Source organism: Alnus glutinosa, chromosome 3 (genome assembly GCF_958979055.1).
Source record: "Alnus glutinosa chromosome 3, dhAlnGlut1.1, whole genome shotgun sequence".
NCBI lineage: Eukaryota > Viridiplantae > Streptophyta > Magnoliopsida > Fagales > Betulaceae > Alnus > Alnus glutinosa.
Window position 1 is genome coordinate 24,745,891 of NC_084888.1, and position 72,089 is coordinate 24,817,979.

Consider the following 72,089-nt stretch of genomic DNA (forward strand, 5'->3'; position numbering starts at 1 on the left):
TAATATATTTTTTTACATAAATAAGATTATCGATCCGGTCGGTGCGAAAACCAACTTCTCGAAATCCATTTCCCCTAACGACCAAACCGACGCCGGTAGGCGAAATTTGCACCGCCTATCGGCCACCAATTGTCGGTGGTGGCTCGGTGTCGGCACGGTGACGGATGGTGGGCGGCAGGCGGCCGATCTGCACAGGACTAGCTAGTACTAACTGATGATGAACTCAAGTAGAGATGTGAAAATCGTATTACTTACTCCACCCATACACTTCAAGTTGTATAGATATACAATAGCTGACAGTTTGCTATATTTTGTTTTATCATGAAGTGGCTTATCTGCATCCTGAACCAAGTTGTAGAATTTCTTAGCACTCAAATCGATTTCTTCCTCAATTGCCTCAGGTACATCTTTGGCTTGCACTTCCACTTGACACTCACCATCGTCTGCTCGAATATCATGCATGCCAAAAACATCTTATAGCATGGCATGCATCGTTCTTGACTCATCGGGTATTGGTACATTATTTGCGGCCGGAGTCGGGTTGAGAGATTCAACTATAGGTACTTTATTAGGTATAAGAGCCTTAATCTTCTCTCCATGCCAAACCCATTTAGTGTAACTAGGCAAAAATTCCACTTCCACCGGTCAAGTAGTCATATACTTATTCTAGTTGTAGGCTTCTGTTCAAGTCACACTTCTTGCATGAGCACGTAATTAAATTTTTATTTCTAGAGTTCGTAATTGCATACTTCACAAGGCTTTGGCCCCATCCATATACTCCCTTGAACCTCTCCACTTCATCATCCAACTCTTGTCCATATAATATATATATATATATATATAGCACTAAACTCATATAATGTTAAATAAATACTAAACATATATACTATATATAGACCAAAAACCTAATAATAATGTTCCTATATATATAATTAAATACTTTGGGCTAATTAGTACACTATATATATATAGTATATTTTACTATGTTATTATAATTTACACCTAAGGATTATAAACTCTAAACTCTAAAGCTCAAACCACAAACCCTAGCTAAACCCAAATCCTAAAACCAAATCTCAAAACCTAGTTATATTTAGTATACTATGTATAACCCTAAACCCAATATATGTTACTATATATATAAGTACTAAATATAACTATATATCTATATAGTATATTTTAGTATGGTATTATAATATACACCTAAGGACCCTAAACCCTAAACCCCAAAGTTCAAACCACAAACCCTAGCTAAACCCAAACCCTAAACCACAAATTACCACTAAACTATAAACCCCAAACCCTAAAACCAAATCTCAAACCCTAGTTATATTTAACATACTATGTATAACCCTAAAATTAAAAATTTTAAGATAGAAAATAATATGGAACTAGAATAATAGGATAAATACATGAAAAAAGAAATCAATTCGCAATATTAACGATACATGCACATAGATCCCTAATCATGTGAATATGCAATCATTTTGACATACAAGTATGTGAATTTTACTAAAGAAAATAGAAGTTATATATTCAAACATTCTCTTTTTTTTTTTTTTTTTTTTTTGTAAAGAAATTTTCATTAATGTGGAAAAATTATCTTTGAAAAACTTGATTGCTTCTTCAAGCAAGGGCTCTAGGGTTTGGCTTGCATATGTACTCATCATGACAACATGCAATTAATATTACTTTCAGCTCTTATAGAGAGAGAGAGAGAGAGAGAGAGAGAGAGAGAGAGCTAGAAAGTGATGAGAGAGCATACCGGAGGTGGCAAGCAATGGTGGTTGGTGGCGCGGGGTTAAGGGTTGGAGGATGACCAATCGACAAAGCTCATAGAGAGGATGTACTGGCAGTGTGTAGTGGTGGCCGGTGATCGGAGGAGTGGCGGCCAGCGGTGTGTGTGTGTGTGTGAGAGAGAGAGAGAGAGAGAGAGAGAGAGAGAGAGGACGTACCTGCGGCGAGCAGTGGTGGCCTGTGATTGGAGGAGGAGCGGCCGGCTGTGCGTGTGTGAGAGAGAGAGAGAGTGACGAATTATTGGAGAGAGAGAGATGAAAACGTTTTTTTTTTTCTGTATGATAAGATGGGGTATGGCGTGGGATAGTTTCGTGTCCCGTGCGCACGCCCAGCTAGAAACAAGTCCAGTTGGAGTCGTTTTAGCCAAAATGACGCCAATTGGAGTCGTTTTAAAAATGACTCCAATTGTTTTTAATTTTTACTCAATTTTTTTATATACTTAAACTATGAAGGAAGGATTTTTCTTTGATATATATATATATAACGACTCATATTTTGGTTTAGGGCTTTATATAGTATATATATATAGGGTTAGTTAGTCTGATCAGATCGCTTGCCCGGCTCGTTAGTCCGATTCATTAGCTCGTCCATATCTCTTACATATATATATATATATTAAAAATGAGATATACAAATTTAAGCATGCATGATGCATATATAAACTAAATAAGCATATAGTATATATACTAGCTAAGCAATTATAGTATTACATGTTAATTATAATACTTTAATGATAGTATTTTGTATGTTAAACTAACCTATTAATTAGTTATTAATCGTTAGCATATAAATATATTATATAGTTAGTATATAACTATATAACTATATATAATAACATATTGTTAATTTGTTACTTATAGACTATAGTTATGTACTATATTTTATAATATATATGCCTTATATATATAGTTACATATTATATATTTCTGTTATTAATAAATGTATAGAGGTTGTTCACGAACTCTGGCTTGAACTCCGCTTTGATCACACATTGAAAAATTTAATAACTTAGCTCAAGGTCTAGTTGAGCCAAGCTTAATTATCGAGTAACCTGACTCGGCTTGGATGAAATTCTCAACGAGCTCAATCTCGAGCTTGAGCTCGAGCTCGCCCAATCGAGTATTAAACGAACCGAGCCTGAACATACATTTCATAGATCAGCTCTAGTCCGAAATCGACTATTTAAGCTCAACTCATAAACGAGCTAGTCCTCAAATCTTAAAGCTCTTCTCGTCTCGATTACAGCCCTAAATACATCTTATGTAGTGCTATATATATATATATATATATATATATATATATATATATATATATATATATATATATATATATATAAATTAGTGTTATATATAGTATACAAGGTTAGGATAGTTTTTGTTAATGCGAATGGAGTCGTTTTTGTATACTATATATATATATATATAGTATTTCCAGTTTCCTAGTATACCATATATGTATAAACCCTAATCTTATATACTATATATAGCACTAATTAATATAAATAAACCAAGATACATATAAGTTATAATTATATTTAGTATATATATTATATACATATAGTTATAACATGGGTTTATACATAATTTTAAACCCATTATAAATATAATATATATATATATATATATATATATGTAACAAATGGAGTCGTTCTTGTTAAAACAACACTAACAAAAAACGACTCAAAAACCTCAATTTTTTATAGTGGTCACTGACCCATCTTTGATCGACCGAGGTCCTTATGTTGGTTGATTGAGCTCCATCTAGCAAAAATCCTAATTTTTCTACACGACCTGATTTTCACTTCGTTTTGTTTCCCATTTACTCCTATTTTTCTTGAGCATTCGCGTACTTCATATTTAAGCATTCCAATGAGTTATTTCATGCAATTTGTCAATACTTATGTGATTTATTTTCTTAGACATTATACCCACCCCTCTACTGGGGTTAAGGTCCACCTTGCAAGGGGATGGTGGACTCCACCTTCAGCTCCCCCTTTGTTTATTATTTTTTCTCTTTTATATCTTTTATTATTTAGTTTTTTATGCATAAATGCATATGTGATATGATCACATAGATTTTAATTTACATAGCAAATGCTTATTAGGTTTATGAAATAAATAAATAAATAAAATTAGCAGCTAGCGCTTCATTAAATAAAAATTGGACGAAAAATACAACAAAATGATCTATTTACTTTTTCAAAACTCAAAACTCGATCTTTAAATGTTAAAATTAAAAACGTAGGTTCTTATTTGTAACAAGATCCACCCTATAGAAGCGCGGTGGACTCCATCTTCACTACCCCTTTATTTAATTTTTTTTTTTTAAAAAAAAAAATTTAGGCATAAGTGCAATAATAATAATAATAATTTAGGCATAAATGCAAATGTGATTTGATCACGTGGCTCTTGAGACAGATAGAAAATTCTTATTGGGTTTACATGAAAAAATTAGGGATAAATACAAAATCAATCCTTGTGGTTGACCTAAATTACAAATCGTTTTCCGCGATATAAAAAATAATTCAAAGGTTCTCGGGATAGGTCAAAATAACAATGTAGTCTCAGCAATCAAATTCTGTCAAAACACTTATCGGATTCTGTTAGTGTGCCGCATTAGCACCAATAGAATGATGACACGTGTTGCTCTTAATAATAATAAAAATTAATATATTAAAAAAACTAAAAAATTAAAAATTAATTTTTTTAAAAAAAATAAGGAAAAAGTAGGAAAAAAGAAAGGGGTGGCCTATGAGCCACCCCAAATGGGGCCGGGGGTGGCACGCGGCCACCTCCATGGTTTGGGGGTGGCTCCCCCTTTATTGTTTTCTTTCTTTTTTTTTTTAATATATATATATATATATATATATATATATATATACATATATATATTTTAATTTTGTAAGCTTTTTTAAAAAAAAAAAGAAAAAAGAAAGAAAGAAAGTGACGCATGTCATTATTGTATTAGTGATGATGTGGCATACTAATGAAATTCGTCAAGTGTTTTACTATAGGGACTAAATTGATATTTTGGCCTACCTCAATAACCTCTAGATTATTTTTTATACCGCATGAGCAATTTATAATTTAGACCAACCATTACAACTGATTTTGCATTTATTCCGAAAAATTACTGCTAAAACTTTTGCAATTTAAAATTGGATGAAAAATTACAACGTAAGAATTTATTGTCATTTGGTCAAAACTCATATTTTTAATTATCAAGATTAAAAACTTTAGGATCTTATTTGTCACAAAGCCAAAATTCATACAGACTTTGTGGACAATTTTCCACTATTTTTTTTTTATTATTATTAAAATTTGACATACATTTGATTTTCATTCTTAAGATATATAAACTTTTTAGTTTCGGCCATGAACAATTTGAGCCATATCAATCTTCCTTTAGCCATGCATGTATATAATGGATGAAAGAGTGACAATGTTACCTTTTAAATTGTTTAGAAAATAAATTAGAAATTTTAAGATTTTTGTGGATGAAATTTGAGCTTAAAAGTTAAATGTGTACTTGAACAAAAAAAAAAAGAAAAAGAAAAAAAAAAGTGAAAAATGTGTATGCTTGTGAATGTGTTTTCGAGTGTTTTAATTTTTAGTTTGAAAAGATATTCGGTGATTTAAATGTGAAAACTGTTTTTAAGTTTAAAAAGATGTTTTCAAGTTTTGAATTAATTATTAATATTTTTGTTTTGAGAAAAAAGGAAAAAAAAAAAAAATTAACATAGTCGTGGTCACTGCATTACTATATATGAATTGTAACGCCCCTCTTTTACAAAAAGTATAAGTGAAACTTTTTTGATTTCAACGTGATATTACGATATCATCAGAGTTATAAATTGGTAGCAGAATGTATATTTATCCAACAAACTTGGAATCAAATAACACAATAGAGTTTCTAACTGAAATACCTCAAAATAGATATATAAAGTGTAACTGAATAATTACACATTAGATGGTATTTGTGCCACTCAAGTCACATATAATTTACAAGTCAAAATAACTATAATATAATTATTATACACCAACAGAAATATAAATATCGTTCTCAATATAATATAATAAAGGACTGGAACACAACAGTCCACAAAATGAAGGCAAGCTAGCCTCAACTAATGTCATCAAGATCCACCTAAGAGTCTGGGAAATCCGGATACTCCTCCTTCTCAAATCCTGTATAAATATATAATATAAAGAGGAAACAGTAGTACAAAAATACCTAAGTAAGTCCAATGTTTCCAATAATATAATGAATACTGGTTTATTTAATAAATGCAAAACAATGTAATATGGCTTCTTAATCACATGTAGACGCAATCTATAGTCTACGGTTGCAAATCATAGACACAGATTGAATATATATATATATATATATATATATATATATATATATATATATATATATATATATATATATATATATATACAATTATAAAGTAATAATATGACAATTTTATATGCAATGTCTTAATTAATTTTCTGTTGGGAATAACTTCAATCCGATCATTGCAGAAACTAGGCATTTTTTGCTTTCCAATAAGAGGTTGACATATAAGAATGGAATAGAAAAATCAAATAAAAACAAAACACTCAACCACTTCTTCAACATATGCTAAAAAACAAAACACCCTCTGTTCTTCAAGACTTCAACGTATGCTAGTTCTCTTACCGGTGAATTGCCGCCCAAATCCGAACGTTGCTGCTGCCCAATCCGAATGCTGCCGACACTGCCTAGGCCCGAACCGAATGTCATCGATGCTGCCTCCTCCACTGGTTGTCGCCGCCCAATCGGAACGCTGCCGAGGCCTGAATGCCGCCGCCCACCTGCCGCCCCTGCCGCATCGGGACTTTTGAGAAAAACCCACACCGGTAACTCTCAGGCGTGGGATTTTCTCTTTGTGTTCTCTCTATCTCATTTTATGTCCGTCTCTCTGGATTTTTTTGTTTTTTTTTTCTCTTCCATTAATTCATTCTTCTCTGGATTATGGGAGGCTCTGTTGTATAATCTAAAGGAAACAATTTTTTTTTTTTGTTAATCTGAAGGAAACAGAAATGCTAATATGCACACAAGGTGTATGATGAAATGCCTCAATGCCTCAACCAATCTGCCGAATTATGAGAGTTAATTTCTATAACTTGGAAAATTGTGAAGTCTAGTTTTCCTAAAAAAATAATCTTGGCTAAGCCATGGTCATTGTGTATATGCTTTCCTTACGGGCGAACGATTTGGGCAGTGGGGTTTTTTTTTTTGTTTTAGAACGTAAGGGTACTTCAGAATGTGTGAGAGGGATTGGGTACTTCAGCAACATTTCATTCTTTTGTATTTAGCTAATGTGTCGAGTGATTATCGATGAGCATAAACCCATTGATTTTTGCCATGACCTTATAGAAGGGGCTCTCTTTTCTGTTTACTCTCCACTAATGAAGGAGCCAATGGTCTGGGTTAACATGTTGTGAAAGCCAAAGGTTCCCTCACTTTAAGCTTATTTATTTGTTTCTGGAAGCCAAAGGTCCCAACTGACCGAGAACCAAAGGTCTTAGTCGCTTTTTATTAAATTAAAAATACGGGAGCCAAAGGTCCCACTGGCAGCCATCTCGCCTCATGTTGCATACCAGTTTTGTTATTTAACAATTTAATTAAAATAGAAAAATATGTAAATTTACGTGCACAAATAATAAATAAATAAGTATCCACAATATTATGAAAAAAATCCACTAGCATCACCCTCAGTAAGTATAAAGATACTTATAGTTTCTGCTTCAAAGGTTATTTACAAAAACTGAATAATTATATCCATAAATTAGCAAATAATGCTAAGAAATTCTACTAATTCTTTATTTTATTAAGAAATCATTATTTATTCGGACATCACAACGGCTATATATATATATATATATTAAATATAACAGTTATATAAATATAATGTTATCCTTATATCTCTTATAAGAATAAATAAAATAATCTCATTTATATTAATCATATTTTAAATAGAAATGGATGGCACAACAGCATAAAATATTGATATTTTGTGTTTTTAAATCGGACAGAATTATAGCATTAATATATTGAATGCCAGTTATTATTTTAAACATTTGGGTAGCGTAACGGCATTACCGAAAATATTCTCTTTTTCCAAAAAAATATACATTCCTTTTAAAATATATCTTTATATATATATAATCAGAATAAGTCATATACGTATATACTACATATATACATATAGAGATTTGATTCTTGCACTACATCATCACAACAATTGCACAACAACCACTCACATGAGGGTGGACCCTGGGGCCCACCCTCAAGTGAGGGGTTGTTGTGCAATTGTTGTATTGGAGTTGTAAATCTAACATTTTTCATACATATATCATTTCTTTAAAAATAACTCACACATGTGTGAACAAAACACACACCGGCTACACGGCGCGCACACACATTTTCACCTCACGTCTTCACAAAACTCACTCACTATCCACTTAAAATCACACACACAACACACATCTCTACAACACACGCGTTCAAAACACAGCACACATCTTCATTGTATCAAACACTCACTTTCACTTACGGAAAATGTTAGATTTACAACACCAATACAACAACTGTACAACAATCCCTCACATGAGGGTAGGTAACACATACTGAGGCCCACCCTCATGTGAGGGGTTGTTGTGCAGTTGTTGTATTGGTGTTGTACAAGAATCAAATCCCTTCACTTACATACACACAGTCCCACATCTTCACTTTTGATACACAACACATGCACACACGTCTCTCTCTTTGAAATCCACCCACGTTCACACACTATCAACATACACATCATCAATTATCTCTCTACCTCTTTAATCACATGCAAGACACCATTTTAACGCATGTAAGATAGTAAACTACACTTACCCACTCACGGTTTTCACACACTTTTCACACATAACTGAATCTAATCTTCCAACATACACATCTTTATGTCTCTTTCAAAAAGAACACTTACTGTTTTGCTGCTTGGTATTGGCTAGAAACTTCTCTCTGTTAACAAACAAAGAGAAAAGTTTATTTATATGTATATAACCGGTGCTACTCCTCAAGAAAAGAAGAAAAAAGAACAACATATGAATTAAAAGGGGAGAAGACACTGATTTTAGAGAAGTAGAATGAAAAACTACTCACTGATGCTGCTCTAAGATAACCCAAATGGAAAGAAAGAGATGTTGTCCAAGATTAAGATCGAGAACACCAAAGTGGTTTGTATTCCCTGTTTTTATAGTCCAGAATAGGGGTTTCTTTTGGTTTTGTTTTCTGCTGGGTTTGTTGGAAAATGAGAGTGATTCAAGGCTAGTTTACGTGCTGGAAACATGGAGAAACAAGAGAGTTTCTATGTTAAGAGTTTCTGCACTCAAAAGAAAAGGAAGCAGAGAGTGTTTCACATGAAAGAAACTTGCTGAACCTCTTTGGTTTCTTGATGAAAAGGCTTGATCACTCAAGCCCTCCTTATATAGAGGACCTGAATGGACAAGATTAAACCAGTACAAACCATCCTCTACAGCTGGGTGATCAACAGGTGTTTTAGAGAAATCATTACCGAGGACTTTTTTTTCAAGTTTAATATCTTTAATTGACGAGATTCTCATCTTTAACAAATCAGAATTTGTTTTGAACTAAATTTGATTGACTAGGTTCATTAAACTGGTTTTTAATCCTCTGAAGTCCCTAACACGAATTGGGTTCGTAAATTAAAAGAAATAAAATCGACACATGTTGCTTACACGAATACTGTATTACACTGTAAAACCAAGTCCCTCGATCGACTTCGAGTTTTCATTTACACTGTAAAAATCGTTCGATCTATTTTATTGTTCATAAATACCAAATCGCTCGATCGATTATATTATCGATCAATTGATTTTGACTTCTATTAGTCGTTAGATTTTATTATTGCATGATCGATTTTGATCCCTATAAAGTCGCTCGATTGACTTCGAATAAATTCTGTCTTCAAATTCGTTTCTAACCCTATATATATATATATATACGGGATACTAATTTCACCCCTTTTAATTAATCTACAAGTAAATTAATTAAATCCTATACATATACACTTGCATGCATATATTTATATTTATGCATTATTAATCTAAGCATGTTATTTTTCCGAGTATTAAATGAATGGATGCAAGGGTAAGATAATTAGATTCTGTCACTTCCCTTGACACAAAATAATAAATCCTCGTGATTTCCCTTCTCAAGTTTATTTTTTTAAAAAATTGAGATCAAAATAGGATTAATTCCAATAAAGTCTCAAACTAAATTGATGAGTCGTAATACAATTATTTGTGATGTCAGTCAGCATAAGAATAAGAAGCTTGGTAGCATCATACTTTGGTTCGGCTTGATAATATTTTTTATTATGATTATTATAATTATTGTGTACGTGATAAAATCACTAAATTATAAAAGGGTTAATTACTTTTATCCCTCAAATTGATACTCATTTACAAGTTGACCTATAAATTAGCCCATGTCACACTGAGCCATGTTGAACTATTCTTTTATTCCAAAAAGTCCTATCATTGGGGAAACAAATAGAATATGCGTTTTTATATGTAAAATGATAAATAAATAAATAAACCTCAAATAAAAAATTCAAAAATTAAAAATTAAGAATTAAATAAAAATATAAAGGCTAAAAAAAACTTAGACTTAAAAAAAGAAAACATGGGTAGTCATCGAACCACTCCCAAGTGTTTAGGGGTATCTCGGCCACCTCCGAAAAGCCCCGAAAGACAAAGAGGATGACCGAGCCACCGCCAAGTGTGTTTTGAAGCCACCCTAAACTTGGGGGGTGGTTTAGCCACCACCCCCAGGTGTTGGGGTTGGTTCGGCCCATTTGCATTTTTGTAGTTTGAGCCTTACTTGTACTAAGGTACAAAGAAGGCCAACTCCATCGAGAACGCAAAAAGGATTGGATCCTCACACTCACAGAAAATACCTATGATGTTAGCACAATTTGTTTTACGTATGATAATGCGTTGAACTACTTTAACAAGTATGCACATCCATTTTTTTGCTGACAGCGATGTGAGTTTTCGTGATGTGACACATAAAAAAAATTAAGGTTGCATTTTCTCTTTTCCCATCTTATTGTGTCAAAAGCTTTCATCATATCCATCTTCAGGGGACATCGGGAGGAAACCTTATCCCTATAGTAGTTTCTCAAGAGCTCCTAGGCAAGGGGAATATTGTTACAAATTATTCGCCCTACACCTAAGCTGTACAGGAAAGGCCTAAAGCCAATCTAAGGCACCTCCATTTTTCAAATATTTTTCCAAATTCCTTTTTTTTTTTATATATATATAGAAGTGTGTTTTTTTGGAACTACCATTAGCTTCTCATCTGTTATGGCTGGAAAATGATATTTTTACATCTCATATATATTTTTTCGTACATCTCATATATATTTTTCGTACATCTCATTTTTAAATCTACCTTTAATTTTATGGTACTCACATTCGGTCTGGTTTTACAAATTCGATGGTAAATTTGAAACTTGATTATGTACTATATATAGGGATGTAATCGAGCCGAGTCGAGTCGAGTTTGAAGATTTCAAGAGTGGCTCATTTATGAGTCGAGCCTAAATAGTCGAGCTTGAATTCGAGCCGAGCTATAAATTGCATGTTCAAGCTCGGCTCGTTTAAAATTCGGGCGAGCTCAAGCTCAAGCTCAAGTTTGAGTTCGTTGAAAATGACATTCGAGCCGAGCCAGGTTACTAGATAAGCTCGGCTCAATTAGAGCTCGATGTAGACTATTAAATTTTTCAATGAGTAATCAAAGCAGAATTCAAGCCCAAGTTTATGAACAACCTCAGTTTATGAACAACCTCTATGCATTTATTAATAACAAAAATATATAATATGTAACTATATAAGGCATATTACAAAATATAGTACATAACTATAGTTTATAAGTAACAAATTAACAATATGTTATTATATATAAGTAGAGAGTATAAACTATGGTATATGTATAACGTGAACAAATAGTAAGTCTAATATATTCTATATAACTAAGTAACTAAAATATAAGTATAATATATAACTATTGTTAATCATGTGTGATGTGATATATGTGTATATATATATATATGCTAACTATTTAATATTGTTATATTGTTATTTACTAAATATTAATAACTTAATATGTTAGTTTAACATACTAAATATTGTTATCAAAGTATTATAATTAATATGTAATACTATATATATTATACTATATTTACTATTTACTAATATATATGTAAGATATGAACAAGCTAACGAGTTGAACTAAAGAGTCGGGCGAGCGATCCAATCGAGCTTTAAACGAGCTGAGCTCGCGAGCTCCTATCGAGTTTTGTCGAGCAAGTCGAGTATGTATCACTTACTAATCGAGCGGGTTTCTACAGTAACGATCGAGTTTCTACAGTATCGAGCTCGAGTTCGAATTGGGCTAAACCGAGCGGGTATCGAGTGGGCTGTCGAACGGACTGGTTTATTTACATCCCTAACTATAAATGATAAAAAAAAAAAAAAAAAAAAAAAAACCTCTGGTTGGTTGGATTACATCTTGGGCCAGCATAGCAGGCGCGTCACTGCCACCCTTTTCTTCTCTCAACACGTTGTTCACAACACCAACAGCCACTCCTCCAATCCCCGTCCACTATTCCAACGCATCTTCAGATCCACCAACATGCTCCACCTTACCCTGCTCCATCCCGCACGAGAATACCCCATATAGTGGTAGTTTCGTAAATCTATCCCCCTTAACTACAAAGCATAATATTTTACACGCAGCTCCCTACGATACAACACCAAAACCCCCCCCCTCTCTCTCTCTCTCTCTCTCGATCCATTGGGCTCGTGGATTTCGATCTCTGGTTTCGTTGTTCCGATCGAAGCTAGCTTCTTCTCTAATCTGCAAGAATGGTGAGTGTTTCTATTCGATTTCATTTCTCAAATGCTTTCGCATTTCGTTTTAGGTTAGATCTTGTACAAATTCCATTCGATTTTATGTTAATTGCTTAATGACGTAGTTGATTGGATGTAATTCAAGCATTTTTTGATTAATTACTTCGAATGAGAGACTTAGAATAATTAAGCGGTTGAGATCTGCTGTTTCGTCGCTGACTGACTCTTTTTTTTCGTTGGTTCTGTTGTTCGCGCCTCTGAAGCCTCTCAGACTTGAAATCAAGGTACTGTGAAATTAGATCTCAAGTTCTGTTTTTTGTTTTTTGTCTTTTTTTTTTTCCTTCTGAATTTTGGTTTTCTGTTTGTTTGCCGATAATTCTTCATTTTAATGTGAGAACCTAGAAACCAAACAGACTTTTGATTTGAAAGTGTTTGATTGTTTGAGTAATGGTGTCGCTTTTATCTTTGGATCAGAGAAAGCTTGCTCAAAGATCCGAGAGAGTAAAGTCTGTGGATCTGCATCCAACAGAACCATGGTAAATTATAAGTTTAACTTAAATTCTTTGTATTCATATACTTATATGTTAAAAAATAGTGACACTATTATGTTCTTAAATGGTAAAACAGCTAGTTGTAGAACAATTTATATATCCTGACTTTGGAGGCCTTAACGTGTGGTTGCCATTGTCAAATTGTTTTCCAAAGTATCCTAGAGGGAAAATTTTGTTAAGAAGAGTGGCATATGCTATGCAAAACCGTACTTTTATACTATGTTATGCATAATTTTAAGGGGTTACTGTGTACTGAAATCTGCATTCAATTGTTATTGCAGGATTCTCGCGAGTTTGTATTCAGGAACCGTGTGTATCTGGAACTACCAATCACAGGTATGGGAGTGTTATGATGAAAAATAATGACATGGAAAATTAGAACTGCTACTTTTGTTTTTTATTTTTTATACTGGGAAATTTCATAGTTAATTTTAATAAAAGGGTTTGAGATCTGTATGAAGTTGTCAACAAGTTGTAACGAATTTACTTTATTTGGAGATTTTTAGATTGCTCCCCTCTTGCTTCCTTGGTTGAAGCACTATGCACTCAGAGTGGTCAATATCGTGTTCCCGACACACAGACTAAGAGTCTGCCTTGAGGATTGGACACCCAATGATATACTAATTAAGATAAAGTGTGAGCTGTTCAGGGGACAGAATGCAAAACCAATCCATCCAAGTCCTGAATTACTACATAGTAAGAAGTCATGTGGATAAGAACCTTGTAGTGACCACAGTCTTTGAATAAGCAACCCCCACAATCCTTGGTTGAAGCACTATACTAGTCAAATATCATGTTCCCATCACACTCAGACACAGAGGTTGCCGTGAGGATTGGATACCCTGAGATAGGGGTGTCTAAGCGGTTGCGGTTGTGGTTATTCGCTCCTACCCACTACCGCAACTGGTTTAGGCAGTTACTCATATTTAAATAACCAGAATCGTTAGGCCAGTTAGTGGGCGGTTATTGAAGGCCGGTTATTAACCGGTAACCGCTTTTCATAAAAGTTCAAAGCACCTTTTTTTAGCCATAAATTATTGCCGTTATTTCAGTTATTTTTTTTTAAAAAAAATGACTGCATATTAAAATAAACCTCCATATCAAAATAAACCTAAATCTAAGTCAAATCAAACAAGTCTTGGTTTAAGGCTGGTGTTACAGCAACTATCAGTATTCTATGCGGCACAAAGTAATTCCTGTGCAAGTCAATGGGGACTGTAGAAATGAACTGGAATTATACCTTTAAACGGTTAACAGATCCAAGAACCAGCGAAAAGAAAAAATACATGGAGAAGCCACCAAGTGCGTTGATCTGTGCTAAACCCAAACCTAAAGTTATGACCTTTACCTTATGCTTTTCTGGTGGCTTTCTAATTTATGCACTGGGTTGGCTTCTCAAGTCCTCGTATATTTTAGGTTTTAATCTGGGTAAAGACAATAACGTATTTGTGCTTTGGCTCAGTTGTCCTTTAATTCATGTTGTTGGTTTTAGACTCTCTCAGCTCCAAATATGCTGTAGTATATGTGTTGCCAATGAATTGAAGTTTATACGATTAACTCAAGAAAGAAGAAAAGAAACCTAAGCAGTATGCATGCCGCACTGCCTATAGGTTTCAATTATTATTATTTTTTATATATTTTTCATATGTATAATATATTATAAAACCGGTTACCAGGTTATTAACCGCTTTTGTCAATCTCTATAACTAGTAACCACAACTGGCCTAGGTGGCCATCCGGCTATCCGCTTGCGATTATGCGGTTAGCGGTTGTTCGGGATTAATAATCGCTCTGCTTGTACACCCGGGCCTAACATATACTAATTAAGAAAAAGTATGAGCTGTTCAGGGGACAGAATACTAAACAGATACCAACAAAGTCCTCAGTTACTACATATAAAGAATTTATGTGGAGGAGACCCTCGTAGTGACCACAATTTTTTTTTCCTGTTTCCAAATACATTGATATGCCATCAACCCTATTAACTTATTCGTTTATACTTCCTGTGTACTTGATTGCGCTTTGCGCTTTTTAATGATATTTCTCTTACTTATAAAAAAATTTTAAAAAAACTTATTCGTTTTTATACTTGGTCAAAATCCATGAAAGAAGCACCATTTTATTGGGCTACATATATAAATCACAAACCTGTGGAAGACAGTGCTTTTACAATGAGGTTATTAAGGAAAAGGATGCAATTAGTGATTTACTGTTGGAGGGATGTCACAGCATATCATTCATGTGGTGTAGATTTCAATTCTTAAAGTTGGTGAAAATTATGTGATGTGATTTGCTAATAAGATCCTCTCATAGTGTTCCTCGGTGGCAGTTTGATTCTTTTTCAAACTTCTGCACAATGCCTTCCGGGCTTCTCTTATAGGATTGGTGATGATGAAAGCCCCAATACTTGTGCTAAAGTAGTGCCATTTAGTGTTGTAGTTCATCTTGGGTACTTTTTCACAGCTGATCTGTGTCATATATACATGTATGTGTACGTTTGCACATGTGCTCATGCATGGGTGCATGTGTGTGTGCTTGTGTTTGTGTGTCTTAAATAATTTGCCTCACCACACTTGTTCTATTTCTTTAATGGAATAATACTATGAAAATAATGCTATTCGTTAATGTCATTGAGGCATATATCGAAAGGTTATAAATGGGTTTTTATATACTCAATGTTTTTGAACATTAGGAGTTACCTGAAGTAACAAAAGCCCTGCTTTCTGTTCATTCTTTGTTTTATATTCAGCACTTATGAAGACGCCGTGGGCGGCTACATTCTTCTAGTCAACTGTATGATGCATTGAATTTATTTGTTATTTCATGGCTTGTAAGAGGTGTTGTGTTCTAATAAAAATGACAGGTTTTATGTTTCTGCATATTGTTGCTATATCAGAAAAAAATGCTTGAGTTTTCTTCCTTCCTTATGAAGGGTCTTGAGTTGATTATAAGCCTTAGGAGTTTGAGGTTATTGCTATTAACTATTTTCTATGTTGAGTTCTTTGGAGGTTTATAAAGCATTTATGTCTAACTTAAATCTCCCTGTCACTACACCAGACAATGGCGAAGTCTTTTGAGGTCACAGAGTTGCCAGGTATCTGATATAAAATCTTACTTCGTTCATTTTTATATTTCCCTGATGAGGTTGCTGAGAAGATCTTTTTCTTGGCGTCGTTCTTGGTGTTAATTTAATTAGGGTGCTAAAGCTATATCCCCTACTTGCAGTTAGGTCAGCCAAGTTTATAGCCCGCAAGCAATGGGTTGTTGCTGGAGCTGATGACATGTTTATTCGTGTATACAATTACAACACTATGGATAAGGTTAAGGTATTTGAGGCACATACAGATTACATTAGGTGTGTGGCTGTCCATCCTACCCTTCCGTATGTGCTGTCATCATCTGATGATATGCTCATTAAGCTTTGGGATTGGGAGAAAGGTTGGGCATGTACTCAGATTTTTGAGGGGCATTCCCATTATGTGATGCAAGTGACATTTAATCCAAAAGACACCAACACATTTGCAAGTGCATCTCTTGATCGCACCATAAAGGTACAATGGGATTGTCAGTGGTGAATTTTTTCTTGTAATTTTGCTGTATTTGGTTTAATTATGCTAATAATGCTCCGGTTTTGCAATTCCTTCTAGATTTGGAATCTTGGCTCCCCCGACCCAAATTTTACATTGGATGCCCATCAGAAAGGTGTTAATTGCGTTGATTACTTTACTGGTGGTGATAAACCTTATCTAATTACTGGTTCTGATGATCACACTGCTAAGGTCTGCCGCCTGTCCTTTTCTTTTCTTCTCGCGATATTTCTAATTAAGCATATGTACAATGATCTGGAACATTTATGGATAATCCTATATGAAAGCAGGTGTGGGACTATCAGACCAAAAGCTGTGTCCAGACACTAGAGGGCCACACCCACAATGTCTCTGCAGTATGTTTTCATCCTGAACTTCCTATAATAATTACTGGTTCTGAAGATGGGACAGTTCGTATATGGCACGCTACCACTTATAGGTAATTTGTTTTGTACAATAGTTTTCTTAGTTTTATGTCTTTGAAATTGGCATGGCCTGATCTTTTGTTCTCCTCTTTTCCGACTTTCGTTCTTTGGTAAAACGGTTGTTTTTCTGCATAACAGTTCCCTTTCACATGATGGTGTATGATTTTGCCCTATATTTTCCCAGATAGCCTAATCAAATGGTATTTTGTTACGAAGATGCTATGAGGAATTGCCAATGCTTTAGAGCAATGGATGATACAACTTCTACACGACTTGCTATCTTTCTCATGTGAACATAAGAACCTATCATTCTGGTCTTGGTAACATAGAGTATAAATGTGATCATCCTTTATTTCTGATGTGATAAAAGGCAGAATGGGGCTGAAATTTCAGATTTAAATTGAGCCCAGAATTGACACAATATTAAAACTTATAAAGTAGAACCTTATTTTTGAGTTCCCTCCTTTCCTTGTTCCTCTTCTTCTCCTTTTTTCTTTTTTATTAAATTTGTTGCATAATTTAGTATTTCTTTCTTTCTTTCTTTTTCCTTAGAAAAATCCTAGTAATGTATGATTGAGTTTTATGGAGTTATGCTAACCTTCAACTTCCATACGTTTAAACAATCTCATTTACTTGCAGGCTTGAGAACACATTGAATTATGGTCTTGAAAGAGTTTGGGCTATTGGATACATGAAAGGTTCACGTCGGTAAGTTTCTTGATTAGTTTTTTCTTTTAATTGAATATCATTGTTGTTTCTGCTTTAAGTTTGAAGTATTTTTGGGGTTGTATATTCACTCTTATATATTAGAAATGTGTTAATGTGGTTCAAAATTGTGTGTATTATTATGTGTTCATCGTGTTGTTCTTGCTAAAATACTAGAATGTTCATTCTCTGTTCAGGGTTGTAATTGGTTATGATGAAGGAACCATTATGGTGAAACTTGGTCGGGAAGAACCTGTAGCTAGTATGGACAACAGTGGAAAAATCATATGGGCTAAGCATAATGAAATTCAAACTGTGAACATTAAGAGCGTGGGAGCAGATTTGGAGGTTTGAATTCAATTATACTGACCCATACTTTGCTCCATTACATGGACTTTAGAAATAAAATGATTTATTTATTTTCGTGACATTCTAACTTCTCTGTTTACTTTGCTTGTTAGGTTGCTGATGGAGAAAGATTGCCTTTGGCTGTTAAGGAGTTGGGAACCTGTGATCTTTACCCACAGGTGATGTGGCATCCTTATGGTCTCATTTCAATTCCAGTGATTTCTTTGTTGTGTTTGTGTATTTCTCATTTCTTCTGCATTTACCATGTAATCCTCATGGTAGGAAAGAAATGTGTCTTTGTAAGTTTACTTGTACAGTATTATGGTATCCTATCCGATTAAGTAACCTTCCTTCGTAAAGAGGTGCTTAGTACTAGCTATTCTATGTTTGTTTTGTCCTTTTGGCTGATGTAACAGTCTGGTTCAGATGTATCGATTTGGGATTACTCATAATGTTCTGGGAACAAAAGAGTGTGAAATTCTGAACTTGTTTTTTATTTTATAAATCATGGCCAAGTATAATCCAGATTAAATTCATGGCAGATTAGTCACATACCTGCACTTTTAGGTATCGTCAGGCTTGCTTCTTGTTCCAAAGTTTTATTCAGAGCGTTTGTTTCTATAGCCTATAGTTTTTGATTTCCCATATCCCATTTAGTTTAGTTCTCTGCATATCTGAAACAGTTTGCTACTATGCAATTTTCCATATGAATTTCAATCATCTATAGTGATGATAACATAGAATTAATCTTGTGTTATTAGGTATATTGATTAATGTCATGAAAGTTTTCTTTATAAGTTGATTTTAGCTGTTAACTTATCAAAAAAAAAAAGTTGATTTTAGCTGTTCAATTTCTGTAATTGGAAAAAAGTGCTACTTTTTCCAAGATGACGATATTTGCTTTTTCAGGAGGGAAAAAATGGTTTTCTTAATACCAAACTAGTAAGCATTTACCTGGTGGGGAAGGAAAACTGTAATGTAATGTGTGGATTTTGAGGATGTAAATAAAGATTGTTCCTAAAATGTTGTGACAAATTTTGTATAAACTGTTTTTGTGTCTCTGCTTGTGTTATTGGGTTTATTGTTTACTATTTTTATTTTCAGAGCTTAAAGCACAATCCCAATGGGAGGTTTGTTGTTGTCTGTGGAGATGGTGAGTACATTATATATACAGCTTTGGCATGGAGAAATAGGTCATTCGGTTCGGCTTTGGAATTTGCATGGTCAACAGATGGAGAATATGCTGTTAGAGAAAGCACATCAAAGATTAAGATTTTCAGTAAAAATTTCCAGGTTTGTCTTTATGTCCAGTGAGATGTTCGAAGCTGCTGATTTCTTTTCACTTCTAATTTCTTGTCACTTCTGTTGGAAAGCTGGTTGTCTGTATCATTTCCTCCAAAAGTTATGATGCTTAAACATTTCGATGGGTAGTTGAAAAACATATTGCCAATTCCAATAATGATATCTTACCTTCGTATTAGGGAAAGGTCATGGAAACCTCCAAAAGTGGATGCCTTGGTTTAGAAATTTGACTCAATTATCAGGATGTTAGATCACCAATATTGGTCCAGTTCATATGTGATCTTATGAATATCAATTTCCATTTTAGTGAATGTATGTTGAGTTTAATTTAGGTTTGCATATATCAGGAAAAGAGGAGTGTTCGTCCAACCTTCTCAGCTGAGCGTATTTATGGGGGAGCCTTGTTGGCAATGTGCTCAAATGATTTTATTTGTTTCTATGATTGGGCTGAATGCAGGCTGATTCGGCGAATTGATGTTAATGTGAAAGTAAGCAACAAGATAACTTTAAGATGTCTATCAGTTTTTATTTTTTTCCAGCTACACTGCTTCCCATGTTTACTCTTTCATTTTGACTTATCAGAACCTCTATTGGGCTGATAGTGGAGATTTAGTGGCGATTGCCAGCGATACATCATTCTATATCCTGAAGTACAGTGTAAGGATCTATTCAATCTTAGTCTTTCATTTAGAAAATTTTCTTTAGGACACTAGTTCATTTTTTTACGAGATATGCACATTTCTGTTATTTATATGTGGTTTCGTGCAATTTATTGCAAACTTGATCCGATCTTTAATGTTGCAGCGCGATGTGGTTTCTTCTTATTTGGATAGTGGAAGACCTGTAGATGAACAAGGGGTTGAGGATGCCTTTGAGCTTCTTCATGAAGTGAATGAACGTGTCAGGACTGGTATATGGGTTGGGGATTGTTTTATTTATAACAACTCCTCCTGGAGGCTTAATTACTGTGTTGGTGGTGAGGTATTGTATATGGTCCATACCTGGTTTGAACTTGTTTTGTATATCCAGATATTATCATTCCATGGATTTGATAGGGCCATCTTGATAAATTACTCTATTTATTTAGGTAACCACAATGTTTCATTTGGACCGGCCTATGTATTTGTTGGGTTATCTTGCTAGTCAAAGTCGAGTGTATCTAATTGACAAAGAGTTCAAGTAAGTAGGGTTTTGGTTTCTGTCTATGGAAGTCAGCTAGGCTGCTCGTTTCATTATTAACTTCTCTCTTATTTATTCTATTTGTTCATGCAGTGTTATTGGATACACCTTACTTGTTAGCTTGATTGAGTATAAGACTCTTGTGATGCGTGGGGACCTGGACAGGGCCAGTGAACTTTTACCTTCAATTCCTAAAGAGCATCATAATAGGTGTGTATAGAGTTTCCAAGTGATGGAAAATGGCAACTTTCTTTTAATTCACACCCATATTTCATTTGATAGGCCAGAACATAGTTTATTGCAAAGATGCTTGTTAAACTGTTTCAAAGTTGTTGCTTTGAAGATATGTCAATAGCTATTCTTTATTGCATGCACCTTTTGCTTCTCTCTCTCTCTCTCTCTCTCTCCACACACCCTAACTGAACCCTTTTTCATAATGTCTCCATGCTTGTGAACCCAAAATGTTTATTTCTGTATATTTCTGGAAATGAGAGCAATATATTTTGCAGATCCTTGAAACTTTTCGTATTACATAGATCTATAATTTGGATCTTGACAGTACTTCTTTGGCTCAATTCTTAATTTTATGCTATTGCATACATTTTGGACTTTGAATGTTCTATCCATTATTATAATATATCCTTTACATATCTATGATCTGAATGTTCTTGCAAGATGCTTGATCATGTGCCTGGCATCTGTACCCATCAGATCTGTTTAGTCCTAAAATATATTAACAGAATTTTATTATTTGTGATACATGTCAAAGTTCAGGAACTAAATTGTTCTTGGATCCTGATGATTTTTTTTCTTTTATTCATAGTGTGGCTCATTTCTTGGAATCACGTGGGATGATAGAGGATGCTATTGAAGTAGCTACAGACCCTGATTACAGATTTGAGCTAGCCATACAGCTTGGTAGATTAGAGGTTGCAAAGGTAAGTCCAATTCAATGGTGTCATTGAGAGGATATGAGTAGCCTTGAGTGCATTTGTCTACTTGAGCATTTGAACATTTCTAATTTCCTTTTGAAGAGTGATATGTCCATTTACCAATTTTGACCGGAGTAATTCATATATGCTTTTGCAGAGTATTGCCTCAGAAGTGCAGAGTGAGTCTAAATGGAAGCAGTTGGGAGAATTAGCTATGTCCACCGGAAAGGTGTTGATTTATCTTAGAATAATAAATCTTTCATTGTCTGGTCAAAATAGCTCTGCACCAGAAATTTGCATCAGTTTCTTTTTCCCACTTTCCAGATCTGAATGATGGAATATTGTGTTGAAAATTTTGAAAACTTAGCAACTTGTCTTGTAGAAAGAATTAACACCTCATTTTGCTATAGTTATTTTTAATTATGACAGTAGTCTTGGCATGAACAATCATCCCAATTTAATCTTACAAAAAATGTGATAATCGAAGTTTTCATTTGCTTTTAGCAGTCTCCTGTTAGATGCTATGATGTTCGATTTTTTATGTGGATTTTGGACTCATACTTTCTTCCTGTTGCAAATGTTGCTTCCTGAGCCAAACTTCTCTAGTTTGTTTTTAATTAAATATTTCACTTAATTGACATTCCGCTTTTATTGGAGTATTGCAGTTAGAAATGGCCGAGGAATGTTTAAAGCATGCAATGGACTTGAGTGGTTTATTGCTACTTTATTCTTCTTTAGGTGATGCTGAAGGGATATCACAACTTGCTTCCCTTGCTAAAGAGCAGGGGAAGAACAATGTTGCATTCCTTTGCTTATTCATGTTGGGTAATTTGGAGGAGTGCCTCCAGCTGTTGTTGGATAGGTATATTATTTATTTATTATTTTTGTTATTTTGAACTTGAAACATGAGAACAAATGCATGAAATTATATTTTTGCAGCAATCGGATTCCTGAGGCTGCCTTGATGGCACGATCTTATCTTCCAAGCAAGGTCTCAGAGATAGTCGCAATTTGGAGAAAGGACCTCAATAAGGTAACTGTTTTCAGCTGCTTGTTACAATATCAGTTATCATAATTGTGAGAATAGTCATATGGCAGCGTCTGCTGTAATGACAAAAGCAATGCATAATTATGCACATATATCTTTATGTATGCATGATCATGTAGATTATTCAACAAAATTTGACACTATTTGTAGGTCAATGCAAAGGCTGCTGAATCTTTAGCCGTTCCTGAGGAGTATCCTAATTTGTTTGAGGATTGGCAAGTTGCGCTATCTGTTGAATCTAAAGTTGCAGCGACAAGGTACTCAAGCATTCAGATATATACCATCCTTTTGCTGGATGATATTTCCTTGAGATTCGTATTTGTCTTCTGTCTATGCTGCTACCTGAATAGATAGCATTTATTAACTGCCTTCTTTTAACTCCTTTGTAGGGGCGTTTATCCTCCTGCACATGAATATATAAACCATGCCGATAGATCACATCTTACACTTGTGGAGGCTTTCAGAAACATGCAAGTGGATGATGAAGAACCCCTTGAGAATGGAGATGCAGATCATGAGGAGGTACATGCCTATATTTTTTATATTACTTCAAGTTGAAAATGTATTTGGTTTTATTTAATGCAAATAACACCATACTTTTGTAATGTGCGACATGTTAAACTTGGACTACTTTAAGGGCCATGTTTTCTATGTAGAAGTGTACAATACTTTGGTGTTTCATATTCTAGATATATTTTGTGTCAATTTTATTTTTGTTTTTTTTCTCTTGAGCATGCGAACTTAGATAATTACAATTCTCTTATTGTTGGTTCTCCAAATTTTCTGTGGAACTTGTGTTTGTATACTTTAATATATTTGTTACGGGTTACTGGTACAGAATGGAGAAGAACAGAATGAAGAGGAACACAATGGAGAAGAAGGAAGCCAAGAGGAGGGTGTCGTAGTGGATGCTGATTCAACAGATGGTGCAGTACTCGTTAATGGCAACGAGGCTGACGAAGAGTGGGGTACGAATAATGAAGGAACCCCGTCGGCCTAAAAGCAATTGGTTGGGCCAATGTGAAAATCCAAATTTTGTATCTGGTGATTAATTGATTCTAAAGTGCCATTTCTAACTCCCATTTCCGCAACTTGCTCTTTTTCCTTTTTGTTTTTTGGGACTATTACTTTATCTACTAGAACTAACCCTACAACTACTAACTACTTGTAATCACTCGTTATTTTTCTTTTGTTATTTTCGCCTGTTTTGTTTTTACTACTTGTATGCTCAATCTATAGGGAACTATATTGTGGGCATAATGTATTATCTAGTACGTTATTACATAATAAATGACCAAGTCTAGTATCTACTATTTGTAATGTCGTTAACGTATGTATTTCTTTACATATTATATGTTAGAGCGTTTTTACGTTTGTAGCTTGTATTACTACAGGCATGTAAGCTAGTTGCTTCTTGATTTCATATGGGTAAAACGGATTCCTGTAACATCTCGATGTTGATATGAGATTGAAATTACAATGATCTATTGAATTTCCAACATCTCTAACTTGTAGTTTCACTGACTTGGTGGTGTTGCTCTGCAATATTCTCATTTTAGAAATATGGGTGTACAATTGAAGATGATTTTTGTCTCCTCCATTAAATGTCTGTGTGCGTGTATGTGTATTCATATTATGTATATTTATATGCATGTATTTATAAATTTGTCTACTCTTAATGTATTAGTGTGAGCTAAGAACTTGATTTGCATCTTTCTCCCCATCTTGTCTTGCCATATTTATTTATTTCTTCATTTTTTTTATTTTTATTTTTTATAAAAACTGGGTAGATTTCATGACTTGGTTCTTATTCCTTTTTTCCTGTTGGCAGTGCTTACGCCACATCAGTAGGTTCCAGCTGTATGGATCTCTTAAGGTGAGAAGAGATGAGAAAGCTTTCTATAAGCGATTGTGGGGGATTGGTTGTTTCTGTTGCCCGATGGCTGATGGTGTGGCTGTGTAGAGTCTTGAATTTTGCCATTGGGCACATAGTATAAAAAGTTTCTTAGCTTCAGTTAATTGCTTTTTCAATTTTCTCCTTTATATTTTTAGCATATTCTGAGGTGCTATCTCAATTTTTTTTTATTTGTTACTTAGTTCCATTGTGAATGTAGAAAAAAGTGAACTAGTGAAGATCACCAGATTTTTTTCATTGTTCAAATTCTAGATATTTTTGGTTCCCTTGTTTGTTGTGGGAATTCTCTTAATACTCATCTTGGATTGTAAACGTGCCTTATTATATTAATCATTTTCTACATGTGAGCTTTATCAAATTGGTGGGTGTTTCTTTGGCTGGTTTCTTGAATAAGGTTTGGACCTTTGGGGTGGAAATTGTGCTAAGTCTTGTTTGTGTGAGCTTGTTCATATGATGAATGCATTCTCTGGTAAGAAGGGAAACCCCGTTTGCCAACTCCAAAATCTCCCAAAATATAATTTTAAGCGGTCTATTCCTTGTCTGCTTAAAATATCATAATGTTTACCATGTATGAGGTAAAATTTGGGCATGAAATTCGCGGAGGCATTCCAATCCATTCATAAAATTATTTACTAACGAAAGGGATAGTGGGATACGGGTAATTTCCCAGGCATGTTATACTCGATAGTCAGTACTCAATGCTCATGAGTCATGAACCGGCCTTCTTAGCTTTTGTCCTACCTGATGTCTCTACTGAGTCACTCACTGCTCGCTTAGTAGGGAAAACTTGCAGAAATAGAAACATATTATTGTTGTTGGTATAATAAATTTAGTTTAATTAAAGCTCGTTTATTATAAAAGACCCACTCAAGCAATCCACTACATGGCAATAATTAGATAGCTCTTAGCCCACCATGTCACCATGTGGCAAGCATCCGAGAAGCATATTTAGCAAGCCTCTCACTTTATAAAGGGACACTCTCTTCAAAAATAGGCAGACATAGGTATTATGTCTCTCCCTCTCTGAAAACTCTCCGTTCCATTTCTCTCTTGTTAGGTCCAAAATTGGTCGCGTACAGACTCGACTGCTCCTCACCTGCAAAACCAAGAAGGGGACATCAATAGGCCTTCGGTAACTCTGACCTCAAAGTCAGTGTCTTAGTCTTGAGGGGAGGAAGAGATGTAGAGAGGGAGAGCTCCTGTAATACTCAAAACATTAATTAGAGTTAAGCACGCTCTAATTATAACTTAAGAATGCTAAGATTGGTTCTACATTTGTAAAATGAGAGATTTTGGACTTTTAAGAGTTCCCATGCAGGCTGAACGTTCGAGTGAGACATCGAACACTCGATGACGAACGTACGAGTTGGATCTCGAATCGAGTGAGACGCCGAATGTTTGAAGTTGGATAGTCAAACATTCAATAGTACAACCGAACGTTCGCTCGTAACCCTAGACCTGAATGTTCAATAGTACGACCTAAACGTTTGATGACTGGTAGTACTGAAAAATAACACCTCAGCAAGTGTGCTTTAAGCAAGAGGAAGTCCGCCTTAGAGATGGGAAATTGCGCTTGAGATAAAAAAAAAAAAAAAAAAACGCTTTGGTTGAAAGAAGAGAGTGAGGAAAAAGAGTTTATGTTCATAGATACAAGTCTATTAGATGAAGATGAGCTAGAATATGTATGTTGACGTAAAAAGGCAATCCTTAAAGGTCAAATTGGCAATCCTTGAAGACCAAAATATCACTCTCTTTTGTTAGTTCTTTACTTTTGAAGCCACTAGTTTTAGTTTAAGTTCCATTCTATTTTGTTAGTGTGCCCTAGAGGCCTAATTTTGCAGCTATTTGAAGGCCTAATTAGATTGTTCTAATTATGTGATTCTCGGTTAAATTATCTGATTGTGATCATGATCTATTGTTTTTTGACATTTTGTATTGAATGAGACTTGACCGTAGTTGACCACATTTTTTGCTCCGGACATTTTATATTGAATGAGACATGATGATAATGCAGAAGAAATAGAGCATGATCTTGACATAATCATGATAAACTATACAACATATATAATCGACATACATTTTTATTAACTCCACATTCATCAATAAGACTTATATGTCGATTCAATGCAAACTATAACATATTCATTAATACAAACCAGATGTAATCATGACAAGTTTCTAAATAACAAAAGTATGTCTAAATAACCAGTACCTCAAAAGTTTGTCTAAATAACCTATAATAATAATCATAACAAGTTCTTATACCTCGCTATGTAGTTGTCGTAAGTGCTTGATAAGGTCCAATTGGAGTTGAGAATGAGTTTCCTTATCTCTGATACAATGATGGCATTGAATGAACTCATTAAAGTCATTTGTAGGCTCAGATATCACTAGTTCAAATGGTTCGTTGAATTGTTCATATTCGAAGTCTTCTGCTTCATTGTTATTGCGTTCAACTTCAACGATCATATTATGTAAAATTACGCATGTCATCATAATGTCTTTGAGCGTTTCGATGTGAAAAAACCATGCAGGCCCACACACTATTGTAAATCGTGTTTGAAGTACTTCGAAGGCACGCTCTACATCCTTCCTTGCCGACTCTTGGGCTGCAGTAAAGTGTTTTATCCTATTCTTTTGGAGAGATGGAATTGTTTTTATAAATATTGTCCACTGCGGATATATGCCATCAGCAAGGTAGTATCCCATTGTATAGTTATGATTATTAATTGTGTAGCTGACAGGAGGAGCACATCCTTGAGCGAGATCAGAAAATAAAAAAGATCTATCTAGCACGTTTATATCATTGTGAGACTCTGGGAACCCAAGAAAAGCATGTCATATCCAAAGATCATATGAAGCCACTATTTCCAAAATAATAGTTGGTTTGTAGATATGTCTAGAATACATATCTTGCCACACAGCTAGGCAGTTCTTCTATTTCCAGTGCATGCAATCAATGCTTCCCAACATGCCTGGAAATCCACACTTTACACATTTCGCTAACAATTTAGTGATGTCTTGATTGTTGGGTGACTTTAAGTATTCTTCTGAAAAAATTGAAATCACCACTTTAACAAATCTTTTAAGACTCTTTATTACAGTGGGTTCTCTAATTTTCAAGTATTCGTCCATAAAATCAGCGGTAACACTATATGTAAGCATCCTAAGTGCTACAATAATCTTCTAAAGGGACCAAAAACCAAGTCTTTTGGAACCATATCTTCGTTGGAAAAAATAAATATCGTGAGCTTTATCGCATTTTGAATACGGCAAAAAAGAAGGCGACTCATCTGAAACTTCATTCGGAAACATTTGTGAGGATATAGTGGTCGTTCAGCAAAATAGTTGCGAAAAATATCTTTCTCGGCTTGCAAGCGATCACGCCTGATGAATGTGTGACGTCGTTTAGATGGACTATGTAATGTTGATCTTTCTTTTTCTATAGCAAGTTTTGCAATTATCTCTAGCTTTTCATTAGAGTCTGATTCGATAAAAAACATTTTTTTTGAAAAAGAGAGCGAGCCATAGAGAGAAAACAAAAATCGGAAGTGAAAGATGTATAATTTTCGAGTATGTTATTGAACGAACGGTTATGCACCATAAATAAAGCATTCGATTGAATTAATCAACTCTTGCCCGTTGTTGAACAAACTAGGAAAAATCATTCAATTGACTTCAATTGAATGCTTTTCAAATCTAGCCATTAATTGTACATACCAAATACAAATACTCTAAGTTATACCATATGAATGGAAATGTTCAAATTGTCATTAATTCTTCACATTAATTGTCATTGATTTTCTAAATACACGACGTTCAAACCAAGTAGAATTTTGAGATGTTTGATATTAAAGTGGTTAGTGTTTGATATTCAATTTTAGTTTTATGACAGTTGAAAGTGCTTGGAAGTGGTTGCTTTAAAACCAATAAAAAATAATATTTATTTAAAGTAGAGAGTATTTAGAGAGTTTGATATTTGATACTTTTAAAAAGTGGATAGTTAAAATAACAAAAGTATATTTTTTAGTCAAAATTTGACTAAACTTTGAGAAGTTCACTAAAAATGCCCTTTAGTATTCAAAATTCAAAATTCAAAATTGGGCAAACGGGTTGTCTGCTAATGACAATCAAAACCCGAAAAGCCAAGTCATGGGCCGATCATTAGCCCATAAGTGTCCGTACTTGGACAAACGGGTTGCCTGCTAATGACAATCAAAACCCGAAAACCCAAGTCAAGTCACGGGCCATTTATCTCAGGCCTCAAAACCCCAAAACCCAAATCCATACTTGCCGTATATCATTTTAGCCCTGATTGCACGTGTCACCACTTGGTCTCAGTAACACGCAAAATTCTAAACAACACCCGGTCAGGAATCCTTTATTCAGCATCGCTATGCACAATTAAAAAGCCCTTCCGCAGCTGAAATGGAAGGGAGAGGAAACCCTCAGACACAGTAGACACTTCCATTTCCAAACCCTTCAATCCAACAATTTATTAAATACAAGAAAAATAATATAATAATATCTTTTCTTTTATTTATTTTGTTTTTCATATCTCTGAACACACTCTCTGTCTCTCTCTCTCTGAGGATTTGGCTCTCGGTTTGCCTTTGGTTTCTAGGTAATTCCTACTCCCAATCTCAGTCCATTTCTGTTTCCAGACAAAGTAATGATATTTCATGGTTTTGGAATATATTTTCATTCTCGGTACTGTTTTTGTTTTGTTTTTTCTTTTTTAGTTGTATATATTTTGCATACTTCTAGGGTTTTTCTTTAATGGCAGATTGATTGTGATGTCTTGGATTTGTTCCTTTCTCGGTGTTTGCTAGTGACACATTCGTGATGTTTTAGTTTTCCTTTCGGATGCTAGGGTTTTAGGTGTTGTTCTTTGTTTGATTTCTGGAAGAAGAAAAGAAATGAAAAGAAATTTTATTTTATGTTGTTTGTGGGCTTGGTTTGAAAAGAAAATGAAAATCCAGCTCAACGAAGACTTAGATAGATGTGGGGTTTTCTTAGTTGGGTCCCCATATAACTGATATTTTGATGGTTTTGCTCTAATATTATCTTCTTTTTAGTACATTTTAAAAACGATTGAACGGAAATTAGAGGTTGTCCTTTCAGAGTCCTTTTGCCTGAGTTTTCTTTCCTGCGGTTTTTATTTTCACTGAGTTTTTACTTTTCTATGGTTGGGATTTCACATTAGAAAAATCTAAGTTGAATGTCATGCTAATTTGGCCCCTATTAGACATCTATAAATTTTTGGCATAATAATTGCTCGAAGTATTTTCCCCCCCTTTCAGTATTGCATTTGCTGGACATTTAGTGGTTGAGTTCTGAATGCCTTGTTTCCTGTAGACAATTAGGATTGCAAACGTTTCTCTGATTTTTGTTTTATTTGTTTTACTGCTAATCAAGCAATGTGCGCCTTTTTATTTCCTGCTAAGCGTTTGATATCTTTTACTGGTTTCTGTTGTTATCTTGCTATCTAGTTGCTGCTCTACTAATATGCCCAGCAAGTTGGCCACTTTCATTGCTACCTTAGTCTGTTGGTGTTAGGATTGACATTTGAAGTTGAGTGTCATTCTTTCACTGTGTCTTTTCATATTCCCTCAGGACTCGTCTGTTTCTTACTTTTGTTATGTTATACTGTATGTTGTTGGGTACATTATAATTGAATGGCTATTGATTTAGAGAAGAATGAAGAAAGGTTCAAACATGGAATTATTTTGGGCACTGGATTGGAATGATGTATCAATTAAATGTCTGCAGGGGAAGTTCCTTTGTATATCTTATTTTCTGATGCCTAATTAGACAGAAAGAAAAGGAAAATGTTAATAAAATGATCACCTTAAGTGTCCTGTGAGTGCCACCATGGCATTTCTGCTTTTCTTTCTTTTTGTGTACTTAATTGATTCAAACATTATTGTCTGACGGTTCAAACATATCCAGAGCAGGTTCTATTATCCTGCTGTTTAATTGATTTGTTATTTTGCACACTAGCATACTTGCTTTATTGTATATGAATATAATTTCCGAGTTACTACAATTGTGCTTAGGAGACTGTTGTCATCATAATTCGTGCATTAATTCAATCCTAAATTGTTCCTACAAAGAAGTCAAGTTTTCGGTATGGGAAATATCTTATTATGATTGAGCTGCTGGATGATATTTTTGGATGCATAGTATACCTACAACATTTATGAGTTTTTATATTTAAGCCAAAGCAAGAGATCACTTGTAATATTTGAAAGAAAAAAAAAATGTTTATAAGTAAAATATTTGTAAGTAAAAAATATTGCCTAAAATATATAGAATTGGAGTGCATTTGGAATTAGACACAGTACTGGGGAAACATCGTACTTAGAGGTGCTAGTAAGTGTTTGATGTTATAAGTGTAGTTCTGAAAAATGTTTGCACGGGTATCATGTAGATATGACAACCAGAAGAAAACATTGCACTTTAAAATGCTAGCATAGATGTCTTGGAGATATGACTACCAAAAGAAAATATTTCACATTGTAGACAAGGCATTTGTGCATTTTGTTTTATTGTACAATAATTACAGTTTTGTTGTTTGTCATTTGTAGAATGTATGGATGTAGTCTGGCAGCTGATGGTTTCTATAGTATGTTCTTAAACTAAGCCGGGTATACTAGTGTGGAGTTATAATGTTAATTGTCCTTGTGGCTTTCTGCATAGATATCAAAATGTGAAACATAGGATTCCTGGTTTTACTTCTAGAAGAATTTTATCTTTTTAATTTTTTTCATTTTCCTTTTATTAATATCATGCAAATTATTAATATGAAGCCACAAGAATAAAGAAATCTTTGAAAAGAGAAATCTATAGAGGCTATTGTGTTGCAACATTCAAGGACCTAATTTCTTTTAGACTTTTAAGTATTCCTCATCTCTATATGAAATCCTCCACTTGGTTTTTAGAATGATTAAGTGAAAAGAAGAGAAAATGGAAATGACTTTTCTTCTTAAGCAATTGCAACTACTTTTTAAGCATTTTACTCCTTCGCCCTTGAATTTCCTGAGAATTTAATTGAGTATTAGATGTTCTGCTTTGTCATTTAGAGAAAGAAATATTGCCTAGGTCAGTTTGAACACTTGGTAGCAACTACCAATGGTGAAGTTCCAGCCTTGTAACTTGATTTTATAGGATGATTTAATTTGCAAAATAAATATTTAATAATCATTTTAGTTGCCAAGTCTGACATGAGAAAAACAATCATTGTCCCTTATTTGTCTATCCTGTCCCAATAAAATACATCATAATGTTAGGTCTTTTTTTCTTTTTCTTTTTTGAATGTAAAATAATTTTGAATTAGATGCTTTATTTCGAAAATAATGTAACACAAAAGTAAGTAGTTTTAGACTAGAAAGGATTGGGTTAGGAATGAAGCATGTATAGTTTTTTTTTTTTCTTTAAAATTCAAATATATGGCCCTTTGGTTTGACCTTGTAATAAATAAATTCCAGTGGTTTGGAAATGAACTTATAAATCTTTGTGGTATGCTTCCGTAACAAAATGATCCCTCCATACAAATTTCGGCATTTCTTCGACGGTCCTTATGAAATTACAAATTTACTCTCAAATAAAACATTGTAAAAAAAAAAAAAAAAAAGAAACAAAAGAAAAATAAAAAGGTATGGGGTGGGGGCGGTCTGGCGGTGGGCCATAATCGGCTAGAGGGGGTGGCCCTTGGGGTGGTTCAGCCACTCCCTATGGTTGATGCTGATGGTTCAGCCACCCCGTAGCAATCGGTTTTGGTGGTTTGAACCACCCCCATCAGCTAGAGCGAGTTGCTGAACCACCCTTAAGATCCTTGGGGGTGGTTGAATTTCTAAAGAAGGATTTATAAGTTCATTTTGAAATCACATGGATATATTTGTTGAAGGTCAAACTACAAGGACTGGTTTAGCAATTTTTCTAGTTTTATATCATATATCTATGGTAGCGGTGGCGCATGTAGGCACGTCCTGCTAGCTTTCAGGCTCAAATCGCCATCATCTCTCTTCCTCTATTTCTTTGTATAGCTAGGCTTGATTCTTTTCCCCGGGCTTGAGGTTGCGGAGTTCTGGGTTCGTCATCCATGATGCAGTTTTTTGGAGCTTGATGCTTGAGGCCAATCATGGAGTGTAGATTTGTCGTGGAAGCTAAAGATTTCTTTTTTTTGGGCAAAGTTTGGAATATCAGAGATTGGTTCGGAGTGAAAAAGGAAGTCTTTCTTAAGGGTGGTGGTTCTAGGCTCACTTTGTTTTGCTTGGTTGGTGGCCACGGTGGAGGAGGTGAAGTCGTCGGGGGTTGAGGATTTTGTTAAGTCTTTTCAGTAGGATTCGAAGGTGCTGATTGTTCAGAGAGGTGGAAATTAGGCTGGTAGGTTTCTGGAGGTGGTCTCTTTCGCAATTGGTGGCTAGAAATGGCTTATTTGGCTCCCTGAGGGCTGAGAAGAGCGGGGTTGAAGGCGAGTTGCAAATGAGCTTAGCAAGATGGTGGCGTTTCTAGAATCAGCGTCTAGGTCGATGGTGGTTGCAGAGGGTTCTTTGGAGGGAAAGGATTTGCAAAATTTCTCCGGTGGGCATTCTTTTGGGGTTAGCCCGAGAAGGGTGGGGTGATTTTGTCTTACGTGGAGGTGTGCATGGGGCGGTTGGTTCTCTTGTTAACATCTTAGCTACACCGATGCCGAAGGCGGAGATGCACGAGTTGGATCTATTGCCTGTGTCGCTATTTAGAGACGAAGAGGATATGAGAGTGGCGGTGAACTGCTTTGACTTGGAGGAGAAATTACCGAGGTTAATGGAGAAGAAAAAGCAGACTCGGTGTCATGGCGGCGGCAAGGTTAGGAAGATGAAGCTGGAGTTTCATAGATTTTGGAAGAAGCTTCTCAGGCGCCTGAGGTGAGACTTGGACCGGGTTTCAGTGACCATGGCCCAGTTCTTTGGGTTCGGCCTGAAGGCTAAACTCTCTCTAGGTGTTAGTAGGGCTTGGGTTCGGTTTAAGCCTATTCTAAAGAAGGCTAGAGGGTTTGTAGCTGTGGGGTGTGAGCTCACTTCTATAGTTTCGGAGTCCAGTTTGGGTCCGGGTATGGTTTCGAATCTGGGTACAGGTCCAGGTGCGGTTTTGGACTCGAGTTCGGGTCCGGGTCCGGGTCCGGGTACCGATTCTCTTCTTATACATTTTCCGGTTACTTCTAGGCTTCCTCGAAGGTTGTTCAGGTGGATATTCTCACTAACCAAATGGTGATTAACCCCCAAGTACATAGTCCTGTGGAGTTGGGGCGTGGGTCGGTGGCGTCTAAGCCTCTGAATTTCTACTTCTGCAAGTCCAAGGCTAAGAGAGGTCTAAAGGTGGTTGTCAGTGCCGTCGTCGAAGAGTGGTTGTTAGGTACTCTTGGCCTTATGGGTATGCCCCCTCCTGCAGCTCAGGAGGCTTTGGCATTGGAAAACGTTGATGATAGGTGGTGGAAGAGGAAGGAAGCAGAGTTGGTTCTGGGTGCTGGTTCTTCTTTGGGTTCTGCTAGTTCAGGGTTCTCTCTTTCTCAATTTTCACCTAAGGTGGGTTTGCCGGGAGGTAGGGCTCCTTCTATATTATCCTTGGAAGTTTCCGCACCTAAGACTCCAATTCAGTATAAGCGCAAATGCAAGGACATGAGGAAGCTGAAGTTGGTTGTGGTCAAGGCAAGCATGATGATGTGGGCTTTCTCAGGTGAGAGTTTCTCAAGTCGAGCTCGTCCTCTCATTTTTTGGCAGATCGTGGTGATTCTAAGTCATCTCACCTCTCTACTTCGTTGCTTGAGGTTCCTTATGCGGGTAGTGTCCAGCCTTTCTCACTTTTGGAGTGGTGGGGTTTGGGTCCAAGGGGCAAGAGGATAAGACTATGGCTTTCCTCTTTGCCCTTGGTGAGGAGCATATTTGGGAGGATAAGCTTGTGGGTTGAGAGCTTTAGGGGCTTAGGGGTTTGGTTTGTTTTATGGGTTGTTGTTTGGGGCGGGTTGGTGTTGAGGTGTTTGTTTCTTGTATACTTTGTGTGTACTAGGGGCGTCTTATGCTGTTATTTATAAAATTTATTAAAAAAATAAATAAAAAAAAACTATGGTCCTTCATAGTGCTACAAAGAGTTTAATTGAGAAAACACAAATCAAGAAACTGTTAAGAAATTAGAGAGACGAGAACAGTTGTAAGCAGCCATCTAAGTGCAATGGACAAATTTGTGCTTAGTAATCATTGTACAAAACACTGGAGTGAAATTATTTACGGGGACTTGATCTAAGTGCAATACTCATTTGCTTTGTGGTTTTGTTTATTTTTGTTTTCTTTTTTTCAAATGAGTTCTAGTTTCTGAAGCATTTTGCATGGTCCAAGAACAAGTTTTTGTTTGTTTGTTTAAGTTTTTGTATTGTGTTATGAAAATTAGAAAAGTGTTTTTGTATTTTGTTTTGAAAAGGTGAAAAATAAAGTGTTTTGTGGGGTCCACAGAAGAAAATTGTTTGGTAAGCTTTTTGAAAAGTGTGTTTTAGTGTTTTGGAAAAGCAAAAAATCGTAGAAATGTCTTTAGTTCACAAAAGAAACAAAACAAAAGAGCAAAAAATAAGGGGTGGCCGTGTGGCAATCCCTGATTTTTTGCTTTCTTAGGTAGCAGCTTTTCCTGTTGGGGTGGCTGTGTGGTCAGCTATTTTTTTTTTTTCTTTCTTATTTTTCTTTATTTTTTATAAGTAACAAGTTGGTCTCTACACCTGGAAAAATAAGCATGAGTTTCTCAAAATATTCCTATAGGAACATGTCGGAAGTTTTCTAAAAAGTGTTTTATGTTTGGTATTTTGAAAAGTGTATCATTTGGTAACTCTGTTTTACCAAACATAGCCCATTATTAGCAAAAATGTTTTTGTCCACTTTATTTTGTGTAAATCAGTAAAATAATGTGAAAATATAATTTTTAGTGCCTCAAGTATGACTGGTGTATGATATGTTCCAATTTGAGGGAGGTGAGTGTCTAATTCGAAACATCAAGGGAAAGTAGTGTAATTTCATGAACCTCAATGTTGGTCAATGCAATTTCCCCCTTTATTTTATCCGTTTTTTTTTTTTTTTTTTTTTTTTTTTTTTGGCTTAATTAATGTCTTTTGAAAAATATAATTTCTGCTGATGTGCAGATACCAGTTTACCCCAAGTCGTTGTGACAAGAGCGTCATCTCAAGTCTTAGTTTGTTGACTTGATTCTTCAATGGGAGATGCGGAAAAAGCCCTTCCACCTTCAAAGAAGAGGTCTGCTGGAAGGGAACTCACTAAAGATAACGCTGGTCTTGATGATGAGGAAGATGTTCCTGAACAAGAGACTGGAACTTTCAAGAGGGCCAGTGAAGAGGTGCTGGCAGCCAGAAGAATTGTCAAAGTTCGTCGAAATCAGACAGCATCAGCCCCATCTTTCAATCCATTCGCTGGAATTAACTTAGTTACTCCTACAGAGTCCAATGCGACCTCAGCTGAAGTTACAAATGAAACACAAGCTGCTGGTGACAAGACGGTTTCAGGTGTAGATGGAAAAGATGAGGGCTATAAGCAGTCAGAGAGCAGAACTGATGAGGCAGAGGGTGAATCTGCAGCAGATGAGGGCAATAAGCAGTCAGAGAGCAGAACTGATGAGGCAGAGGGTGAATCTGCAGCACATAAGGAGAATGCCCTGGAGAAGGAGAACAGCAATATTGGCAGTGAGGTTACTGAAACTAAGTTCGATAATGAACAACCTGCAAAAGAAGAAAAGACTGTTGATGAAGACAAGCAAGATAACACAGGAGAAAATGTTAATTTAGGTGTGGAAGGTACCCCTTTGAGCTCATTCCAACAGCTTTCAAGCAGCAAAAATGCCTTTACTGGTCTTGCTGGTACTGGAATTTCCACCTCTACATTTTCCTTTGGGTCTATTTCAAATGATGGGTCTACAGTTGGTACTGCTTCTGCGTCTCTTTTTGGAATGAAAGATGACAAGCCTTTTAGTCTCGGTCTCTCTAATAATGGAAGTTCTTCAATTTTTGGCACGTCTGGGGCTTCCACTGTTTCAAAGAGTGAGGGAGCTGGCTTCCCATCAATGCAGGAGGTTGTGGTTGAGACTGGGGAAGAAAATGAGGAAGTGGTTTTCACTGCTGATTCTGTGTTGTTTGAATTTGTGGATGGAGGTTGGAAGGAACGTGGAAAGGGAGAACTTAAGGTGAATACTACAGCTGGGACGGGAAGGGCCAGAGTTCTTATGCGAGCCAGAGGAAATTACAGGTTAATTTTGAATGCTAGTCTTTACCCAGACATGAAGCTCACAAATATGGAGAAGAAAGGCATCACTTTTGCCTGCATTAATAGTGGTGGTAGTGAAGGGAAAGATGGTCTTTCTACATTTGCATTGAAGTTCAAGGATGGCTCTATAGTGGAGGAGTTTCGAGCTGCCGTTACGGCAAATCAAGGGAAGTTGTCTACGGTTTTGAGGACTCCAGAAAATTCCCCCTAGGCTTCGGATGTTGAAAGGTGCTCCCAGTTGATGCACAGAAAATTCTACTCTGTCGTGTGAAGTGTCCTGGTACCTTTTTCTCGCGAGAAGAAAGTAGTTTTAGAGTTCGGAAAACCGCAGAGTTACAGAATCTGTCCTTTTTGTTGTAGTAGTTTAATTTCAGTCTAGTCTTGGAGAAAAGACTGTTGAGTTCATTTTGGGTAAGCCCTGGGTTCAGACTGCATAATTGGAGCATGTAAGACATTAATATTGGCCACAGTTTTTTTTTTTTTTTTTTTTTTATTTCTTTTTATTTTAATAGTTGTCCCCTAAATCTGGGATATATGTTGAAGTGCAATGTCATACAAGCAGAGAAGCTGTTCTGATGTTGCCTTGAAGATTGGACTAATGTGATGTCATTGTATCTCTCGCTTGAGCAGTTGATGGTTGTTTTCCCTTATTATTCCTTCTCTTCTCCCTAACAACATGTGCATGGACTTTTGTTTATGAGACTGCCTAAAGGAAACCACCCCCCGGCCCAAAACATTCCAACTCTTGAGGGTGACTCAGACTCCAAGGGGATTATTGTAGAAATACATTTTTCAAACTCTCAACTTCTACTTTATGAGATGTTTATTGAGATTCCACTTAATTCTTAAGATTAGAAAGATGATGACCTTAAAAAGATAGTAAACTCCTTATCTTAAGTTAAGAAACCCTCAAACTAAGGGCTCCTCCTGCCTATCCCGCGAAAACAAGTAAGGAAAATAGACAAACATTTCAGGAGATATAAAGCGTGAAGACCAAGCAAATCAACTTCAATGTAATCAGTGATTCAGTGGGATTTGTTCCCATGTATATAAATAAGACCCAATGTAACAAGAAAAATCATGTACAAAATTCACATTGAATAAATTTTTTTTCTTTTTACCTTCTTTGTTCTTTACCTCTGTTTTCTAACATGGTGTTAGAGCGTAGAAACGATCTCCGATGGTCTATTTCTTTGTTTCAAGAGTATTCAGTTCAATCACTTCTAAACAGAGCATTCATTTTAACCGGTTTTTCTTTCTTTGGTGTAACACCCAAGAAATAATTAAGAAAATTGTTTAGTTGTTAGCCCAAAACACTAAAAATGAAATTGTACTTAAAAGAGATGGAGAAAATGTTGCCCAGTGTGCTCGTCCGCAATAGGCGTTTGGACGAGCTATCAGACGAGTTGCCCAGTATTCTTGTCCGCAATTTGGACGAGTTACATACGGGAGTCAAGTTAATATGGTTCGTTCGCTTTGGCGTTCGGATAAACTACTTACAAGGATGGGACAAAATGGTTCGTTTGCTATGGTGTTCGGCCGTGATAGCAGATGAGGGTTAGTCAATGTTGCCCGCCTGCAATTGGTTTGGATGAGCCATTAGTTATAGTGTTGGCAGAACTGCTTGTTCGTAGTTACGTAGAAAGAATTTGTTTTCTTAAATTATATCAGAAGGATTTGCAATCATTGCGGAAACACCAAAATTTCCATTTGTGATCATCCTCGGGTTTTGGTGTGCAAGATACAATTTAATATTTCTAGAAAAAATTTCTTTCATCTGAGATTTTGGAAAAAGCCATGATAGATGATAAATTTTGGTGTTTTTTCTGTGATATTTTTGTGAATAATCATTGTTGTGAGTTTTTTTTTTTTGAGTTGTCAGAGTTATGGAAACCATAAAACCAAACAATTAAATGCATCATGCATCGTGAGTTGGGAATTAGGATCCTCTCAAATTATTTGCCTTGATTTAAGAAAATTAGGGCAGATGATAAAAGTGTAACTTCTCATATATGATTGAATTACTTTAAAAAAAAAAAAAAAAGAAGAAGAAAAAAAATTCAAAAGTAACACGTTAAACTTAAATAAAAAGCGAGCACCATGAATGAGAAATGTGGTTCTATATGGCAGAAAAGAGACATCGTATCCAAAATTAAATGCAGAATCTAATGAAAAGTGTCTTTAAGGGCCAAGAGATAAGCCTTTCAATTAATGTCAACAATAAATTAAAGTAAAAATAATTAGGGCTCGTGGTTCCCTATATAAACTAAAGGTTTGTGTCAACTTTGTAGCTAAGTCAGAGGAGAAAGAGAAATAGTACAGTTATGGAGGGGGTCGTTATTAGGAAAGTTGTGGTGGTAATGGCAATGGTGATGATCCTGCTTGCAGTGGTTGAAGGGCAAAAGGTGACATCTGATGAATTCAAAGGTTGCTATGGAAAATGTTATTCTCACTGCCCCGTTACTAGACCCCTTTGGTGCTCCAGCCTATGTATAGGCAAATGCAAGCACTCCAAGTCCATCCCAGATAATCTCTGCAACTGTACCTACAGCTGCTCTAAATTTATGTGTACAAATGTGGGCTCTGGTATGAACCTAACCACATACTTTTCAATATTCAACATGCATCGATCCAACATTTTATATCCTTATTTTTCTTAAAATATATATATTCATCCAGTTAGGCTCATTCCTAATTTTTTAAATAATTTCAAGTCAACTTTATTCATTTTATTTCTTCTTCTCCATCGTATTAATTCAATGCCCAAATATTATAAAATCTGAACCTCATGAGCATGTTTTATGAACTTAATTCTGGGTTGTTACGTTTTGTTAACTATAAAGTATTTACACATCATTTCGCCATGTTGCAGATCCGGATAAAGTGCAACGCTGTGTGATGAGCTGCTCCAAGCTATGCAATACGAAATACTAGTCTTTTACTAGCTAGCTAGCTAGTATTCAACCAGTTCATATTAGTGAACCTATCATATGTAACTGAAAAGCAATTAGACGTGCTTAAAAAAAAAAATAGTCGCATATGATACTAATAAGATATTTCAATATGGATCTTGGCCTATGATCATTACTTTTCGCTATATGCCCAAACTGAAATGAAATTAGTCGCTAATAGTGGTCGGAGTTGCCCCATTGCTGATAATGTTACGTACAGTTCGTTGTAGATAACCTGAGAACCTAAACGGAAATGTCATCACCGATAATAAGTTATTAGCGATGATGCAAACTGCATAAGTTATCTACAACGACTACATGTTATTGCGGATAATAGGTCATCAGCGATGACAACATATGTTGGTACAATTTCTGGTTTAGTGATGTGTCGCTTTTCTATACGCTTGCTCCAACACCTACAAAACAATAAGAAGCTTGTCGAGTCTGCTGACGAGGTCTCACTCCGATGCCCAAGTCAGATTTAATAGACAAATATCTGAGAAACGGAGAGCACGTCAATATCAGAGAGACCAAAGAGAGTTTTGATACCTGGGGTCGTGGCCTATTTCTAGGTATATAGTTCTGATATAGTTGGAATACTCTTATTATAGTTCAATTAGGACTCTAATCTCAGACTGCATGGAACTAGGTCTTATCCTTTCGAGAGTTCAGTTCGGGTAGGATTCATATCAACTGAGTTCGAATAGGGCTCTTATCCCATACTTTGCGGGATAAGAGGTTATCCCAAAATATATGGGATAGGGTTCTTTTGTGCCTTTCTATGGATTATGGATCAAATCTTATCTCATAAATCCCAATTGTAATATCGGGATAAGTATTTCAACATATCTCATCCGTATTGCCTCTTAGTAGTCCCGAGAAATCTGTTCCCGGGACCAACTGGATATGGACATTCCGTATGCGTTCTTCTCGTGTTCCCGAGACACTGATGTTCTGAGACGTATCAGCTGTATCAATCATCGGTCCTGGCAACCGAAGGATATTCTTAAGATTCTCTGAGGAGTATCTAGGAACGTGATGATAGACCGGGTCTTTCTTCGGGCCAGTTGAACCGACTGGGCCCATGAGGTCGGTCATGGGCTCAGTTGGGCTTTGGGAATGATAATTTCCCAATAATTTTGGGCAGTATCCAGGAACGTGATGACTGACCAGGTCTTCATGGGTCTTTCTTCGAGCTGGTTGAACCGATTGGGCCCATGAGGTCGATCATGGGCTCACTTGGGCTTTGTGAATAATAATTTTCCCAACAACTTACGTCGTTGCTAATAGTGATTTTTCCACGACGACACCCTATGTCGTCGTTGATAATAAGTTATCTGCGGCAACATAAGGTGTCATTATTTAGCGACGATATATATATATATATATATATATATTGATTTTATTTTATATAATTGCCGATTGTCATTCTGATTTGGTATTAGTCACCTAGTAGAGAACTAAAAGCACTAACATCAGCTTTTCTTAGATTTTCCTTAAGTTTAGGGAACTAATCTACTTTTTGCTTTCTTATTTAAATAAACTCCACAATATCTGCCCTTATAATTTTTCTATAGCATTTCAATATTATTTTAAATAAATGCTTGTGGAAAGAGAGAAAAGATAAAGCTTTTTTTTTGGTAATAAAATAATAGATAGGGAAGTAAAAGTGCTACCCTAGCCTATATATTATGGTAGCACTTTTAGTTCCTTGGATTTTTCTTATTTTAGGGAACACTAAGGGAGTCAGTTGCAATGGGTGTTTTTAGGAATTTTTCCTATATTTAGGAAATGTAATGAGATTTACGGAGTCTGTTGCTAGTGCTCCACTCAGTCCAACATCATCATACAAGTACTCAATCAATATATACTCATAGCTGATCACGTATTAGGGGAAATTCTCAGAAACACATGTAATACCCCGCTTCAAAATAATAAATTAAAAATGTGAAACTAGGTGTAATGATGATAAATTCGATGGAAATACGTGGTAACTAAAGCTGAATGGTTAGGAAAAATAATTATTAGAGCAATTAAGGTACAAACATTGAGGTAGGTTTCTTAAAGTACAGGAAAACACTGAAAACACTTTCTTAGAAAGAAAAACATTGGATTTTGAGCCTAAAAATACACTCACAAAGCTTGGGATAGTGACCATGACGTTTGTTTCGAAAAGAGAATTATGAATTGAGGCCACATCCGCGATTTTGAGACTCATAACAAAAGTTATGTTCGTTTTACCAAGCATTGCACAATGATGTCTGAAGGAAGCATTAGGACGGTTTTAAAAAACGTTAGGATAGTTCGAAAAACGTTATGATAGCTTTAAAAACCTTTTGGACGGTTCCAGTCTGGAACGCAAAAAAAATGCCGCATTTTGAGCTATAAAAATGGGGTTAAGGTTCCATTTGTGTGCCCCCAAACTTCGAACTTGTGAATTAGCCACCAACTAAAGAGAAAATTGAGAGAAACAAAGAGAGAAAGAGAGGGAAATTTGAGAAATTTGAGAGAATAAAAAGAGAATGGAGTGTGCTTGGAGCAAGAAGGCATAGAGCAAACTTCAAGTGTAAGATTTTAATACTTTTCCCTTTAGTTTCTTGACGTTTCAAATGATTTATGGTACATAGATTTATTATTACAAAATTTATATGGTGTGGGTGTCTGTGAGTATGAAGTATGTTGTGCTTTGGTTGAAGTAGTGAAAGAGAGTGAGTTTTTCAATGAAAAGCTCAAAGCTTTCTTGGTAAAGGTTGAGCTCCTTGAACAGATCGAGTGTAAACTACATTGTAAGGAGTTGGAGAACAAGATCGTTGAGCCTCCTTTTTTTTTTTTTTTTCCTTTTTTTTTTGGGTGGGTGTTGCTTTGTGTATGAGTTGGAAGAGTGTGGAATTAGTTCGAAGAAGTGGTGGTAGAAGGAGAAAAGAAAGATCTTTGACCTTGGATGCAAAATGGAGTGATTTTGGAGTTGGATATAGTGATAGGAGGACGCTAGGATATAGATCTGGTATTTTAAAAGGTGGAGAAAGTGAAAAATGGGAGCTTAGTTGGAGGAAGGTTCGAAGAAGACAATATGTGACATTGTTGTTCGAATGGTGGGTTACAATGGTTCAACGGTACTGTAATGATGAGTGCTAAATATTGTATATTTGCACCCTTTAATTTGTATTCGCTAAACCTTTAGTTTTGTTATTTTTTAATATTTTCGTTTAGTTTTAGTGTTTCCAGTATTTTGCAGGACATTAAGAGAAAATTGAGATTTTTATGTGGAGTTACAAAGAAACAGATTCTTGCCATTAATGTTGGTCCTGTGAAAAGGTCCAGATGAAACCAGAATTTTAATAAATTGAGGACCTGTACTGCCCGGATTATTCCTGCTCAAAAATCAGTTCTTTCCACATTTGGCAGTACAAGAACCGAAACACAGAGACTGGAAATTTCCTTAAACACGTGAACGTTGAGGCGCAAGGGGCATGCCATTCTTTCTAAATCAAAAACGGGTAGCAGAGAAGACGTGATTCTTTCCTTAAGAGAACCGAAGCACCGAACACAAGCAAGGCAGCTGTCGTGATTTCAGAATTTCTATCCTATTCCAGACCTGCAGCACCGAATATTTGAGAGATATATACTCGTGTGATGCTGTCTATAGCAGGGAAGGCGGCAAGTCAGCAAGTTTACATATTTTCTTAGCCATGCGTGGGTGCCAGATATACACGGTTTTGTTCCAAGACTTGAAGCACCCAACCTGGCCAAGAAAATCTTTCCATGTATAATTCTTTCCAAATGAAGAGCATGTACCTGTATGTGGACGAGAAGAAGGCCAGTAGGGACGCGTGACCTGGGCAGCATTTTCCAAAAGAGACACAATGCTTGGCAATTCGGGTTCACGGGTCGGATTCGTGTCAATCTAAAGAAATTTTAGACTAGGATTTGTTTTGATTTGCTTCCCATAATAACTATGGTAGCAGTACCTGAATTTATAGAAAACAATTACAGCAGAGAACTTGAAAGGTCTTTACAGTTACATGTACTCAAGCGTTTCATCTCTAGCTTTCAGTTATTTTTATTATCTTCAAGGGTCTCACTTGTAGCTTCCATTATCTTGCTTGGCTGCTCATCTTCAACTTCCATTATTTTGCTACACTTATTGTTGCTGCGGATAGGATCAGGTGGGTCATTATCTTGAGTGTTTAAAGTTGTCTCAATACACCCCCTCAACATCAACGGGAGGTCACGGACGTGGAGGTTGTCTCTAAGAGATGTGAACTTGGATGTTGGTAGTGGCTTGGTAAAAGTATCAGCTAACTGATCCTTGGAAGAGATAAAACGAACATTCAATGCCTGAGAAGAGACTTGATCACGCACAAAGTGGTAATCGATGGAAATGTGCTTAGTTCGGGCATGGAAAAGAGGATTGGCCGTAAGGTAGGTGGCACCAATGTTATCACACCCAAGTATTGGGGCTTGAGGAATAGAAATACCAAGCTCACGAAGTAACGACTGAACCCATATTAATTCTGCAGTGGCGTCAGCAATAGCTCGGTATTCTTCTTCAGTGCTTGAGCGGGATACAGTTTTCTACTTTTGGGAGCTCCAAGAAATAAGGTTGTTGCCGAGAAATAAGCAATATCCGCTAGTAGAGCGCCGCTCATCCGGGCAACCTGCCCAATCTGCATTAGAAAAGGCTTGAAGATGATATGAGGAATTTCTTTGTAGCAAAAGGGAATGATGCATTGTTTGTTTTAAATAACGTAATATGCGTTGGACAGCACTTCAATGAGGAATTGTGGGGCGATGCATAAATTGGCAAACATGTCCTACAGCAAAAGCAATGTCAGGCCGTGTTAGTGAAAGATATTGAAGAGAGCCAACAACGCTCCAATATAGAGTTTCATCTGAAAAAGCATCACCCGTGAACTGAGAAAGAGACGCCGATGAAGACATGGGGGATGAAACCCCGTTGTCATTAAGCATGTTTGTCTTCTTGAGCAATTCTGTAATGTACCAGCGTTGGGTAAGAAACAATCCATGTTTGTCAAATAATACTTCAACTCCAAGAAAATAATGAAGAGGTCCCAAATCTTTCAAGGCAAAGTCGTTTTGTAAGTTGCAAATAAGTTGAGAGATAGCCTCAGTGTCGGGTCCAGTAACTATGATATCGTCAACATAGATAAAAAAATAGATGAGAGACCGACCATTGTTGTAAATAAACAAAGAGGTATCAGACTTAGAGCCCAAAAATCCCAATTCCAATAGTCGAGTGCTGAGCTGTGAAAACCAAGCTCGTGGTGCTTGTTTAAGGCCATAAAGAGCCTTCTGTAGATGGCAAACATGATCCGGAAACGATGGGTGAGCAAAGCCAGGAGGTTGAGTCATAAAAACATTTTCTTCGATAACACCATGAAGAAAAGCGTTTTTGACGTCAAGTTGACAAATATACCAGTTTGATGAAATAACAAGAGATAAAACCACCCGAATGGTAACGGGTTTAACAACAGGGCTATAAATCTCTCCATAATCAATACCGTGTTGTTGATGAAATCCCTTCGCAACAAGGCGCGCTTTGTTGCGCTCTAGAGATCCATCAGCCCGTCACTTGATTTTAAACACCCATTTACAACCTACCAAATTCATGTTTGGCCGTGGAGGGACAAGAGTCCAAGTACTATTTTGCATGAGGGCAGTGAATTCTTCATTCATAGCTTTCCTCCATTCAACATGTTTAAAAGATGAAGAAAATGAGGTGGGTTCACTGGAAGAGAGCACCATAGTAGAGGCTGTGAGTGCCTTCGGTGGAGGATATGAAATGAAACCATCAGACATTTGCTTGGGTTTGAAGATTTGATTGCAGGCTCTTGTTATCATAGGATGCTCGGGCATTGATGGTGCAGCTGGACAATCCATAGGAGGAGAAACTGGACATGATTTAGGAGACGTGGTAAGAACAGTTGAGTCTAGAATAGAAAGAGGAAGGCTAGTTGGCTCATTTTCGGTATGAGAAGCTTGTAGAATAGGAAGTGTGGGAGGCACAGGAGTTGACTGAGAGGGCACGACAAAAGCATGAAAAGGCAGCGAAAAGGTAGAAGAAGGGGGTTCCTGTGAGTCATGCTGAGAAATGTTAGAAAAAGGAAAAAAGTTTTCATCAAATATGACATTGCGGGAAATATAGACACGCCCGGATGAAGGATCAAGACACTTATAACCTTTATGTTCAAGACTGTAACCAATAAAGACACAAAGAGTAGATCAAAAATCAAGCTAATGTCGATTATAAGGGCGGAGGTGGGGCCAACAAGCACACCTGAAAGTTTTAAGGAAATTATAATCTGGAGTTTGATGAAATAGAAGCTCGATAGGGTATTTGTGGAATACAACAGGAGAGAGTAGACAATTTATAAGGTAGGATGCAATAACAAAGGCCTCATCCCAGTAACTATGAGGAATAGTGGCATTGGCTAGAAGAGTAAGACTAGTTTCAACTAAGTGGCGGTGTTTTCTTTCAACAGATCTGTTTTGTTGGTGAGTATGAGGATAGGTATTTCGGTGAGTGATTCCAAGGGACTGAAAAAGAGTGTGCAAGTTGCGAAATTTCCCACCCCAGTCTGATTGGACAGCTTTGATTTTTCGATCAAACTGATTTTCAACATGAGTCTTGAAATGAACAAAAATATTATAAGCATCAGATTTAGAAGCCATAGGAAATAACCAAGTGAATTTGGAATAATCATCAATAAAGCAAATGTAAAAACGATTTCCATTAACAGAGAGATAAGGGGAGGGACCCCATACATTTGTAAAGATTATATCTAAAGGACCACTATTAACAGATGGGGATAAGGGAAAGGGAAGACGATGACTCTTGCTGAGTTAGCAAGCATGACACACAGAAGTATCTTTATTTTTACCAACAGCTAATTGATACTTAGAAATAATTTGATGAACAATCCGTAAGGACGGATGACCAAGCCGTGAGTGCCACTGGTTAATGGAGACACGTTAACCCAAGTAGACAGATGGATTTCTAGAAATTTTGGAGAGACCATGCAATGGGTAAAGCCCATCTTTACTCTTGCCTTGGAGTAGGATAGCGCCCGAGAATAGATCCTTAACACATAAAAAGGAAGGGTGAAATTCAAAATAGACATTGTTGTCTTTGGCACATTTATAAACAGATAATAAATTTTTACTGATATTAGGAACATGAAGAATATTGTTGAGAAAAAATGATTTCGAAGAGGAGCAGAAAATAGAAGAGCCAGTATGGAGAATTTTCAGACTTTGACCGTTACCAATACGAACCTGATCATGTCCAGTATAGTCTTTTGCATTAAGATTAAGATTGCCTAGATCAGAAGTCACATGATTATTTGCCCCTGTGTCAGGGTACCAAGTCGAGTCCGACTGATGACTGGAGTTGGCCAAAAAGTCTTGCACAGACGGCTGAGATGAAGTATGAATGTGTTGATCAAATCGATGCCAGCAATTTGAAGCAAGATGTCCAACCTTGAGACAAATTTGACAAACATGTCGATTATTGCCTCCAAAATTAGAGCCAAAAGATGACTGGGCAGGGGATCCTCCACGACCACGCCCCCTGCCTCTATAGCGTCCTCCAGAAGGATTACCTCTGGTCCAATTATTGCTTGGCAGATGATAGCCACGATTATGAGAAGAAGATTGGCGTGTCACCATATTGGCAGTGGACATAGGAAAATTAGAGACTGTAACCTATTGTTCAAGGCGCATTTCGTGGGTTAACAAGTACCCATACAGTTCATCCAGTGAAATAGACTCCAACCGGGTAGTCACAGACGTGACAAGAGAATCATAGTCTGAAGGTAAACCAGCAAGAATGTAGGAGATCACATCAGATTCTTCTAGGTGTTTGCCAATGGCAGAAAGAATGTTTGGAAGGCTCTTAGCCTTTTGAAAATAGTCTTGAATGGAAAGATTCCCTTTCTTGAGAGTTGCTAATTGGTACTGTGTTTGCATAACACGGGCAGAGGATTGAGAGAGAAAATATTTTCCCAAAGCAGCCCAGACATCACGGGCAGAATCAAGACCAACTACTTGAGGTAACAATGGTTCAGAGATGGAAGAGATCAATATACTCAAGATCAATTGATCTTGTTCAAACCATGGGTGGTGTTCAGGGTGGACAGTGGGTGTAGTAGAGGAAGATGAAGCTGGAAGAAGAGGTGTTGGAGGTGGGATACTGCCCTCGAGATACCCAAGAAATTTATGGGCACGAAAGGGTGGAATCAATTGAGTTTTCCAAGAGAGATAATTGTCTTTTGTTAATTTGAAGAAATTGGATGTATTCATGGGAGGAAGAGAGAGACGAGACATTGTAGAAGTGGAATTGGAGGTGGCTGTGGAATCTGTAGTTGACATGATAAAGAGCAAGGAAGGTGTTTGAAGGAAAGCCTCAAAGAAAAAGTTGAGAAAAAAAATAATAATAAGAGAGGGACAACTAGTCGTATGGTTGCTCTAATACCATAAAAAAAATTTAGACTAGGATTTGTTTTGATTTACTTCCCATAATAACTATGGTAGCAGGACCTAAATTTATAGAAAACAATTACAACAGAGAACTTGAAAGGTCTTTACAGTTACATGTTCTCAAGCTTTTCATCTCTAGCTTTCAGTTATTTTTATTTTTATCTTCAAGGTCTCACTTGTAGCTTCCATTATCTTGCTTGGCTGCTCATCTTCAACTTCCATTATTTTGCTACACTTATTGTTGCTGCGGATAGGGTCAGGTGGGTCATTATCTTGAGTGTTTAAAGTTGTCTCAATACAATCCGACTGACCCGATTACGCAAACGGGTTTAACACGAACCCAACCCGACTATTAATCGGGTTGAAACCCGTGATCCGAACACGACCCGATTGTAAACCGGGTTACTCGACACGAACCCGATTAACACGTTTATTTCCACTGAAGAAGAAGAAGCTTCGTCCGAAGAAGAAGAAGGATTGTCTTCATCTGAAGAAGAAGATGAAGCTGAAGCAGAAAAAGCCTCTTCTTTACCATCCCCTTCTGTCACTGAAAAAAACGCCGCTTCAAAAAAGCGAGACTCTAGTCCCTAAGCCTCAATCGTCGTCATCAATTTGAACTTCTGAAAAAAGACAAAGCAAGGGAGAGAGAGATTGCTGAGAATAATGATGCTGTATATATGAACCTATTTAACATACAAACAAAGCATTGGAGATTGGAGATTTGAGGTTATCGTTAGCTCCATCTTCATAACCCAAACAAAACATTGTTACAAATCATTGAAATCCATCGCTGCTCATAAGGATCTGAGGCAATTTGTAAACAATAAAATATAAAAGAAAAAAGGGGTTTTTTAAAATTCTTAAAAAATAATCATAAAAAAGTTCCTAAATTCATAATTTGCAAATGGCTGAAGAAAAAAGAAATTACTTTGATAAGAGTTGTGAAATGGTCAATGACTCATCCTTATCCGGGTTTGATTCGGATAACCCGTCTCCGGGGCCATTCGCACAAGCATGAAGCGAATGGAAGACTCGGCTCTGAAGAGTGAAGGCCGCCACCAAGCCCAAATTCAGGCCTGCCTCGTCCCAGTCGTTGGCCGCAAGATCGTCGGTTGCGACAAAGCGGCCGATTTTCGAGATAGATAACAAGGATTCGTCCAAGAGGGCCAAGAAGAACTGAAGAAGGCGCTGGAGCCAAGCAGTGTGTACTGCGTGCGGCTAGGGGGTGCTAGGTTTTCTATTTTTTTTTTTGAAGTTCAGTATGTAAAAAAGAAAAAGAAAAAAGGGGGTCATAATCGGGTTAACCCGATTATACCAAACCCAAACTCTGTATTTTAGTGTCGTACGTGTTCGTATTGGGTTCGCAGGTCGTGTAAAAAATTGCCAACCCACGTGCACATTTTCTAAGAGGCGCCAATTCTTTCCGAAAGTGTTCTTTCAAGAGCAGACGTGTGCAGCCCAAATATTATAGAGAAACATGGTTCTTTCCAAAAGGGCAGACCGAATCCATGAGGAAGCACCGGCACACTATTATTTCCAAAAGAGGACAAGCAAATCACATGTAAACATATTTTTTGCTTGACCTGAAGGAGAGTGTGACGCCCTTAGGGGAGATTTTTTTTTTCCTCTTTGTCTTGGCCTAGCAGCACCCGAAACCCTAGGACTTGCTCTATTTATATACCTTCTTTTCTCTTGTAAAAAGAGTGGGGGGTGGAGGCAAAAAGACCCTCTTTGTACATTGTGGTAACTGGGTTCTTTGACTTTCATTTTCCTGCAACTTTTTCTCTATGTAAGTCTTTTATTTTTATGTTTTTAATCAAAGTTAGTATTTTGTTTTTAGCCATGGGAGGCTAATTCTTCAACTAAGGTTGAAGATGAAGTCTCACCATTGATTAGATTTTGTATTTTCATGTTTTGTTCGTATAATCCAAATGTGTGTTCATTTCAATTCAATTAAAGGATTAAAATTATTTTGATTGATTTGTTTCGATTAATATATGTATAAACATTGGATATTCAATGTGTTTCATCCAACGGATACATTGAATCTTTTGATTTAATTTGGATATCTATTGTGATTTGTTAATCAAACGGATACATTGGATGATTTTGATTTAAATTGGATATTCATTGTGATTTGTAAAAAGGATGGATTCATTGAATCTTTCAATAGGTAATTTTATGAAAATTAGAACATGCATATGATGAATGAACAAACATGAGAATATGTGCTTTGATTTGGCGAGGTGGATTCTAAAACCTTAGTACTTCTTTTATCTATTGTTTTTAATTCATTTTTATTTTAGTTTATTTTCTTGCATAAAAAAATCCCAAAAATTGGAACTAGGTTAAGATAGAATTGGTTTAAATAGAAATTAATTTTCGCAACGCAATTTCTTGTGGATTCGACCTCACACTTGCGCACACTATATTGCAAATAACTCGTGCGCTTGCGAGTAATTTAAAACTCACAGCATGTAACACCTAGGAGAATAAAAGTAAAGATATTTTATTTTGAGTCAAATAATTATATCATAAACTGAGTATGGCTTGGCCCGTTACGTCTTGGGTCAAATAGGTACATGAAATAGACTTCAAACTTAGAAAATTGTTGACATAAAAATAGTTTGTCCCAACTGTTGGTTTGTAATTAGCTGCATTCTGTTGGACAAAATCACTTCATTGTAATGATGCTTTTCAACAGGGATTCTTTTATTCAGAAGTGTTTCCAGAAGATTCTGCATAGTTTGCAAGTCAGAAAATTCAGTTCCCTAGCAGCCGTTCGGACGACGTATCATACCGTCCGGAAGCCCAACTATCCAATGCATAAGCCGTCCGGACGCACATCAGACTAAAGCATCATCCGTCCGGACCTTCCTCTGTGTTGAGAAGCTTTGAACTACTACAGCTTGCATCCGTCCGGACGATTCAGCAGCCCGTCCGGACGACCCTCTGTGTTCGATCAAGCTTCAAGATTTCTTTCCAAACACAGATATAGGAAGATTGTTGCAACCGTCTGGACGACGTGGATTCCCGTTCGGACGCGCTCATCCATAAGGCAAGTATCACAATTCAAATCCAGACGTCCGGACGCCAGTCAGCATGGTCTGGACGCGCGAGCATCAGATATGGAAATTGCGTGCATCAGATTGACCGTCCGGACGCCCATCCTCCTGGTCCGGATGTGTGAAGCCTTTATATGGAAATTACTTGCAGCGGACATGCGACCGTCTGAACGACAGTGCCTCACCGTCTAGACGCGGCTCTTAAACAAGAAAGATCTTCAGCGAAATTTTTGAAATTTCGGTCACACAGTTGTCCGTTCGGACGGCCTATGACCACTGTCCGGACGACGCCCAGTTTTATCAAGCCAAACGCTTATTTGAACTGTTAGCCTATAAATAGAGGCCCCTAGGCTTGAGAACAGAAAGAATTCGGTATTGAATTTAAATCTCTTAAATTCATTTATAGAACCCAGTGATAATATTGAGGAAACATCATTAAGCTTTTATAATTGTTTTAAATATATATATATATATATATATATATATATATATATATATATATATAAAGTCATATCTATTAGAATAATAACTTAAGAGTTTAACCCAAGCACGTAAAACCCTAATCATGAATTAGACACACTAAACTATCATTAAAACCCTAAATCGGTGATTCTTGGTATCTTCGAACGTTCGACCTTGGTATCGAACGTTTGGTCAGCTAATGTCGAACGTTCGACTAGGGACTATGGAATGTTCAATAGGTACCATAATGCATGAAAAACTCAAAACTTCTACCCAAAATGTATCAACCCTTAACCAAAGCTTTTATTGGCCTAATAAAAACAAGTCAAAACATATCAACATGATAGATCATGGAAATTAAGAGTAAGTTTATAACTTTTTAGAAAACCATTTTCTTTAAAGAGTGACAATTTATAAGACTCATCATGGTATGTTTAAAACTTGTAAAAACATAATAAATCACATGATTAATAATATGAAAAACAAGTTTAAGTGCCAAGTTTTAGCACAATGAAGGTGGAACAACCTCAAAATCTCATCTTTCTCTGTCTCTCTCTCTCTCTAAAGAAATGGAGTGGCTAGAATGCATGGGGAAGGGGTGGTACTTTCTAATGGGGTGTAGGGGTTCATATTTATAAAGTGGGTGAATGGATAAAGTTGAGTGAGTTGGATAGAATGTTAAATTAACTTTTCAGACATGTTCGAATGTTCCATACTTCAAATGTTCGTATAAACGACACGTCGATCGTTCGGCCAAGCATCGATCATTCCAAGAAGGACAAAGGTGATGTTAGCTAGGGCAAGCATCGAATGTTCTAGTGAAGGTTATTCGAACGTTCGTTCTAGGGTTACCTTCGAATGTTCAAAGAAAGGTAGGCGATCGTTCGAGGCAAATAAAATATTACTAAATTTTAAAATGATTTATATATATTTTTGGATTAAATATTATTTAGCCCCCTCAACTAACAACTATTTTTTTTATAAAGCATCACGTGACAAATGCCACGACTTGACTATTCAAACTGTCAATTTGTTGCAATTTAGCCACATTTGTCAGTGTTGATTGTTAAGTTGGGTGGAAAATTAAATTTTACCAAAACACTCTTAAAATAACCTTATTTTGACCATTGAAAAACAAAAATTACCATTTGTCTTTATTAATTAGTAGAAGAAGACTAATTTTTTTTTTTTTTTTTTTTAAAGAAAAAAAAATGGATTTTGATTTCAAAAAATCTAGGGTTAATGCAAAATCAGTCTATGTAGTTGGCTTAAATTTCAAATCGCTTGTTATAATATAAAAAATAGAGATAAATGCAAAATCAGTCCATGTAGTTGGCCTAAATTACAAATTGATCCCTATAGTATAAAAAAATAATTCAGAGATCCTCATGGTAGGCTGAAATAACAATTTAGTCTCTACAGTTAAATTCCGTCAAAACACTTGACATATTCCATTATTGAGCCACTTCAGCACAAATAGAATGACGACACATGCCACTCTTAATAAAATAATTTAATTAATATATTAAAAATATAAAACCTAAAAAAATTAAAAACAAAAAATATATATATTTAAAAAAAAAAAACAAAAAGAAGAAAAAAGAAGCAGCCACCCCCGGCCCTATTTGTTGTGGCACGCAGGCCACTTCAGAGCAGGAGAACAGTGGCCACGTGGCCACCCCATAGGCCGGATGTCGGTCGAAGGCCACCCCTTGGTATCAAGGGTGGTGCGCGGGACCCCCCCCCCCCCCCCCCCCCCATTTTTTTTCCTTCTTTTTTTTAAAAAAAAAAAAAAAAGAAAGAAAAAATAATTTTTTTTATGTTTTTAATTTTTAGATTTTACATATTTATATATAGGGAAAATTACAATTTAACTCCCCAAACTGTCAGCCATTTTGCAAGTAGCCCCACGAATTACCAATGTTTGGACTCTAACCCCCTAAACAACTAAAAAGTTTCAAAAATGCACATTTTGTCGAAATATGCCTATAATACCTTTGCCATGTGTCATTTTTAATTAAAAAAAATAAATAAATTTTCAATTTAAAAATAAAAATAAAAAAATATATTTTTATTTATTTTTTATTTTTTTAAAAAAGAAATAGGTGTTAGGGGGTGGAGCCACCACCCACCTAGGTGGTAGCCACCCCCCAAAAATCTATTTTCTTTTTTTTAAAAAAAAAATTTAAAAAAAGTTTAGTTTTTTTTAAAAGATGATTATTATTATTTATTATTATTTTTTAATTGAAAAATAACATGTGACATGGGTATTATAGGCATATTTCGACAAAATAGGCATTTTTGAAACATTTTAATAGTTTGAGGGGGCCAGAATCCAAGGGTTGGTAGTTCGTGGGGCTACTTGCAAAATGGCTGGCATTTTGGGGGCTAAACTGTAATTTTTCCTTACATTTTTTTTTATTAAGAGTGACATGTGTCATCATTCTATTGATGTTGACATGGTACACTAACAAATTCCGTCAAGTGTGATGCAGGCCGAAAAGGAAAATAACATAAAATAAAAATAAATCTTACGTTAATTTAGAGTCTCACCAAAATGGCAAAGATGATAGGTTGAACCAGAGTCTCACTGGTCTTGGTAGCGTGACAGCGTCTCACCACAAAAAAAAAAAAAAAAAAAAGATGAGTCACACCTCAGAGAAACAAAAATAATTTTTCATAACTCAATAATTTGTCTATTATAATAGAATATTATGCTTAGATAGGCTCATAGACTAAATCATAACCCTAACCCTAATGTAAGTGAGGGCCATGCCAATTATTGAATTACAAATAAATTAAACTAATATGACTAACTTTGGACTAAACCCATTATTCAATTACAAATAACTTAAACTTTAGGTCAAGCCCATAATTAAATTCATCTAAAACTAATAGATTTAAATAAAAATAAAAGATCAATTTATTCCTCTTTCATTCCGCATCATTCTCCCTTTCTTCGAAAAGAACACGACCTCTAGTTTAGATGAGAATACTTCGGATCTAAGCCCAATTCCTCTAGTCTTAAAAACGAGCACGGGACTTCAAAACTGCCAAAACTTAAAAAATAAAATAAAAATCGGAGAGGCCCATTAGCTTTCAATAGACACTTTGGTTTATTTTTATTTATTTTTATTTTTTGCTTCTGACGACAGCGGAAAACATGCTCTCACTTTTATTTTTTATTTTATTTTATTTTATTTTTTTCTTCTTCTTTAGACCAGATACTTTCTTCTTTGACCAGCTACTTCCCCCTTTTATTTTATTTTTATATTTCCTTCTTTTGACCCTCTTTGACAAGCTACTTTCCTCTTTTATTGCTTTTTCTTCTTCTTCTTCTTCCTCTTTCTGAGCCAAACATAGGAAACAAATCTTCTTGTCCTTCTTTTGTTGCTCTGAATCTGGGCTACATGGTTTGTAATGGGAACGGTCCTCGTCATGAAGCTTCTATGGATAGTAGGCTCCTTGCAATGTTCGGTGGCTGACGGAATTGCGAGGGAGGTGGGACATTGGAGATGTGTGTGAGATGGAGGTTGCTGGACGGGACAACGACTATGATCGACGGTGCGACGGTGCGCGGCTGTCTGGCGGTGTTGGCGGCACAAGCTAAGATGCTGGGTGCGGTCAAGGGCGGAGCCAGGTTTTAAACTTTGAGGGGGCCAAATTGAGAAAAAAAACTTTGGGGGGCTAAAGCTAAGAAAAAAAAAAGGGTAAAATTTTAATTTTTTTTTTTTGGGTGAGAGTAGCTCCACCCCTAGGTGCGGTGGTTTTTGCATCTGTGGCTAAGGTGAATTACTCGTAGAGCCGGTAGAGGCACTGTAGAAGGTGTTGACGGTGGTTGAAAGAAACAGTGGGGCGGTGGTTTGTGGTTCACGACGTGAATTGCGATGTCGGTGGTGTGGATGTTGAGGTGATGTAGAATTGGGAGGTTAGTTATGGGTGGGCAACTGGGTGTTGGAGTGGTCACGATTTGTGGGATTTTTGGCGTTGACGGTAGGAGTGTACAACTTGTTGCAATTATGATCAAATAACTGCAATTGTTACTGGAGTACTTAGTTATTTCGATTTTAATAACTGCAACCGCAATCAATCTACTGATTACAGTTTTTCCCGACCGTTGATTATCCGATTTTCATATGTTGTTAAATCTTTTTAGTTTTTTTTAATCCAATATTTAGATTAAAAAAGAATAATATTACAAATCAAATAATGTAGTCTCAGTGACATCGATCCGTTTTATGTTAATGTGAAAGACAATCACTGGAACAGTAAAAAATTGTATACATTGGTTGGTGGTGAGGAATCTGATGAATGTTTGAATTTTGAAGTACCTCCCATTTTAGGAGTGTCGAATAAGCTTTTGTCATTTGGCATGACATGTGGACTAAATTAATTAATTAACTTAATTAACCAGCGTAACAAAGGAGCCCACTTAATTTTAATTATTCTTATTATCCTGCTCCAAAGACTATGTCAAAACTTTTGAATGTAAAAAAAGTTGGGACAGCTACTGGTGATGATGACCTATGGAATTCCATTGCTACTCCCATACCTGCTACCAGGGCTCAGCCTTTATCAACTAGTTGAGGTCGAGGAGCCAAGCCTGCTTCTCAGAGTTTGGGTGCACAAAGAAATAACCGGACGTCCTAATCTGGGATATGAAGTACATGGGAAAAAAGAGAACAAATGAGTAAAAGATTTATATTTGTACAATTTTTTACTGTTTCAGTGATTGTCTGTCACATTAATATGAAACGGATTCATGTCACTGAGACGAGATTATTTGATTTGTAATATATATAATAATAATAAAAAAATGGGTTATCGGTTACCCGGTTATTAACCGATTTTTTAAAATGCTATAATCAGTAACCGTAACCTGGTACCCGGTTATCCGGTTGCGGTATTTTTCGGTTTCTCCGGTTAGCGGTTGTTGGCTATTATTAGTGGTTACCAATTATTTTCGGTTAATAACCAATCCACTTGTACACTCCTAATTGACGGTATTAGGTTTACTAAAAGATTGAGGTTTTGTGGTTTTGTTTAGGGTTCTGCTTTGGTTACTTTTGTCTCAGTTCTGGTTGGCAAATTTGTAATGGTTTCAATTTCTTTGTATTGTGGTGATATATGTTGTGGCAGAGACGACAAGTCTTGTGAGATGGTGGCTTCGTGTGTGGGGAGGGTTTCGTGATTTTCTTTTTGTGGATTTGGTGGTTTGTGTATCGATAGTGGTTGTTCGACGATGGATATAGATATTTGCGGCTTCCCTATTGGCAGCGGCGGGGGAACGAGGGTTGGATGTTTGGGATTTTCTGATGGAGTTTCCTCTTGGGTTTGGGTATTTGCATGATTTGTTTGGATTGAGATTTGTGGAATGATTGGTAGATTGGAGGCTTGGTACTATGAGGCTTGCCGGTTGGGTCGTATGGGGTTGGGTGTCACAGTGTTTTTTGGTGTTGAATCTTGTGAGATTGGCGGTGTGATTGGCTACAACTGCGGTGGGGTGTGTGTTCGAAACTCTAGAATTTTGGGTGAGAGGTTTTCGCATGGTGGGGGTGAGGGTTTGTGGAATTTTGTAGGCTGTTTTCTAGTCACAAAGTAATTAGCTATATCCTCCATACGACCATTGCAGTAGGGTAACTCGTTCACCACATGACGGAGAAAATCGAGTTGTTGTTGAGTATAATGGTTAGTCCCGTACTTCTTTTGCAATTTGAATTTCATCTCTTCCCAATCTGTGACGGGTGGTAGACATAGGCGGTGATGATATCCTTCAACACTGTGCCACCAAATACGTGCTTCCCCCTTGTCTCATTTCGCATCACAGGCCCTTCCCTTGGAGGATCAACCTATAGTACGTGTTATCGAAGGTTGTCGAAGAATGATCCATGGTGGTACCACCGTACCAGCATTCTTTACCTTACTGGTTTTCGGACAAAAATCCCTTAAGCTTTCTGTGAATGATGTTTTAATTTTTTTTTTCAACATTATAATTTTTTTTTTCAAGAAATTGGGGGGCATAGCCCCTACCGGCCCCCCTTCGTCACTGCTCTTGATCTCAACCAAATTAAGCGGTCAATTAGAGAAAAGGAAAAAATAAAGTGAAATGACACGCCTATTTTTTTTTTTTTTTGACAAAAAAAAGTGGTAGTCACTATAAAAAAATGAAGTGCTTGGCAACATGTGTGAGTCGTGGTTCTATTGAAACACACGTTTTGATCAACTAAACGGTGTGTTTTTTAAGGATCCGGCTTGCATGCGGTAGTTGCATGCTGTAATGGAAAACAGTACCATTTTCCAATAAATGGTACCGTTTCCCACTTTAAGAAATTTGCTTTAAGAATTTAATAATAAAAAATTATTAAAACTTAAAAATTATAAAAAAAAATAATAATAATTAAAAAGTAAAAAATAACAAAAGGGCATAGGGGTGGTCAGCATTAGCCAACAGGGTGGCCGGCCACCCCATTTTTGGCCAAGGGGGTGGCTCTAGGTGGACGAACCACCCCAATATTTTTTGGGGGTGATCCGGCCACCCCACCTCACTCCCTACTCTAAATCTCTAAAAGCTTAGACAAATCAGAAGTAGTTAGGGTTAGGGATTTGAACAAAAATGAAAGCTTCTCTAATGTTCTGCGAGGACCAGAAGCCACTTCTTAGAGCCAAAGTCCCACTCAGCATTTTAGGTTTGCTGTTCCAGTTTGGGATCGTCGCCGGTGAGTCCAAGGAGCTCACCCTCTATCTCGGCACCTTCTTCGAATCCAAGCCGTCCCTTAAGATCGCTTATCGCTCAAACGACACATGGAGCCCGTTCTCGCTCGTGGTCAAGACCGGGACGGGACCGTACGGCTCGTCCATCTCGAGCTCCATGCTGATGAGCGCTGAGTTCAATCTAATTGGCTGAGGAAACCCTAGCTTTATGCTCCACTTCAAGCCTCAATTTGGGGATTTCTCCATTAAGAAATCGCAGGCCTCGGTCTTCAAAAAGACGACGGTTACGCTGTGGACAATGCGTCGATCGGGGTGGTGGAGAGCCCGGGGATGAATGGCGTGTTACACGGCAAGAAATTTACGGCCTTGACACCGGATTGGCTGGCCGGAGTGATCTTTTTTTTTTTTTTTTTTTTTTTTTTTTTTTTTTTTTTGGCTTTTTGGGGGTGGCTCCAGCCACCCCTTGGCCAACGCCGGCCACCCCTATGCCCTTTTGTTATTTTTTACCTTTTAATTATTATTATTTTTTTTTTATAATTTTTAAGTTTTAATAATTTTTTTATTATTAAGTTTTTAAAGCAAATTTCTTAAAGTGGGAAACGGTACCGTTTAGTGGAAAACGGTACCGTTTTCCACTACAGCATGCATGCGGTAGTTTTAAACTACCACATGCAAGCCAAATTCGTTTTTTAAAAATCAGAAAAGTTTATCTTCCTCCTTCGTCTTATCGTCTATAACATCTAACCTAAAAGCTGAGACTATCAAAGAAAAAATTAAAGATGGCGGTGTGAGTCATTTGCCTTTACTAGTGACTGAGAGGCTGAGGGCAATGCCCCTGGTGCCTGGATAGGGTAGGCAACCAAAATATTGGGGAGATTTCTACAAGGGGTAAGAGAAATTTTTGGGGGTGAGGGGGGCATTTGACCCCTTTCGACCCCCCTTCCCTCTACCCCTGGGCTTAGTGATGGTCCAACGGTAGTTCAAATGTGGCTCGGTGATAGTTTGTGGTAGTTTGGTGGTGACCTGGTGGTGGCCCAGGCCTGTCTTGCTAGTGGTCCAATAATGATTCAGCGATTTGAGAAGATGAAACTCAAACTTGGAAAATGATTTACAGAATTGGAAAAATGTAAATCATTTTTAGAAACTAAAGAAACTTTTATGGTCAAACTAAAAATATTTTTGGTCGCACCAAATACTGGAAAATAAGGAAAACATTTTCCATAAAATATTTTACACAGAAACAAACGGAGTATAATTTGGAACTTTTTATTATATTTAAATATTTATTTATTTTTATATTAATTAACTTTTTATATTTATTGTTTTTAATATCTCATTTTCAATTGATAATATAATTAATTTCACTTAATCTTTAATTTTGGTGACATTGTCGATCTTATGTAGGATTTTATCAAATTTAAATTTGAAAAACTTTCTTTTGCAGAAGCAATTATAATCTTTTAAAACATTTTGTTCTTAAAATAAATCCTAACAATCAAATAAATATCATGTTTGAGAAAACTTTCAAGATTAGGAAGTTTTTGTTTTTTTTTTTTTTTGGGCAAAACTATCATCGTCTAATGATTTTAATTTTCTGAAATTAAATAATTTTATCATAATTGGGTCCTTAATTAGAGAATTACTGCAAACATTTTTCTATAATTGGAGCCTTACTTTATCTATGTGTTTTGTTATTTTTCTCATTCTTTCTGCCATTAAAGTTCAATATCGTGTCTATTGTCCATATTTTAATTGATAATAGTTTTTCTTTTTCTTTTTTTAGCCTTTAATTTATATTATATTAGTAAATCGTTAGCACCCTATAGAGTAAGGTTCTCTTCTGAGGCCGTCAGTTTTTTGTTATATACATACATATATGCGGGTAAAACCTTCAATATTGGTAACTTCGTATGGATTTAAGCTATTGAGTTAGGGCGTTTTGTGCGTTAGATTATTTCTATCTTTCAATTACTAATTATTTCGTACCATAATTAAGCCTTAATTAGAGAGTATTGCCTTCTTCTTCTTTCTCTTTCTTTTTATTTTTATTTTTATTTTATTTTTATTTTTTATTTTTTATTTTTATTTTTTATTTACCATAATTGAGACTATATATATTTTGGAAGAAACCTTAGTTGTGCGACTACTATTTGGAAGTTTTAAGTGACCATTTAAGTGGCCTAGTGCAAGAATCGGTCATGATAATGACTATATAAACATATGAGTAATGCTACATATTCAATTATTATTTTATTAAGTTAATGTGATAGTGTTCATTAGTTTATAAATCATCTTTTATTAAAAATTAAAAACAAAATTAAGAGATAATGTGCACTATTACATTAATTTAATAAGATAAGAGTGAGATGAAAGTTCAATATATAATGATAATTAAAAAAAAAAAAAAAAAAAAAAAAAAACTATCCAAGAAGCCTATAACATAACATAATAAATCGCATGAGATGACGGTCCAACTCCCAAAAGTGCTAATTTAATAATGCCAACTCAGGGCGCACATCTTAATAAATCTATGACTTAATGAATAGTCAAATGTGAAACATATCCCTATGTACTGAATTCAATTTTTTATAAAACTAAAAAAAAAAAAAAAAAAAAAAAAAATGTTTACCAACCAACTAGTTGTCCAACTGAACTCAGAATGGGCAAAAATAATCATGCATGTATGCCTAGCAAGAAACAACCCTGGACAAATCGTGCAACCTGTCATCTGTGTATGTGCCAATTTGTTAATAGCCTTTTCACCATGAATCGGAGACCTAGCTGTGCTTAATAAAGACTCTCAAAACTCTCCATCGTCAATTAAATACATCCAACAACCATATGCCAACCGAATAGTTACGATCCCCTCAAATTTTCTTTAATAATTTGAGATATCAAATTCCTAAATTTTTGCCTTTCGCATCTAACAGTTTATATTGTGTCAACTATCAATATAAAATAAATGCTAAAATAATTCAAAATGAACTCACAGATATAGAGACAAAAATGTCCTTACCATAAAAAAAATCTAAAAACAGCCAAATTCCCAACCGTTCTTCAGCCAGAACGGTTGGATCGGGCCGATTGGCCGGGATCTGTCCGTTCTCCATTAGCCCATGAATCAGTCTTTATTAACATATGAGTAACGCTACATATTCAACTCTTATTTCATTGGGATGATGTGAAGGTGTCCATTAGCTTATGAATAAGCACTTATTAAAAATTAGGAAAAAAAAAAAAATTAAGAAACAATGTACGCTATCACATCAGCCTTTGTTAATGGGCTTTTCACCTTGAATTGGATACCTAGCTCTGTTTAATAAAGACTCTCTTCACTCTCCATTGTCAATTAAATGCATCCTACAACCACATGCTGACCGAATGATCCTCTTAAGTTTTCTTTGACAATTTGAGATCTCAAATTCTCAAATTTTAGCCATTGTTCCAACTGTCAATGTGAAATAAATGCTAATATAATCCAAAATAAACTAACAAATATAGAGACGAAAATGTCCTTACCATAAAAAAATCTAAAAATAGCCGAATGCCCGGTCAGACATTGGGATACGGCAGTTCTCCAGCCGGAACAAAAGGATCGGGCCGATTGGCCGAGATCTAGCCGTTCTCAATTAGCCTATGAATCAGCCATTATTAATATATGTGTAATGTTACATATCCAATTCTTATTTCATTGGGTTGATGTGATAGTGTCCATTAGGTTAATAATCAATCTTTATTAAAAAAAAAATTAAGAGATAATGTGCACTGTCACATCAGCCTTTGTTAATGGGATTTTAACCTTGAATTGGACACCTAGCTCTGTTTAATAAAGACTCTCTTCACTCTCCATTGTCAATTAAATCCATCCTACAACCACATGCCGACCGAATGATCCCCTTAAGTTTTCTTTGACAATTTGAGATCTCAAATTCTCAAATTTTAGCCCTTCTTTGGATCTAACAGCTTATATTGTGCTAACTGTCAATATGAAATAAATGTTAATATAATCCAAAATAAACTCACAAATATAGAGACGAAAATGTCCTTACCATAAAAAAAAAACAGCCGAATCCCCGGTAAACTGTTGGGATACGGCTGTTCTCCGGCCAGAACGGCTGGATCGGGCCGATTGGCCGAGATCTGGCCGTTCTCCATTAGCCTATTAATCAGGCTTTATTAATAAATGTGTAATGTTACATATCCAACTCTTATTTCATTGGGTTGATGTGATAGTGTCCATTAGCTTATGAATCAATCTTTATTAAAAAAAAATTTAAAAAAAATTAAGAGATAATGGGCACTGTCACATCAGCCTTTGTTAATGGGATTTTAACCTTGAATTGGACACCTAGCTCTGTTTAATAAAGACTCTCTTCACTCTCCATTGTCAATTAAATACATCCTACAACCACATGCCGACCAAATGATCCCCTTAAGTTTTCTTTGACAATTTGAGATCTCAAATTCTCAAATTTTAGTCCTTCTATGGATCTAACAGCTTATATTGTGCCATCTGTCAATATGAAATAAACGCTAATATAATTCAAAATAAACTCACAAATATAGAGACGAAAATGTCCTTACCATAAAAAATCTAGAAACAGCCGAATCCCCGATCAATCGTTGGGATACGGTCGTTCTCCGGCTAGAACGGCTGGATCGGGCCGATTGGCCGGGATCTAGCCGTTCTCCATTAGCCTATGAATCAACCATTATTAATATATGTGTAATGTTACATATCCAATTCTTATTTCATTGGGTTGATGTGATAGTGTCCATTAGGTTATGAATCAATCTTTATTAAAAAAAAAATGAAGAGAAAATGTGCACTGTCACATCAGCCTTTGTTAATGGGATTTTAACCTTGAATTGGATACCTAGCTCTGTTTAATAAAGACTCTCTTCACTCTCCATTGTCAATTAAATGCACCCTACAACCACATGGCGACCGAACGATTCCCTTAAGTTTTCTTTGACAATTTGAGATCTCAAATTCTCAAATTTTAGCCCTTCTTTGGATCTAACAGCTTATATTGTGCCAACTGTCAATATGAAATAAATGCTAATATAATCCAAAATAAACTCACAAATATAGAGACGAAAATTTCCTTACCATAAAAAATCTAGAAACAGCCGAATCCCCGGTCAGCCGTTAGGATACGGCCGTTCTCCGGCCAGAATGGCTGGATCGGGCCGATTGGCCATGATCTAGCCGTTCTCCATTAGCCTATGAATCAGCCTTTATTAATATATGAGTAATGCTACATATTCAATTCTTATTTTATTGGGTTTATGTGATAGTGTCCATTAGCTTATGAATCAATCTTTATTAAAAAAAATTTTAAAAAAAATTAAGAGATAATGTGCACTATCACATTAGCCTTTGTTTTTGAGCTTTTCACCGTGAATTGGATACCTAGCTCTGTTTAATAAAGACTCTCTTCACTCTCCATTGTCATTTAAATGCACCCTACAATCACATGCCGACCGAATGATCCCCTTAAGTTTTCTTTGACAATTTGGGATCTCAAATTCTCAAATTTTAGTCCTTCTTTGGATCTAACAGCTTATATTTTGCCAACTGTCAATATGAAATAAATGCTAATATAATCCAAAATAAACTCACAAATATAGAGACGAAAATTTCCTTACCATAAAAAATCTAAAAACAGCCGAATCCCCGGTAAGCTGTTGGGATACGGCCGTTCTCCGGCCAGAACGGCTGGATCAGGCCGTTTGGCCGGGATCTAGCCGTTCTCGATTAGCATATGAATCAGCCTTTATTAATATATGAGTAATGCTACATATTCAACTCTTATTTCATTGGGTTTATGTGATAGTGTCCATTAGCTTATGAATCAATCTTTATTAAAAAAAATTTAAAAAAAATTAAGAGATAATGTGCACTATCACATTAGCCTTTGTTTTTGAGCTTTTCACCGTGAATTGGATACCTAGCTCTGTTTAATAAAGACTCTCTTCACTCTCCATTGTCATTTAAATGCACCCTACAATCACATGCCAACCGAATGATCCCCTTAAGTTTTCTTGGACAATTTGAGATCTCAAATTCTCAAATTTTAGCCATTATTTGGATTTAACAGCTTATATTGTGCCAACTGTCAATATTAAATAAATGCTAATATAATCCAAAATAAACTCACAAATATAGAGACGAAAATTTCCTTACCATAAAAAATCTAGAAACAGCCGAATTCTTGGTCAGCCGTTGGAATACGACCGTTCTCCTTCCAAAATGGCTAGATCGGGCCGATTGGCCGGGATCTAGCCGTCTCCATTATCCTATGAATTAGCCTTAATTAATATATGAGTAATGCTACATATTCAACTCTTATTTCAATAGGTTGATGTGATAGTGTCCATTAGCTTATGAATCAATCTTTATTAAAAATATTTTCAAAAAAAATTAAGAGATAATGTGCACTATCACATTAGCCTTTGTTAATGAGCTTTTCACCTTGAATTAGATACCTAGCTCTATTTAATAAAGACACTCTTGACTTTCCATTGTCAATTAAATGCACCCTACAACCACATGCTGACCGAATGATCCCCTTAAGTTTTCTTTGACAATTTGAGATCTCAAATTCTCAAATTTTAGCCCTTCTTAGGATCTAACAGCTTATATTGTGCCAACTGTCAATATTAAATAAATGCTAATATAATCCAAAATAAACTCACAAATATAGAGACGAAAATTTCCTTACCATAAAAAATCTAAAAACAGCCGAATCCCCGGTAAATCGTTGGGATACGGTCGTTCTCTGGCCAGAACAGCTGGATCGGGCCGATTGGCCAGGATCTAGCCGTTCTCCATTAGCCTATGAATCAGCCTTTATTAATATATGAGTAATGCTAAATATTCAACTCTTATTTCATTGGGTTGATGTGATAGTGTCCATTAGCTTATGAATCAATCTTTATTAAATTTTTTTTTAAAAAAAATTAAGTGATAATGTGCACTGTCACATCAGCCTTTGTTAATGAGCTTTTCACCTTGAATTGGACACCTAGCTCTGTTTAATAAAGACTCTTCTCTTTCCATTGTCAATTAAATGCACCTTACAACCACATGCCGACCGAATGATCCCCTTAATTTTTCTTTGACAATTTGAGATTTCAAATTCTCAAATTTTAGCCATTCTTTGGATCTAACAGCTAGGGCTGAGCAAAACCCGCAGAAACCCGCCCCGCCCCGCAGAAACCGCCCCAACCCTCCCCGCAGAGCCCAAAACCCGCACCCATGGGGCGGGTTTTGGGGCTATTTTTGGCCCCCCCGCGCGGTGCGGGGCGGGTTGCGGGGGGGACCCTTGAATTTTCTCGGGTCCCCGCCCCGCCCCGCACCCGCCCCGCATGTCTTGAAAAAAAAAAAAAAAAAAAAAAAAGAAAGAAAGAAAAGGGGAAAAGAAAGACGAAGTGTAACCTTCGGTCTTTCTTTTCCCCTTTTCTTTCTTTCTTCTCACTTCTCACTTCTCAGTTCTCTTCGCTTCAGTGTCTTCAACTCTTCACCTTCGGTCTTTAGTGAACGGCGCCCAGCTACAGAGCTGCCCACGCCACGACGCCCACGTGGCCACGCCCAGCTGCCCACGCCGCACCCCATGACGCCCACATCCAGCTACCCACGTCGCACCCCATGACGCCCACATCCAGCTACCCACGCTCACCGGCCACCACCCACAAAGTCGCGAACTGCTGGATCTCTCAGTCTCGACCTTGACCCAACCCCGACCTCCGGCGATAGAGAGAGATCTGGCTGGATCTCTCTTTCTCTCATCCCCGCGGGGATCCCCGCATACCCGCGGATCCCCGCCCCGTTCATCCCCACCCCGAGCCCACCCGCCCCGCACGGTTGCTGGGAATTTTTCGCGGGGCGCGGGTTCCCTTTGGGGAACCCGCACGCCTGCGGGGCGGGGGAAAAAAATGCCAATCCCCGCCCCCCCCGCCCCATGCTCACCCCTACTAACAGCTTATATTGTGCCAACTGTCGATATGAAATAAATGCTAATATAATCGAAAATAAACTCACAAATATAGAGACGAAAATGTCCTTACCATAAAAAATCTAAAAATAGCCGAATCCACGGTCAGCCGTTGGGATACGGCTGTTCTCCGGCTGGAACGGCTGGATCGGGCCGATTGGCCGAGATCTGGCTGTTCTGCATTAGCCTATGAATCAGCCTTTATTAATATATGAGTAATGCTACATATTCAACTCTTATTTCGTTGGGTTGATGTGATGGTGTCCATTAGCTTATGAATCAATCTTTATTAAAAAAAAAAAATTTTAAAAAATTAAGAGATAATGTGCACTGTCACATCAGCCTTTGTTATTGAGCTTTTCACCTTGAATTGGATACCTAGCTCTGTTTAATAAAGACTCTCTTCACTCTCCATTGTCAATTAAATGCACCCTACAACCACATGCTGACCGAATGATCCCCTTAAGTTTTCTTTGACAATTTGGGATCTCAAATTCTCAAATTTTAGCCCTTCTTTAGATCTAACAGCTTATATTGTGCCAACTATCAATATTAAATAAATGCTAATATAATCCAAAATAAACTCACAAATATAGAGACGAAAATTTCCTTACCATAAAAAATCTAAAAATAGCCGAATCCCAGGTCAGCCGTTGGGATACGGCTGTTCTCCGGCCGAAACGGCTGGATCGGGCTGATTGGCCGAGATCTGGCCGTTCTCCATTAGCCTATGAATCAGCCTTTTTTAATATATGAGTAATGCTACATATTCAACTCTTATTTCATTGGGTTAATGTGATAGTGTCCATTAGCTTATGAATCAATCTTTATTAATTTTTTTTTAAAAAAAAAATTAAGAGATAATGTGCATTGTCACATCAACCTTTGTTTAATGGGCTTTTAACCTTGAATTGGACACCTAGCTCTGTTTAATAAAGACTATTTTCACTCTCCATTGTCAATTAAATGCATCCTACAACCACATGTTGATTGAATGGTTCCAAACCATTCTACAAAGATGTTGGCAATAAATTCTCAAGGGGTAGCTCAATTGGTTATGGACTACACCTCATGAAGCGGAGGTCACTAATTCGAATCTCCTATTCACCTTTTGTGTAGACATGTAAATAAAAAAGAAGAAGAAGGAGATGTTGGCAATACAACAGTAAGTAGACCTACTCACTTCAAATATCGGTGAATTTAATGGTTCAATAACGACACCTACTCGGTTTCTCTCTTGTTTCAATTAATAGATGGTCGATTGATTGGATTAATGTTTGAAACACTTACATGTGCTTCCATTTCAACATCAAATTATTGAAGATTTCAATTCCCACCCACCACTTCCTAACAGCTACAACAGTGACATGCTTGGGCCGACACTCTCAAATCATAACAGAAAATTTCAAAATCTTTAAAATATCTCATTTTTTTTTTTCTTTTGTCTTGTTTTAATTTTTAATTTTTTTAGTTAAGATTAGTTTTGTATTTTTATTAGTTTTACTAAGGGATATTTCACTCGCATACCATATGATTTAATCCTAAACCTTAACATTAGGGTGATATTACAAAGTTTTTAAAAATGATGACTCAACGTTGCAACTTTAAAGATTAAGAGCACGACTGTAAAAAATAATGAAAGATCATAAATTACTATATATATATATATATATATATATATATATATATATATATATATATATATATATATATTTTTTTTTTTTTTTTCAAACTGTCGGTGTTGAAGGGTGTAAAGGGCCTGGATCGTTAATTTACGAAAGTTGCTGTCTCTTTGTTGTACAATGAAATTAAGTCGCCTAGATATTTTTACAATTTTCAGTGTCAAATTGAATTTCTTGCAATTTTCAATGTTTAAATCGACGCAATCCACTATCTGACCAAACTATATATACTATGTAACATGTTTCCCATAAACATTCTGGGAAATAATCATGCATACCTAAAAAGAATTGTCATCAAAAGCCCCACCACTACTATGTAACAAACACAACCCAGTACCCACAAACATATTTCAACAGGAGACCAATATATATATATTATAATGGGACGTTTTCTATTTCTCTTTACAAATAACGAATCTTAGTCCTCTGGATTTTTCAAGATAAATTAATTCATGGTCGATGTTGACTAATTAATCTGTACCGTATTAATCACAAAGATTATCCTGATTATATTTTTTTTCATCCAAGGATCGATGTAAGGGGAACAACTTCAGCCATGCACCGGGAATTTTCTGGATCAGATCTATTGGAGTAATTCTAAATATTCAACTTTCATACCCTTTGGCTGATCATGTGGTCAACCCTTGATTTTTTTTTTTAATAAAAATTGATCCAATAATTGATGAACACTTCAACATATTAACTCAAGGAAATAAAATTGAGTCAAATACGTAGCATTACCCTATCAATTGATATCTATCATGCATTCACCTTTAAAAATCTCGAGAATTCAAATCTATAAATAACGATAATATATCCATAACTAGTTATTGCCCCTTCCCTTATTTTTTTTTAACAAAAGATCTGAGTATTTTATTGATCAAATATCACAAATATAAAGCTCTTAAATCACAAAGCATAAAATTATGCAAAATTATAGCCACATGCTATGAAGTTACATAGTCATAGATACAGACAAAATTCTTACAATAAAATGTTATTTATAATTTTCATCTTTCGCTAAACTATGTTCACAAATAGTTAAAGAGCAGATTTGCTCCAAGATGACTAAAGACCTACCTCTTAAAAAAAAAAAAAAAAAAAAAAAGTAAAAAGGAAAAAGAAGAAGAAAAGAGGAAGAAAAGTTCTATAAGACCTAATTTTCTTTGATTATATTATACTATATTATATTATATGTGAGTTCTCTAGTCACAGCATATATATCTTACGTTCTTTTTATTTTATTTTTCCCTGAGCACCTAAACTTTTTTTTTAAAAAATTGTGTTGGTTGTCTCCCCGATGGGTGACCCAACACTCCCGCCTCTTCCTTGGGATTATTTGTCTTCCCAATAAAGAGAAATGTTTGACATCTCAATACATTTTTTTTTATTATTTATTATTTTTTTTATTTTAAGAATTTGATTCTAACTTGATGTGTCGCAATCCTATGAGATTATGACATATTTTCCAAAATGATAGATTTCATGGGATTGTGACACATCAGGTTGAAACTAAATTCTGGAAAAAAGTGTTTAGATGTCTAACATTCCTCCCCAATAAAAGCTCTAATGGTCAAGTCAAGAGTGTGGTCGTGGCAATCCTTGATGGCACATCAAATGACTATTTCCCTGTGCCATAGGGGTGGTCATGGCCACCATTGAAGCTTTTGTTTAGGGGTGGTGATCAAACGTTCGATCACCACCTATAGGCACTACAAGAATTTGGCTCATTAGCGGCCATATTATTAGTTCGATCACCACCTATAGGCACCACAAGAATTTGGCTCATTAGCGGCCATATTATTAGTGGTGAACTCAAAGTGGCCGCTAATAGTCTATTATTAGCCGCGAGCTTGAAGTGGCCGCTAATATTGGACGCTAATAATTTTTTACAATGCGCGGACTATTGTGGGAATATATTAGTGATGACATATGTCGCCGCTAATAATAAATACATTAGCGGCGAGCCAAAGTGGCCGCTAATAATATACTGTTAGCGGTTACCTCCAAAAGTGGCCGCTAATAAGATACTATTAGCGGCCACATTTCGTGTCGCCGCTAATAGTTATTGAAGAAAAAAATTAATAATAAAAGTAGTATTGGCTTTTGTGTGAACTCATTAGCGGCCACGTCGAAAAGTGGCCGCTAATAATATACTATTAGCGGCTTTGTCGAAAAGTGGCCGCTAAAAAGATACTATTAGCGGCCGCATTTCGTGTCCCCGCTAATAGTTATTGAAAAAAGAAATTAATAATAAAAGTAAAATTGTCTTTTTGTGTGAAGTTATTAGCGGTGACCGAAAGCTCGCCGCAAATAATATCACATTAGTGGCCACATTTCATGTCGCCACTAATAGTTATTGAAGAAAAAATAATAATAATAAAAGTGCTATTGGATTGAACATTCGATCGATCCTAATACATTAGCCCGATCAATCGATCGGATGATCTATCGATCCTATTGATCTTTTATGATCGATCGGATGATTTATCGAACCTATTGATATATCATGATCGATCGGATAATCTATTATGATTGATCGGATGATCTATCATGATTGATCGGATGATCTATCAATCCTATAGATCTATCATGATCGATCAGATGATCTATCGATCCTAGCTATGATCTATCATGATCGATCAGATGATCTACCATGATCGATCAGATGATCTATCAATCATATTGATCTATCATAATCGATCAGATGATCTACCATGATTGATCGGATGATCTATTGATCATATTGATCTATCATGATTGATTGGATGATTTATCGATCCTATGGATCTATCATGATCGATCGAATGATCTATCGATCCTGTTGATCTATCATGATCGATCGGATGATTTATCATGATTGATCGGATGATCTATCGATCCTATTGATCTATCATGATCGATCGAATGATCTAGCCATACCCCTCTTCTTCTTCTTTTTTTATTTTTTATTTTCATTTATATAAAGGGTGGCTACTTTGAGGCTACTCCTCTTAGCACCAAAAAAAAAAAAAAAAGAAAAAAAAGAAAAAAAGAAGAGACTGCTCCTCGATCTGTTTAAGCCCTCCCCTCCCCTCCACCATTATAAATTACCTTCTCCTTTTGTTCCCTCTTACTACCCACCCAACTCTACATATATATCGGTCATTGGAGATGTTTTCTTCATTGAAAACTGCACCCCCACATCTCTAAATCACAGCCTCTCAAGTTTTAGGCCACTCGAAACTCTCCTTTTGTCGTTCCTACCGGCCTCTTCCACAATATCGGTGGCAAGCTCTGAACACGTACGCGCCACCTTCTTTAATTTCAAATGCACGTACCGCCACAAAATCTCATAGGTACTTCCATATCTCTCTCTCTTCCCCAATATATAATCGGCTCTTTTATGTACTTAGGAAAATGATTTGTAGGGACGAAAAACGTTCCCCCCTTTTGTGTTTTTAAATAAAATAAAAAATAAAAAAGTATCATTTGATGTTTGATACTTTTTTAATTTTTTTTTATTTTATATTAAAAAGAGGGTGATGGGGGACGGTTTTTCCGTCCCCCATGTATCAGCCCTAATGTACTTAATCCCCTTCCCTGCCCCCTAGCCTCCTCATATTTGCTTATAGATAAAAATAAAAATAAAAAACTGTTCATGCATGGCGGAGATAAAACCCATGCATGATGCATCTAAATG

General features: G+C 36.2%; 2 protein-coding genes and 2 non-coding genes across 7 annotated transcripts; 3 read left to right on the top strand and 1 right to left on the bottom strand.

Moving 5' to 3' along the window:
* The first annotated feature begins 12,611 nt into the window (after window positions 1–12,611).
* LOC133863833 (coatomer subunit beta'-2) lies at window positions 12,612–25,086 on the top strand. Of its 4 annotated transcripts, none has more exons than XM_062299947.1 (25): window positions 12,612–12,770; window positions 13,016–13,036; window positions 13,227–13,288; window positions 13,585–13,639; window positions 16,361–16,397; window positions 16,529–16,854; window positions 16,951–17,082; window positions 17,181–17,329; window positions 17,955–18,023; window positions 18,218–18,368; window positions 18,482–18,547; window positions 19,473–19,661; window positions 20,018–20,158; window positions 20,253–20,327; window positions 20,475–20,651; window positions 20,758–20,849; window positions 20,943–21,059; window positions 21,673–21,787; window positions 21,939–22,010; window positions 22,447–22,643; window positions 22,721–22,814; window positions 22,980–23,086; window positions 23,219–23,351; window positions 23,668–23,849; window positions 24,661–25,086. In XM_062299947.1, the coding sequence occupies exons 1-24, from the start codon at window positions 12,768–12,770 to the stop codon at window positions 23,827–23,829; spliced, it is 2,742 nt and encodes a 913-aa protein (XP_062155931.1). In that variant the 5' UTR covers window positions 12,612–12,767; the 3' UTR covers window positions 23,830–23,849; window positions 24,661–25,086. The 4 variants fall into 4 exon arrangements, with proteins under 4 accessions (XP_062155931.1, XP_062155932.1, XP_062155933.1 ...); XM_062299948.1 differs by having other exon boundaries at window positions 23,668–23,838; XM_062299949.1 differs by having other exon boundaries at window positions 23,668–23,797.
* LOC133865137 (small nucleolar RNA snoR134) lies at window positions 15,653–15,790 on the top strand. The gene has a single exon (XR_009899662.1). It is a non-coding gene; the product is annotated as a small nucleolar RNA snoR134 (small nucleolar RNA).
* A 4,071-nt stretch (window positions 25,087–29,157) lies between the features above and the next one.
* On the top strand, window positions 29,158–37,690 carry LOC133863646 (nuclear pore complex protein NUP50A). The gene is made up of 2 exons (XM_062299682.1): window positions 29,158–29,368; window positions 35,906–37,690. The coding sequence occupies exon 2, from the start codon at window positions 35,977–35,979 to the stop codon at window positions 37,246–37,248; it is 1,272 nt and encodes a 423-aa protein (XP_062155666.1). The 5' UTR covers window positions 29,158–29,368; window positions 35,906–35,976; the 3' UTR covers window positions 37,249–37,690.
* Window positions 37,691–47,730: 10,040 nt separating this feature from the next.
* LOC133865111 (small nucleolar RNA Z247) lies at window positions 47,731–47,869 on the bottom strand. The gene has a single exon (XR_009899643.1). It is a non-coding gene; the product is annotated as a small nucleolar RNA Z247 (small nucleolar RNA).
* Between the last annotated feature and the right edge of the window lie 24,220 nt (window positions 47,870–72,089).

Excerpts from the sequence above, each read along its gene's own strand:
- LOC133863833 (XM_062299947.1), top strand. Across the intron at positions 13,640-16,360 it reads TCTGGAACTACCAATCACAG|ACAATGGCGAAGTCTTTTGA; the intron begins GTATGGGAGTGT and ends TCACTACACCAG. Across the intron at positions 20,159-20,252 it reads GAATTGATGTTAATGTGAAA|AACCTCTATTGGGCTGATAG; the intron begins GTAAGCAACAAG and ends TTGACTTATCAG.
- LOC133863646 (XM_062299682.1), top strand. The coding sequence starts at position 35,977 with ATGGGAGATGCGGAAAAAGCCCTTCCACCTTCAAAGAAGAGGTCTGCT.